Source organism: Pinus tabuliformis, chromosome 6 (assembly GCF_031772625.1).
Source record: "Pinus tabuliformis cultivar Carrire ecotype Pingquan chromosome 6, CPIR1, whole genome shotgun sequence".
Lineage (NCBI taxonomy): Eukaryota > Viridiplantae > Streptophyta > Pinopsida > Pinales > Pinaceae > Pinus > Pinus tabuliformis.
Window position 1 is genome coordinate 825,892,122 of NC_142292.1, and position 72,089 is coordinate 825,964,210.

Sequence of the window (72,089 nt, forward strand, 5' to 3'; positions counted from 1 at the left end):
ACAATAGCATCAGTTGAGAGTATAGTAGCAATAACTCATCTCTTCTTAACTGATTTAATCTAAATAAAACTCAATCTCCAGTAAACAATCCAAATAGCAATGATATCAATTTGAGAGTCCAATAGCGATAATTAAACTCTTTACAGTTGATTACATCAATCCGAATAATTATCTAAGTAACTTAATCTATAATGAAGGTAAACTGAATCAAACAACAGTGCTGTAAATCATATAAAGCAAAGATATTCCTTCAATACAGGAAATAACGAATAATATAAAATCACAGAAAGCAGGAAAACTATCAAACCAATCACACTTGCGAGAATCAAAAATGTATGACACAAAGAAGCAGTTTAATCCACCAGAGGTCGGGCCCTTAGCCACCAGCGAACACTGCTAAGCTACTTCAGATAATGCGAGGGAACATCAACTTCAATTATATATTAATCATCGAACGTAAGTAGCATTACAATATAGTCGTGTTCTCTCAACAGTGAGAGTCTGTAATTAAAATTACAATTCGAAAAATAATAGAGATTCCCCCCTTTCTTCTTACAATCATCTTCTTTTATAATCAGAAAGGGTAAAAGATAAATGCGATCCCTCAGGATCTCCCGATCCTGAGGGATTCGCAACTGATTGCTAACTTCAGACAATTTTCCTTTTTCGTGCTGATCCTCCTTATTCACCTTCAGCCTTGTCTGCAACTGATGCGTTCCTACCTTTGTTTGTTGGTTTTTGCTGTTCCATTGTTAGGGAACATCAATTGTTCCTTTTGTCGCTTTCCTGCATAAAGAAGGGTAAAAGTTATCTAAATCGTAACTGCAAATAATTCATCTGTTTCTTACCATAATTCCTCAATATATTAGCGCATTAAGATATGGAAAAGATAAGAATCAAGGAAAAATATGATAAAATTAATAGTAAATGCATACCCATTTTGTAACTCAACAACAACCATCTTCTCAGCGCAGACAGAGGAGGTCACCCGAGCGGTACACTGGTTGCATGTCCCTGTTTGGGGAGTGTGTAGAGACTGAACCTTCTTCTTTTGAGGAAGTAGTGCAGCAACTAGTCTGGGTTGATGCAATGGTGGAGGAGTACAACTCCATCGTTCGGAACTATGTTTGGGATGTTGTCCCAAGACCGGAGGACAAGTCAGTAGTGAGTTCCCGATGGCTTTACAAGGTAAAGCAAGTAGTTGATGGCAGTGTTGAGAAACATAAGGCAAGGTTTGTTGCCCGTGGTTTCTCACAGGTCGAGGGGATCAACTACGATGAGACTTTTTCTCCTGTAGCAAGGTACTCATCTATCAGATCGATGTTGGCACTATCAGCTCAGATGGGTTGGAAGATCCATCAAATGGATGTGAAGACTGCGTTCCTCAATGGGAAGATTGAGGAAGAGGTGTACATTGAGCAACCAGAAGGTTTTGAGACCTTCGATCGTGAGTCGCATGTGTGTCAACTCAAGAGGGCTTTGTACGGGCTGAAGCAAGCACCTTGTGCTTGGTACACCAGGATCGACAGCTATTTCACCGGGTTGGGCTTCACCAAGAGTGAAGCGGATGCGAACCTTTACCACATCATGGTAGAAGGTAAGCCATTGATCATTGTTCTTTATGTTGATGATCTGATATTGACAGGTGATGATCAGTTGATCAAGTCTTGCAAGGAGGACCTTGCAAGAGAGTTCGAGATGAAAGACATGGGTCTTATGCACTACTTTCTAGGCATGGAAGTGTGGCAGAAGGATGGGGAAGTGTTTGTGTCTCAAGGCAAGTATGCAAATGAGATACTCAGGTGATTCCACATGGAGAAGTGCAAGCCCATGTAGACTCCTCTAGCTGGTAACTAGAGGAAGGATGATGCTACTTTAGGTGAGGTAGTAGCTGCTACTGTTTATCAGCATCTTGTGGGTTCATTGATGTATCTAGTGAACACACGACCAGATTTGTGCTTTGCGGTCAACCAGCTGAGTCAGGCTATGGTTCAACCTACCAAGTTGCTTTGGAAGGCAGCGAAGCATGTGTTGAGATACCTCAGAGGTACATCTCAGTCTGGATTGTGGTACAGACAGATAAAGGGAGTGAAGCTTTAGGGCTTCACATATGTAGATTGGGCAAGGAGTCCATCAGACCGGAAAATCACTTCAGAAGGAATCTTCAACCTTGGTTCAGCTGCAGTTTCTTGATATAGCAGGAAACAGAGGTCAATTGCACTTAGCTTAGCAGAGATTGAATACATGGCTGCCAGTCAGGCAGCATGTGAGGCCATTTGGATGCGGAAGATTCTAGTTGGATTGTTTGGTCAGAGGATGGATCCAACTATGATCTATTGTGATAATCAAAGCTGTATAAACTCTCTGAGAATCCAGTATTTCATGACAGGTCCAAGCACATCAATATTCGATATCATCATCTTCGAGACTGTGTGGTGAAGAGGATCATGTTGTTGCTGTATGTTTCGACCGAGGAACGGGATGCAGATATTTTTACTAAGGAATTGTCAAAATGCAAGTTCGAGTTCCACAGAGACAGGATTGGGGTGACTGATAATCCCTTTCTTGTTGAGAGGGAGTGTTGAAAATAGCAACAAGAAATGCTAAAAATAGCACTGCTATAAATAGCATTTCGGGATACATTCCAATTTTAGTTAGTCCCTGAACTAAAATTGAGAATTAAAATTCGAATTTGATTTTAGGAGCTGTTTGTAAAATAATTAATTAATTCATCTTGAGTTAATTATTTTTAGAAAATCAAACATGAAGTCTATGTGAAGACATGCAACAGTTTCCCCTTTGATTGAAGAAGTTATCCCTTGATTAAGGAGATCAGGATGAATTGTACTTTGAGTTGTAATTAGTTAGCTCAGTTAACTGAGTTAAGTCCAGTTAGATTAGTTCCAACAGTTTGTGGAACTGATTGTGAGTTCAGTTAGTTAATGCATGCATTCATGTAACTACTACACTTCAAATAACTGAATATTATCTCATAAATAACTCATGCATGTCAATTCAGTCAGAGACCCAGTGGAGATCATATGATGGGACAATGTATTATCAGTTGCAGGAATATTCCATTGAGGATATATCTTGCATGTAGAAGGAATTCATTCCTTGGAGATTACGTAGTTACTTATGAGTTTGGTGAGTTGTGTGAGAGGTCAATTCACACAAGTGGCAGCCATAGGACCCAAGAGAAACTGCGCAAGGGAATAGGAGACTTGGAGGAATGAAGGAAGGCGTATGTTGTGTCTATTCAGTCTATGAGCAGCATTTAGGGATTGCACTGAGAGCTGGATAGCTTGTGAGCTAAAGCTTTGTGTAATCCGGACATATTTCCACTTGTATGATAATACAAAGATCGGGGTTTTTAGCTGAGGCTTTCCCCAGAGTATTCTTCTGTGTTCATGTGTGATTGATTTCTCATTCTCTGTTATATGTGTTCTATTTTATCTTGCTCAAAATCGATTAAGCTTCAGCAAGTTTGTTTGTAGAAGTAGATCAAGTATTTTGCTTTAGTATATTGCATTATTAGGTGATCTAAAGTGGGAAATTCTACACCCCGCTCACCTTACTCTACTTGGTTGAGCTGACAAGGATTAATCCAAAATGATCGACTAGAGTAGGTTGTATTAGTTAGAGTACAAGTGTTGTGTTTTCACCAAGATTTACTTCGAACAAAATGTATTTTCCATTGGTGTATCATTGACTGAAGACAACAAGTCTACATAAAGAGAGAGGATGACAGATAACCAAGTGTTGATATTTGTACAAGTCCTCTTGTACTTTACCCTGCTTGTCTTAAGAGTCGCACATGGTTTCATACGAAACTATCCTACATACGTAAACAAGCAACAAGACAATAAAGCAAAGAACAAAAGAAAATGCGAAAGAAAAGAAAGTAAGCAAAGCAAGAAAGCAAGAAAAAAATAAACAAATAAATAAATAAAACATGCAACCAAGAAAATACTACTCCTACTCCTAAGCTAACGATGCATGGGTCTGCCCATGTGAAGTGATATTTCCAATGCAGCCATTGGTGAATTGGTTGACCCATGTTGGTGAAGGCATGGTTCGCGAAAATAAAAGTTAAGTGAACTAGCAAACATGAAAGATATAACAATTAAAACCAACACACTCTGATCTTAAATGCGTCCAAAGAAAAGAAAAGAGTGAAAGCACATGACAAGCACTCTATGGACTTACCATGGTGTTGTGACACACTGCATGTAGATGATAAGCATATGCACTCCCTTGACTGTGACAAACAAGAAAACATGAGAAAGAGAGACAACTTATGTGTTGCAAGTGTGCTTGTTGTCTATGACTCCTCTAAAGCATGAGAAATGGGATCATGTGATTCGGGTGGAGGAAGCGAAATCTATGTGTTGGATTGATCTTCAATACATACAGATGAGTGATGAGGAGCCTTGGGTAGTTCAACAATTTCCTGATCGGAAGTGAAACTAACCTCAGGACAGTGAGGACCTGACATAACCATTAACTTGTGTTGAAGTGCCATGACAACCTGCGGGGTTTCAACTTCATCAATAGATAGATCATCGTAAACAGGTGCCCTCGAAAGATCAACAACGATTGAATCAACATCATTATCTAATATAGGAGTAAAGAGATCATGACAACTACGATCAGAAAAATGAATGAGTTCATCGACATTCTCATGATCCGATGAATCATATAGAGGGGTAGATGAGAATCAATAATGTTCACCCTCGACGTTTCCGGAAAAATTAGATTAAAAACCGAGTGGATTTTCAATGAAAAATTTGTCCTCTCCACTGTCAAATGATGGATTGACATCAGGTGTGTTTTGCGAATGATCAGAAGTAGATGCATTCTTGGATGGATTTACACAAGGAAAATTAGAGATAGAAGAATCACCAAAGATGTCTAGAAAAAGTGGAGGAGGCACATAAATAAGGAGGTCATCCTTCATCGTGGGTTCAAGCTCATATTCCCAGTCATACTCATCGTGAACGAGAGCATAGGTTGGTTGTGCAACACCAACTTCGTCGATGGCTTGATCCTTGTTCATAACATGTGTAGAGTCTGGAATGGAAGAACACAAGACAGTAAAATCTGGAGGATCAACAGAACGTGGGGACAGAGGTTGGGGTAACAAGTGCATGTGACAACCCATGGGATTCCCAACCAAATATGCACAGAAATTAAGAGTAGTGAGGGTGGGAGAATGCAACAGTTGAATAGTCTTATGTGCACACTCTAGACCATTTGTATTAGGGGTCCTAGCAGTGGGTAGTATGGTATCGCCTTTACTGTGGTTACGTGCAGAGGAAAGTAAGATGTCCTTGTTGGAAGCAAGGGTGTGACCTTGTAGCAAGTCAAGGAAGGTGTATGAAAGGCTCTAACACAAGGAAGGGGAGAAGAGTGTGCCCCTTAGAAGCATGTGATAGCACGCAGCTTGAAAGGGAACACATGAGATGAAAGACATCATGAGATGGAAAGTAAGATAACCAATGATCAAAAGTGATGGATTATACCAACCACACGCTTTGATAAGATTCATAAAAACACATACAGAATAGTCCATACATACATGCGTAAATTACAACTACATACATCATTTGAGTAACCAGGATAGCCAAACTACAATGAAAATATATGCATGAAACATGTTGCCTTTGTTATATTAAAAGAGTGAAAGATCTAATCATACATACAACCATGACAGCCACTAGCCTCGATAGTGGAACATTACAGTCACTACCGCTTGCTCCTCCAAAGAGATGTACTAGCTCTACATTGTGGAGAAGCCAAGGCTCATTACAATACACTCCAAGATTTCTCTAAGTTATACCTATCAGAAGCTTGGCTCCCAAAAACCTGTACAATGAGTTATGAGGTTCTATATATAGCAAAGGGTGGGGTGACCCTTGAAATTCCCCTTTGTGACTCTTCAACTACCCTCATGACTCTTCAAATTACACATGACTGTTTACATTCTACTATTAACACTTGGTCTTTCACTTTACAACATGTTTACAATAAAATCTACACACATACCCATGTGAGACAAGAATAAGCTTGAGTAAGCCACACAGGACATCACTAAGACTCGGACAGCTGTGGGAAGGCTAACTCGTCGACATCCTCTTGATGATCGACGGTGGCAAACGGATGCCAAGATTGGTAATCTATTATGGTGTCTGCATACTCTGTGGTGACATCCTTCTAAAAGCAAACTCTTGCCTCCGTTGCATCCGGGTACACTGATTTGGCACCTCTGTCCAACTCATCATATAGCATGTGCATCATGGTATTGAGTGCAGCCATACCAGTGACATACTGGTGCATAGTGTATGTGCTAATCTCTAAGTCCACACTGGTGGCTATGCACATCAACTGATTGAAATACATGTCGAACTCCAATCGGACTTGGTTCTTTACTTTCGACTCGGTGAGTGTGCCAATGGATGGGATCGCATGCATGTGCACAATGAAATCCACGCTTCTGAACACTCGAGAATGTGAAGCCTGTAATCTGGTGATGAGTTGAGGGAGTTCCTCATAATTTTAGATTTGACTCTGGATGCATGCCTTCAACTCCACTACCTTTGGCTTCATCACCTTTGGTAAGTGAAAAGGGGCTCCCTTGTACCTCATTGTCCATATCTGCATGCGATGGACAACTGTGTGTATGTTTGACAAGATGCATGCTCTCCTAGTACAGCGCTGCTATGAACCGTTAAGATGGACAACTGACTTATGCACAGTGATGAACCTGAAGTACAACTTCCACATGACTGTCTCGAGAGACGATACTTCATCAAGTATCCTTTTCTTCAATTTTGCCCTAGCAGATGTTGTAGCCTACTCTTCTCCCTGCTTGGCCGCTTGTAGCTCCTTAGCCATGCACTCGTTCTCATCTATCAAGAATCTTACACTCGAGCTGGTGGCTTTGACATATGCCTTTGTGGCATCGGCCAATGTAGTTGGATGTTTGCGCACATCGGACACACTCACTCATTCGTCAAACTGTGCAGGAGATACATGGACATCCGGAGTGGGCACTCTGCATGACTGCACAACTCTGTGTTGTGACCCACCAAAGGATATGTTGTGCACATCTGCTTCCGAATTGTCCTCAAGGATTTCAGTGTCTCCTTGATCGCTTGGGAATTTCTCTACTCCCAGATCTGATGAAGGTGATGGGGTGACCCCTTGTTCCTTAGGAAAGAGGTCAATATCCTGATCTAGCTCGGGCTAAATCACATTCATGTCCATCTATTCCAACATCTGTTTGATCTCTTGAGCAAAGTCCTACTCCTGTGACTACTCACCCTGTTTTCTATCTGCTAGTTGTTCGGATGAATCAATAACTTGTATGGGCGTAGTTTCATCAATGTGTGCATGTTGCACCTCCTATTGTTCCTGTTCCTACTACGCTTCCTTCTCTCTTCTACGCAGCTCTTGTTCTTCCCTTAGTTGTTCCTTCAACTCCTTTTATGCCTCCTCCAACTTTTTCTTCTCCCTACGTATTTGCATAATCCTTTTGTTGTGTTATCGCCTCTTCGCTTCAATCTCCAAAGATGCTCTCAATACAAGAGGATTTTATTTGAAATTGTAGCTTTTCTCTGCCTTTGCGATGTCAAAAAACTTCCTATTGCGTTTGTCAAGCACAGGTATGTTGCCCTCTTTCTACTACTGATGTTGCTACTCTCTGGGATGTTGCTACCTTCTGCACTGCTAATCATTCTACAACCATTCCAACCAGTTCATTGAGCCTTGAGAAGTTATAGTAGTATCTCCATGGGTCTTCCTTAGGCCAATGACATGCCCCATGGATCCAAGGATGCTACACTCTTGTAAAGTGGTCTTCCACTAAGCCATCTGCGTCATATGGATTGAAACTTTTGGTGTCGAAGGTGAATCTCTTGAATTCCTCCGTCTCGGCCTCATCATGCTTGAGATTCTGGATCTCATTGAACTCGATCTGCAAAGGAAGAGCGGGCCAAGGTGCCTTCTTCTTCCTGTGCAGTCTTGCTGACAACCCTGTCGAGATGTGGTATGCAACCTCTTTCATGACCAACTTATCCATGGAAAACTTCGGTAAAACATGCGGAGCCTTCTCCACATTGTACATCTGGATGAAGGTGCCAAGGGGTGAGGCATACCAATATGTTATGTTTACCAATGCCTCCATCGCTTCCTATGACATGCGAGGTGGATCCTATTCAAAGATAATCCTATACACCGAGGTGACGAAGTGGTCTGATAGTTGTATTATAACAATACGGAAGCTACATTCAGAGAACAACCTGCAATAGGTGTTCACAGAGATTTTTGAAGGTTTCCATGCCCAACCCAAGTCAGGGAACTGCTGACGGGCACAAATTGCATCAAGTATGCAAGAGGACATGAATATATTTGCTTGTTGACCTTTGGGTAGATGTCGAGCATCTATTACTTGTCCCTTCTGCTGGAAATCCAACATATCGGACCAATTGAAAGGTCTTCCTTCATTCGCTAGCTGATCCAACACAATCACCCAACTCTACGGGAATGTCTCTGTGTCCTCTTGGCCATATAAGCGACATGCAAAGATGACCAAGAGATGATAGGCCTTCTGCAGTATCCTTGTCTTGTAAACTTGGTTGAGTGTTGCCCTGAACTTAGAAGGCTCTTTCACCCACCTCTTCAGGATGTCTCTTGAATTTTCACTATTGTTGGGCCTAGTGAAGGGTGCATCCATTGTGATCACCGGTTGTGGCAAGTGATACATCACCTGAAAGTTCTTTTCCATTAACGTAGCAAGTTTTGTTCCACTGCCACTGCTCAACACCATTGTCTCTAGATCAATATGCGAGACAATCCAGTGGATCATGTCCACGCATGGAAACACAAGATACTTGCACGCAACCCAGTACAAGCCATACTTGTGTATGTTGATAGAGACTCTGCATTCCTCCAGATTCTCCTCAAAGGTAGCTAAAATTATGTCATTGATGTCCTGCCATTTGATCTTGATCTCCTTGTCTATGAAAAACTTAGTTTCTTCATAAATGGGCTAGCTCATAGACACTTTCTCGACCATATCTCCACTTGCGCTCTCAATCATGTCCTTTGACCCTGCTCTTGGAAGCCATTGTACCTCTACTACTGAGAGACTGTTGAACACCTGTGATACATGGAGACAGAGAAAAAATCATGGAAAGCACAATGTCAGTTGAAAACCAAAATAAACTTGAGGACTGATATGCAACACACGTGGGTGACTGACTAGAAGATTTGCACAATTTTCACTGGGAGGCTTGGAGACTAATTACCAAAACTGCACAAAACATAGTCCAGACTGTCAGTGAGCTAAATGACTGCTGAAACTGCGTAGAGCATAGTCCAACTTGGCCTCCTGAGGATTGAAACTATGCAATGCACAGTTTCAATCAGCGTGACTACAACTAGGGAAAACTTCATTGCGCAATTCTGGGGGCCAACTGAGGCACTGCCTCTCAAAATTACACTGAGCACACTCTATGTGGCTAGTGTGAGGCAAGATCTACACAATTTCTGGGAGAAAGGCAATGCCTTCCATCCCAGAAATGCGCAGTGCAAGCCGGGCAAGGCAAGGTCCGGGCCAAGGCAGCTCAGACCCGCCGACGGGCGACTGAAAATAGTAAAGATTGAATGCATGTGTGAAACTAGGTGCAAACATGAGTGAATGAACATGCATGCAATTATTGAGTGCAGGATTCAGTAAAACGGAAAAAGAATGAAGTGTGTGAAGCGAGTCACTACGACGACGACCGTTAGTGCAGAAACATTGTCATGCATGCGACAACAAGGAGATGCAATTAAAAACTTGAAACAATGCTTCTACAAGCTAACATGCATTAAGAAAACAACAAGCATTCAATAAAACCAAGCAAAAAACATTCACACAAACCCAAACACAAAAAGCAAAAAAAAAGTAGCAAAAGACATGAAAAACGGACTTACCCGGAAAAAGGTGTGCTAAGTGTGCCGAAGGTTCTTAGATGCGATGGGGAATGTCAAAGCTCCAAGATCGATGTGAAGAATGAGATATGAAGCGTCAAATAAATATTTTTGACAAGATCGATGCTTATGATGCACATGCCACAAATATAGGAAAAAGTGACACTTAGCGGGAGGTTTCTGAAACAATTTTTGCATGTAACCCCTAGCTCTGAAAAATAGATCCCTAAAATCTAGGGATGCTTTTTTCTTTTTTTCTTTTTTCTTTTTCGGGAAAAAGATGCCCATGCATGCAAAGCAAGAATTCTCAGTCCTCGAAGGAACCAATCAACTTGGGAGCACATGCAATGGACTGCAAGCCTCTGGATGACTTCTGCACAGTTTCTGGGCTGAGTGGATCTCGCTTCCCCTCAAGCTCTGTGCAATTTCTGGACTGAAGCCAAGGCTGCCAGCCAGAACTGCGCAAATTTGAGAGCAAGCCCAATGATGGGATGCTCTGCATAATTTTCAAAGGGAATGGAGTTTGCTTGCTCTGTGCATTTCTGGAGAGCAGTAGATTGCCCTGATGCTCTCTGCAATTTTGGAGACCAAGGCTGGTTGCCCTCCAGTTCTGCGCAATTATCTAAGTGAGCACAAGAGTCGGTTGAAGACCAAGTCATAGGATTTCAGCTTGCGGGTGAAAGGTAAAAAAGTTAGCAAACACAAGATGATAAGCCAAGAAACTCAACTTGAAGCATTTGTACCTGGGCAATGCAAGACATGCTGCTAAGGATGGTTGGTAGGGAGGCTCCAAAACAAAGCTAAGGAAAAAATTTGGAGGGTGGTTGTAGCCACTACAATAGGTCCCCAATAACAATTTGGGAGTATAAAATTAAATATTTAAAGACAACCATCAAGAAATTGGTCAAGGAGAGGAAAGAGGATAATGCATCCAAAATTATCCAACATAAAACCTCCTTAAAAGGAACTTAAAAGATAATAGAGAAAGACATTGTGTCAAAAGAACTTCTTCTCCAAGAATGGATGGAGTTTGAATAATATCATAAAGCCCTTAAAGAAGAGGAAGAGGTCTAGCATCTTGAATCCTAAAGCCTTTGGCTTCAAGCTGGGGATATTAACACACAAATTTTTCATAATCAAGTAAAATATTTCCCATGGAAGAATAACATTGAAACCATTTTGGTAGATGGAACCTAGCTCAATGAATTTGGAAAAATCAAGAAAGAAGTGGTCTCCCATTACAAAATGCTCTATTTTGAGCCACAGGTTCCGAATGCGGTTGTCGTTGTGTATATGATAGAGGGAATTATGCCACAGATATCCATTACAAAACACTCTATTATGACCCACAGGTTTCGAATTCGATTGTTATTGCATATATAATAGAGGAAAATACTCCACAGAGGGAAACACGGGCTTGCCAAAGGAAGTAATAGAAGACGAAGTCAAAACATGGTTTCCCTATGTCGGAACAAAGCACTTGGCCTAGATGATTTCCCGACTCATTCCTATCCATTGTTTTGGGAGGTGATCAAGTTCAATTTCATAAGGATAGTAGATTATGTGTTCAAAAAAATTGCATAAGGCTCCTTCTTAGCCTTAGCGCCCAAGGAGGTCAGTCTGTCCTCTTTTGCTAGATTTTGGCCAATTTCTTTGCGCAACCTCTTATACAAAATAATCTCCAAAATTTTAGCACAATGATTGAAGCCTATTCTCCCAAAAATCATCTTAGAAAATCAGGGAGCATTTGTTGGGTCAAAGGAAAATTATTGATCACATTGTGTTGGTGCTTCACTGATCCACTTGTTTAGTTGGTTTTACATTTAATGTTGGATTTAGTGGGTCTCTGATCCTTTTATTTGGTTGGTTTTCTATTTAAGTTAAGATTGAACTTTTTGAGCTAATTTAGTTGTTCTATCAAAACAAAATATAATTTAGCTTTTCCAAATTTTTGTGATGTCAATTTAACTCATTTCTAATTTAGAGTATTGTATGGAGCAAGTATTTTTAATAAATAAAAAATGTATTGCCATAAATAAAGGATGTATTTTGTTTTATAAGATAAAAAGAAAAATGTATATGTGTATTAAAAATTAAAATATATTTTTTATATTATTATATGTTTTTTTAAGGATTCTCAAATGTAATCTCTAATCATTACTATTATATTTGAGAATGGTTTTTCCTTACTTATATTTGGGGTAGTTGTAATTTCTCTTTGTATTTTTTAATAATCTAGACTCTTATGTGTTACTATTAAATTTGTTCTACTTCAAATAGGGTGACAAGATAGTTTGAGGACATTCCCAATGGTAGCACATGTAGCATGATCTGGTAGCCAACTAACCATAAGAATAGGAAATTAAAGTTATAAAAGGGCTCTTTAACATTGCCCATCGACCACTATTAGTTTAACATTGACCAATGAAATTTATAATGTTTATTTTTCAAAACAAAATATTTTTTCAATATTATTAAAAAAACTTAAATTTAAAATATTTTAATTACAATATTTTAATTATATATATGAACATTTTTTATAAAATGACATCCCACATAGCCAGGCCCCTCAGCACACTAGACTTTGAAGAGATACCCAACCTATGAATGCCTTTGACCAGTCAATCCCTGACCTCCAATTAGACATTAGAAACCATTCTATTTCAAATGTTATTGTATATATATATTTAGATGGTAAAAGAAACCCTAAAACACCTCTTAGTGATGAGCTCATGGATTGAGCAAAGCATAATTATAGAAAACCAATGCAATATGGTGCATGTCAACATTTCCATCTATGTCTTCTTCCGCTTTAGTCTCATTGATTCAACAAATTTAATTTCTAAGTTTTTACTTGCTTGATTCATTGTCTTCCCTATTAGCTTGTGGTTATCTCTATATCCTCGGTGCTTCTATGAAGGCATCTGATTATCGGGACAAACTCACTAGATTTAGATAACCCACCCATGTCCTACTTGCAACCCTCTACTTTACCAATTCCTTCCCATTCCACCCCACCCCTAGCCTCCTAATTCCTCATGCCTTCCACATCCTTGTTTCCTAAAACGCTACCTTTGCATCACTCTACATTCATCTACACTTCTATTGGCATGTATTTGCACCCTTTTGCTGCAAATGCTAGTATACCTTGTTTGGATCCTTTTGTCAACCTAAATAATTGAAGCTATGTTCCTTCTACACCATGGCTACAATTTCCCATGTTCACAAGAACTGAGTTTGAATCAATTGGATATCATGTTCGACTTGTTAATTTCTCTAGGTGTATACAATGTCTAATGAGAATTATTTAATTCCTTTATTGATATTGACTTTGCAAGGGGTTGTAATTGTTGGGTACAATTCTTTGCCCATTAATTTCATTTCCTATTTCGATGATATGAGATACTATTTCTTAAACCTTTATCCACATTTGAAGATGATAAATAATTCCACATGATGAACCTAGTCCTCTGGTGAAGTTCTCTTGGTATGGATTTGATGAGGAAGATATCTCAATGAAGAAATGGAGAGAGAATTAGGAATTGCATCCTTAGACTACATGGAGTGTGAGGATTTAATCTTTAATGGGGAAGAAGCACATTCTTCTTCTAATATTCACACAATATGCAAAAACATGAAGATGATGAAGGAAATGAACATATATATTGGATCTTATGTAGGGAGCTCAATGTATTAGGTGGGATTGATTGCTATGGGTTTGATTTTAAGAAACTATATGTCAAGAAATATGTAAAGGGGTTGAACCAATGAGTGGATAAGAAAAAAGTTATGCATCAACATTCCATAGCTATCACATCAACTAATTTGATATTTGAAAGGAGTTTGGAATTTCTGTGGTTTCCCAAGAATCATCACATGAACTATTGTCATGTTTTAAGAGACTAGTTGAATTATGACATCATATTGAAAAGAACTATGATGAAGGTTCTACCCACTCAACTGTTACATGAATTGTTTCACTGAAACTATATTTAGACACAACTTTTGTATACTTAAGGTAGGTACCTAGGGTAGTCAATAGATAGGTCATTCCTTGTTTAATTTTACTTGTATTAGAGTTTGGTTTCTTAGAGATGAATTTTATTTATTTCAAAATTATGTTTAATTAGAATCCTAACCATTGCATGCCCTAAAATATCTAGCTCTAGGGTGATATCTAACCCACACCAATGTATCCCCTAATAGTTGGTGCCATTTGATAACCCATTTGGGGTACCCCTCTAAAACATTTTTTGGAAACTTGCATATAGTTGAGGAAGTGGTTGGTTGCAAGTCACTTCTTATGAATGTTTATTGACCCTCATAAAGGTGGTTAACAATAGTTTAATCTACAATATATTTTTTACAATGCTTCTTAGCTTGGGTCTAAATATATATTGGTTGACGTTGCATCAAATATAAGTCTATTTGGGATCAGTAAAAAACATTGGGTTATATTGATGGGTGAGTGTGAGTAATATATTGACTATGTTACTTTAATTGCCAAGATAATTTGATGGTGCTTCATAATGCGATTTCATAAAGTATTGGCCCAATCATTATGTCAACCAATGTTGATCTATGTAAAGGATATACATTTAGCTACATATATCCTAATACCCTAAGATCTATATTTTAAGTAAACTAACATGATCAACCTACCTTGTACACCAATACAATGATTCCACGTTTACATTGTACTTGGAGGCACATTAGTCATAAGTCAATGAAACTTCAACAATGATGCTAACTAGATGAAAATGTCTACTACTTGCAAGTGGACATGTACTTCATCTAGCAAGTACATGTGTTTTCCTTGTTGTAGGCATCACTTTGTTAGGGTAGTTTGTGTTGTAGAACTTCAAAGGAAAATGGGTTTTAGTTGGATACCAAATGACTTGATCAACCAACATTCATAGTGCACAATTTTTTTAGTGTTGACCCCCCATTAGGTCAAGGGATGTAAATTAAGACATCATTATGTTATCCAAACTCTACTATTATACCCAATACCTTTTTGAGATCTAACCCCAATTAGTGAAAACATGCACATTGCATATCAGAATGACTCCAGTTATATAACGAGAAAAGATGTTGAGCAAGATGGCTCAGATGCTTTAATTAATGAAGTTGATGATGACTCCTCCAAAGATCAATTCTTATTCCACATCTTTTAGAAATGGGTTAGAGAATAAAATATGTACAGATTTGAGGGACAAGTAGACATACAAATTAGAAAAGTGGAAAACTAAAGGCAACTAGACACCAAATGAAAGTAGAATATTATGCATGAGACTATGTGGTGAAAAGCATTATCCTTCTTCCTTGTGTTTTTCATTCCTTAAATATTTATTGCTAGACTTTTGCTTGACACAATTCAAACATTATATAGGAGTAATGGCATCTTCATGAGGCCCCCTTCTTCCATACTTTCCTCACATAAATTGCATTTAAATAATGGTATAACCATAAAAACATATGAAGCATTGCATGTCTTTGATATTGTATTTCATTTTCTCTATAAAATCGTTACAAAATAAACTTAGTTTATTTTAAAAGTTTTGAAAAATATATATTTAAATTAATTTAATTGTGGTTTATAGCCCAAATTACTCCAACAAGTTACCCATTCACAATGGTTTAAAATAAAAATAATAATAACAATAATCTAATTTTGATATTCTAGTATAGCCAAACATCAAGTTATTGTATGAGGCCCTCTTGTTTGTAAACAAAAAATTGCTTCTACATAACAATTTCATTATTTATATTACCAATAAGTATATATTCTACCGTTTCAAATTCAAATCTATATCTTACCAGAAAAAGATTTTTTTTAATAAATAAGTCCACTCAAATTATACTTTATATTTAAAAAATATTCATTATTATACCAAATATAAAAAAAAACCACCCTATATTAATTAAAATTAATAAATAAAATATCCATTATTCCAAAGATCTAATTTTTCAGAATAACCAAATATTATAAAGGCTATTTCTGAAATGTGAGGAATTCCATACTCAACAAATGTCATTAATTCTTTAGATGGGGAGGACCAAGAATTCTAGCTATAGGATTGTTAGAATCAACCGATGAATTATATTAATCAAATAATAAAAAGCATAGCATTTAAATTTGGAATTGAGAGGTACCCATTCATAACGTAAAACAAAATGTCATTACATAGTTTTCCTGTACCCAAAGCAGAGCCTCCTCTACATTATTGGGAGCTCATCTTTAGATGATGAACCCACAACTTTCCATTTTAGAGCATTGAAAAACGTACATAATCGATGAAAGTGGAAAACTAAAGGCAGCTAGACACCAAATGAAAGTAGAATATTATGCATGAGACTATGTGGTGAAAAGCATTATCCTTCTTCCTTGTGCTTTTCATTCCTTAAATATTTATTGCTAGACTTTTGCTTGACACAGTTTCAACTTTGTATAGGAGTAATAGCATCTTCATGAGGCACCCTTCTTCCATACTTTCCTCACATAAATTGCATTTAAATAATGATATAGCCATAAAAACATATGAAGCACTGCATGTCCTTGATATTGTATTTCATTTTCTCTATAAAATTTACAAAATAAACTTAGTTTATTTTTAAAGTTTTGAAAAAAATATATTTAAATTAATTTCATTGTGGTTTATAGCCCAAATTACTCCAACAAGTTACTCATTCACAATGGTTTAAAATAATAATAATAATAATAGCAATAATCTAATTTTGATATTCTAGTATAGCCAAACATCAAGTTATTGTATGAGACCCTCTTGTTTGTAAACAAAAGATTGCTTCTACATAACAATTTCATTATTTATATTACCAATGAGTATATATTCTACCGTTTCAAATTCAAATCTATATCTTACAAGAAAGAGATTTTTTTTTTTAAAAGAAATCCACTCAAATAATATTTTATATTTAAAAAATATTCATAATTATATAAGATATGAAAAACTAATCTTTCAGAGTAACCAAATATTATAAACTCTATTTCTAAAATGTGAAATTACCAAATATTATAAACTCTATTTCTGAAATGTGAGGAATTCCATTCTCAACAAATGTCATTAATTCTTTACATGTGTAGGACCAAGAATTCCATCTATAGGATAGTTAGAATCCACCAATGAATTATATGAATCAAATAATAAAAAATATAGCATTTAGTATTTTATAACTAGCATTTGCATCTTATGCTGCAAAGGAAACGCCGTAAGGCATAGAGTGGGGAAGAATAGGGACATGTGAATGGACATTGTTGAAAGCAAGGGTGGATGATAATGAGTTACAATTGCAATAGTTAGTTATGTGTATTCTGAAAATGGATATTTTGTAAATAATAATAGTTTGTGGAAGAATAGCGACATGTGAATGGACATTGTTGAAAGAAAGGGTGGATGATAATGAGTTACGGTTGAAAGTATTAGTTATGTGTATTTTGAATATGGATATTTTGTAAATAATAGCAGTGTGTAGAAAAATAGAAACATGTGAATGGACATTGTTGAAAGCTAGGGTGGATCATAATGAGTTATACTTGAAATAATTAGTTATGTCTATTCGAATATGGCCATTTTGTAAATAATAGTAATGTCATGTAGAGGTTATCCATTATCCATGTAGTTGTTTTTGTTTATGTGAACATGTTTTTGTTCATTATTTTAAAGTAAAGCTACAAAATAGATATATCAATAAAGCTACTCAGCAGCTTAACAACTTTTTTAGCACGAAAAACAAGCTATATGGTTGTATTATATTCATCCAGCAGATATGTACAACAATGTTGATATGGAAACCATCTGATATGAAAAATGTAATGTGGTTCAAACCACATGGAGAGAAAGGATATATGTAGCCCTATCAGATCTGTTACATAAAGGTATTAAGGAAATATATTGCATAATGCACATATGTTCATATAGAATTCAGAAAATCAGTCCCTTGAGCCAAGATTATATATGGAAAAAAGACAAAAATATGATTCAAATGTTGGGGAAACAGAAAATCATACCAGATTTGACTTCAGAAAATAGAGAAATATGTACTCGGCATGGAAAAGACTTGGATCTGGTGGGAGGTGTTGTCCACTGTAATCTGCATCCTCCATATACCCTGTGGCAATGATAGCCCCTGTTTTGATAAAGCATCTGCTCTCCGGTTTTTATCCCTGAAAATATGGGAGATTGTGTAGTCTTTCCTGTTGCACCACAAAGCCTCAAGCCTGTTCAACCAGCCAGAGAGATGTATATTTTTTATGATATGTTTAGACAGTACATGGTCGATGATGACTTTCGAGTCTCCAAAAATATGAAGGTTTTTGAGGCCAAGGAAGTCAGAGATAGAAAGGAGACCAGCCATGGCCATAATTTCTGCTTTGTTGTTAGTTCCAGGTCCTCCATTCCAATGTATGTCAAAAGCTTGTCCTTCTTCTGGGATTATATAAACTCCACAGGCGCATGTGTCATGCTGAGCAGCACCGTCAAAAAAAGCACAGGGATATCCATAGGCATCGTTGGGCTGTTGATTCCTTCCTTGTCCGACTTTGGGATGTCGTGGCCGAGCTAGCGCTTCATATAAACAAAGGATAGATTCGAAAACTTTATAAAATGGTTCCCTTTTGGAATCTAAAATAATTCGATTTCGCCATTTCCATATGGCCCAGATTGTTAACAAAGAAATGGGCCTCCACTTGCAGTACATGTTGCTCCATGCTTTGAAAGCCTCATATATAGAAGGAGCATTGACGATGGCGAAACCAAAGTGAGCAGTTAAGTTCTGCCAAATCAACTGGGATTGAGGACACTGTAGGAAAATATGAAAATTATTCTTAGAATTTGACCTACAAAGGGGGCATATGGCAGGCCCACACCATTTGCGCTTCTAGAGATTCTCCCAAGTGAGATTCCTGTCATGAAAAACCAGCCAAGCAAAAATAATGATTTTTAAAGGGAATCCAGGTTTCCAAAATGCTGGGGGAAAAATATGATCACATGCATCATATTCTGATAATAAATTTTGGAGATATATATGCTTTGCATATACAGTCAATGCACCACCGAGACCTTTCCAAACGAGGCAATTCCTGTAGGACGAGCGATACAATCCACGCGATTGCAGTGAAATAGTGATAGCATTCCATTGGGATTCCAGAGCACCGGGTAATTGCATTTTTGTAGCAGTTTTCCAGATTGGAATAGCACCATCCCATTTTTTTATTGTACTAGCCCAAAAGAAATATCCCCTGCTGTGTAAATTTCTCAAAAGTTGAGAGGAGATATGGATCTTTTCTCCCGCACTTGCGAATTCATCAAATCCAATGATAATAATGGATCCGGATTGGAATTTCCAAATCAAATTTTTTCTAAAGAACAACTCCAATCTTTTAAAACCTCTCCATATATATGAGTCGTTGGTGGATCTAGTGGAGCGTTATCTATACCAATATGTCATGTCTTGCTCATCCATGTACTTAGCTCTAATGGTTTTGCTCCAGTTGGATTCACCCATAATCGCTTTCCACATTGATTTACATAGAAGGGCTCTTCTAAAGGAGTGTAAATCCAATATGCCCCAACCTCCCATATTTTTTGGCCGTGTCAACTTCGAAAGCTTGCTGAGGTGATATTTATCTTCTCCTTCTGTCCTCCCCATATGAAATTAGATATCATTCTGTTTAAACTGTTAATAGTAGATGAAGGGATATAGAAAAGGTGTGCCCAAGAAACCATGATTTGTACCAGCAGGGATTGTGTGAGAATGGTGCGACCTCCAATTGATAAGCCCCTGTATTCCCATGTAGATATTTTCTTATAGAACTGATCCGGAATCCACGACTAGTCGGCCAATCTATAACCCATAGGTTTCAAATTGAATCCCAGATATTTGAAGCCCTTCAGGATAGGAAATGCTTTAATGTTGAAAAGATCTATTAGAAATGTGATTATATCTCCATTTACATCAGCGACATGGAATGAAGATTTTAAATCGTCGATATACATGCCGGTGGCTTTTTGAAATCTCTCCAAGATTTCATAGATACATATCCATGTTGATTTGTACAGTATGGCTGACAGAAGGATATCATCAACAAAAAGATTATGCGACATGAATATATCCCTGCAAATGGGGAGAGGCTTGTATCTCTCTTGTTGGATCGCTTTCTTTATGTGTAGGCTCAGAGATTCCATAACTAGAATGAAAAGGAGTGGAGATAGGGAGAAACCTTGACGTAAGCCCCTGGTCGCTTTGAAGAAAGGAGTTGGGACACCGTTAATTAGGACTGTATAATTTACTTCCACCACACAGGCCATGATCCATCTAATGCACCTGACATCTAGGCCAATCCTAGCCAGTAGGCATCGCATAAATCCCCAGTTCACACAGTCGTATGCCTTTTTAAGGCCGATTTTTAAAAGAGCAACTTCTATTTTCCTGCTATGCATTGAGTGTAAGCATTCTTGGGTGAGAGCCACCGCTTCTAAGATATTTATGTCTTTAAGAAACCCGTGTTGCTCTGGAGACAGATGTAGAGATAGAGTGTTTCTAATTCGAATAGCTATAATCTTTGATATGACCTTGTATAATACGTTACACAATGAGATTGGCCGATAATCTGAAAATGTGGAGGAGAGCTTTTTCTTTGGAATTAGAGCGATATATGTTGAGGATATTTTTTGGCTTATGAAACCCTGTGTTCTCGTTTCCTTGACCATCTTTAGGATATTTGTCTTAAATATTTCAAAGAAGTGGATGAAGAAATCGATGGTCCACCCATCCAGCCCGAGGCACTTGTCCTTCTGGAATGATTTCATTGTTGCCAATAATTCTTCTTCTGAAACTTCAGCAAATAGAGCTCTGTTTAGACTTTCATCAAACATAGTGGGGTACGGGTCTATTCCCCATAGAATATCCTCAATATCGCAAACAGAATCCTCACTGTAAGCCCTTTTGTAAAATTTCACAGCTTCTCTAGAAATAGCATCCTTTGAGGAGTGAGAATTTCCTTCCTCATCCTTGATCTCCCAAATAGAGTTTGTCTCCCTTCTCTTATTTGCAAACCTGTGAAAAAACTTGGTGTTTTTATCTCCTTCTCTGAGCCATAATGCTCGACTTTTGAGCCTCCAAGAGGCCTCTTCTTCTTATAATATCTTTTGTTTTCTTCTTTCTAAATCCCATATATGTTTTATGATGGTGGATGTCATGGAGGGATTTTTAAAAAGTGTAGATAAGTACTCCAGTTTCCTACATATGTCCTTTAGCTCCTTTATTGGAGGCCGATTTCTCTTTTTGCCATTTTTTAACCTCCTTTTGAAGAAATTGCAGGCAGTCAAGGAATTGCCGGGAAGAGTCATTTTCCTGCATGGGAGATAGCTTCCATGTATCATTTATAAATTTGTTGAATTGACCATCAGCAAGCCATGTACAATTGAACTTGAAAGGATATCCAAATCTGCGTCCAACATATTTCCATTGAAAAGAAATGGGGAGGTGATCAGATATGAAAGATGGTATGATGTTCATTGTAGGAGGCCCATATCTTTTTATCAGTCTTTCATGGAAGATAAATTTTTCTAATCTTTTCGCCAGATAGGAATTGTTGGATTGCCCATTGTCCCAAGTTGGTCCCTGATCAAAAGGCAGGATATCAATAAAATTATTTTGTATAATAGATTCCCAAATGAATCTCCCCATCGGATCATATTTCCTGCCATTGCCCCATATTTTGTCATTAAAAAAGGTGTAATTAAAATCTCCACCAATTATAAAAGAGTCAATTTCAAGTAGTTCAGAAGAAAGAAGATAATTCCAGAAAGGGAACCGGTTTTTATATGGAGCATAAATATTCAATATGTGAATGGGGTCTGAGGATCCACGGAAATGGGCCAGCACAAGAATGCAAGCGAAACATTGAAAAGCAGCAACCGTAATCCATTTAGGGTCCCATAATACAGCTAGTCCTCCAGACATGCCCACAACATTTGAAGCGACCATATGCCATGTTGGTAGCATCTGCCTGAAGTAAGAAATGGTTTGTGAGCTATCGTGCATGGTTTCCTGTATAAGAAGCATTTTAGGTTTTGAAGAGACAAAAAGATTTTTTAGGGCCATAAATTTGGGGTCAACTCCAAGGCCCCAAATGTTCATTGATAGAATGTCAATCATTTGGGAACATCATTAGGCCGACATGCTCTAAGAGGCCTTTTATCAGGAATATCTTCAGCTGCAATTTCTGTAACAGGAATGTCAATTAAGGAAAGATCCCGGGTTGACGAGTCCTATCTTCCCTTCCTACCCCGGAAGTGTCTACTACCACGCTTCTCTTTGTGGCGGACAGTTATGTTTCTAGCCGAATTAGGGCTAATATTGGGCGAGGGGGAACGATTGGGTCGATGGACAGTTAATGGTTGAAGTTTTAAAGATGCTTTTTTAAGGAGGTCAGTATCCTGATCAAAAGAATTACGGGGAGAGGTTCAAGGGAATAGTGGAGGGGAAATAGGGATATATGGAGCCTTACCTTTGCCGTCAAGTGCATGTCCAAGGGATGGAGGTTTAGGGGAGTGAGCTATATATGGAGATTTATTATTTATATCAAAAGAGCGACCAAGTGAGGGGGAAGACGGGAATCTTTGGATGGGTGGAATGTGAGAGGAAGAGGATTGGGGCGATGAAGATATGTATTGAATATGGGCGGACACAGGATCAATACATGGAGGCTTAGAAGATGCAGGAGGGAGGGGAATCTCAGGGTCCAGTTCCAATTCACGAGGCGGAGAAATATTGGAGAAGCCCGTTACTCTGGCCGACAGGTTAAAAAAGGACAGCGAGGGAGTCTTAGAAACAGTGGAAGAATGGGGTCGATCAGCAGAATAGTTAGAATTACGATTTGTAGGGTCCACAGATACAGATCGAGATTGTGGAAGACTGGCAGATCAATCTAGGGAACGACCTTTCGGTGAGGATAGGACGTCATTGGTTATGACTGGAGCCCGATAGACCTCCATGGTGTTAGGCCATTCATATGCCGAATTTTCTCTTTCATATGTCGAAACAGGAATATTTACAGCATGGAACCTTTTCTTCTGTTTACCGCCAGGGCGACGAGGACAATTACGAAAAAGGTGTCCAGTTTTGTGACAATTTGAACACCTAAATGGGACGCCCTAGTAATCTAATCGTTGTTGAATTTTGGACAGCTCCCAAGTTAAATCAATAGACTCTGGAAAACCCCCTCTGAATTCCTTTTCTATGAGAATCCAGGCCACCCGCTTGTCTTTTGCCCCAATACACCTAGGATTGACGTATATGAATCGCCGAATAGCATTTCCTATTTTTTCCATAGATTCTTTGGTCCACAGCTCAAGAGGCAGGCCATGCAATTTTGGCCAAATGTAATTGTTTTGGGGCGTGCAACGAAGCGGATTAAAACCGATAAACCATCTGTGCAGAGCTAAAAAGCTCTTCTCTTTCACCTAGTGTTTCGAATAGATAATTTCCAAGTCACGTACCCTAAGGAAGTGGAAAGTAGATATTTTATTGAGAATGATTAATTAATTCTTTTAACTATCTTTACATTATTTGATAAGAGAGAAGTAGATTAATTAATTCTTTTAACTATTTATTGTATTGAAATATATCTTTTATAACCTAATATAAAAAAATATATATAATTCCTTCATAATTCTATATAAATAATAAAATAATTAAACATGTATAATTGTTTTAATGTTAATATGAAATTTAAATAAAATATCTATAAATATTAATAAAAAAAATAGTAATAAAAAAATATTTTAATTTCTATTTTAATTAAAATATTTTTATTTCAACCTTTTATGTATAAAAATATATATTATGAAAATATAAATTTTATTTAAATTTAAATTTAAAATAATATCATTAACAAATATTTCATTATTAAAAATAATTAAAAAATATTTCATTATTAAAAATAATAATAAAATATTTCATTATTTGGGCTCCCATTAGTCATGTGATCAATCAATCTAGATCTAACGGTCATGAGCAAACATAAGTAGGTTGTGTAACGAATTCCTTTCCTGGTACTAGAGTTTTGCCTCATTTTGTCGTGTGCTTTAGTGTTAGGACACTCTGCAACTTCATGGCGATAGAGGGTTTCAACAACTAGAATTGCTTCCTTTTGCAGGTATTCAAAGTGCACAACCTCCCTATTTGACATTTTCAGAGTTTAATGGCGATTTGTTTGAGTTTATGCATTTACTTGGTTAATTACCCTGTCTGTGCAGGTAAGTCTTCCTGAATCACGGTGAGGGAGAGACATATTCAGCTTGTGTGCTCAGGTAACTCCTACCCCATTGCAGACATTGGGTAGAAGACATTGATATCAGGTATTTTACTCAGGACCCTCGTTTGGGAGGTGCGTCAGCAAGGCACAACCTAAAGGTTCCACTCAATTAGTTGTTTTGTCCCCGAACCCTCCATTATTTCATTTCTACCCTCATCGAAGCTCTGTTAATTCAGTCCCTTGTTTTTTTTTTGTCAGAGGTTAGGTTTTCGGCTACTCTGCACTTGTTAATAATTATTCTACCATTTTTCCAGGTTTTCCTTACCCTACAGTTACGATTGCTTACCTTTCACAAACGGTTCTAAGTTGGCATAAACTATAGTTATACCTTGCAGAACGAAGTTTGCAATGCTTTAGGTTGGTTATGTATTTGCTCAACATTTTTGTAATGTGTGTATATATATGTGTGTGTGTGTGTATTTTGGGGTTTCATCCCCTTTTCACTGGACAAAACCATTCAGTGGTTTATGACAATTTTCTTGAGATATGAACTGAGCAAGTGGCTCTGCCTTGCTGGATGCTCTGCAACTTCATGGCAATAGAGGGTTTCAACAACAGGAATTGCTTCTTTTAGCAGGTATTCAAAGTTCACAACTCCCCTGTTTGACATTTTAAGAGTTTAATGGCGATTTGTTTGAGATTTTATGCATTTACTTGGTTAATTACCTTGTCTGTGCAGGTGACTCTCCCTGAATCACGATGAGGGAGAGACATATTCAGCGTGTGTGCTCAGGTAACTCCTCCCCATTGCACACATTGGGTAGAAGACATTGATATCAGGTATTTTACTCAGGACCCTCGTTTGGGAGGTGCGTCGGTATGGCACAACCTAAAGGCTCCACTCAATTAGTGGTTTTGTCCCCGAACCCTTCATTATTTCATTGCTACCCTCACCGGAGCTCTGTTAATTCAGTGCCTTGTTTTTTTTGTCAGAGGTTAGGTTTTCAACTACACCTTTTTTCTTTTGATGGATTGGGGTCTCGGCTACTCTGCACTTGTTAATAATTAATCTACCATTTTTCCAGGTTTTCCTTACCCAACAATTACGATTTTTTACTTTTCACAAAGGGTTCTAAGTTGACATAAACTTAGTTATACCTTTGCAACTTTGTAGGTTGGTTATGCATTTACTTGGTTAATTATCCTGTTTGTGCAGGTGACTCTTCCTGAATCACGGTGAGGGAGAGACATACTCAACTTGTGTGCTTAGGTAACTCCCACCCCATTGCACACATTTGATAAAAGACATTGATATCAAGTATTTTACTCAGGACCCTTGATTGGGAGGTGCGTCGACATGGCACAACCTAAAGGCTCCACTAAATGCTGGAAGTATCAACTTCTCAAAGAGTTAGATGCTAATGCCACTGCTCGGATAAGAAGGACAAAAGGGATTATAAACACTGTAAGAAGATGAACACATTTTGAGTTTTTTTTTTATCATAAAAAATTTCTGAACTAAGTAGGTTGAAAAGTGAACTAAAGAGATTAAGATTATAAAACTAGACGTTAAGACTAGGAGGAAAAAGACCCCTTTTTTTTTGCGAGGTAATGAATGCTGTGGAAGCCACCTGTAATCAAGAAATATGTTATATTTACTATCTGTTTCTTTAATTTTTATTAATACAGAAGCGTTTTTTTATTTAAAAAAATGGTTCCGACATAACTCATAATATTGAACCAACAACAGAATTTGGAGCCCAAAAATGGTCCTGAGAACCATTCACATTTTGGATTGTTTTCCAAAATGCAGCAAGGTCCGGTATAAAATTACTCTTAACAAGTTTTGTATTTTATGCAACACTTTATGCTAGCTATAAAGGATCTTTCCAAAAAATTAATTGCATTTCATTCTGGTTTCTATTACATTCTATATCAACGCTTCCCTTTCAATATGGTTTCTGTTACATTTGTAATCAACGCATATCGAACAGCGGAATGACAGCTACAGTATCGGAGAGATTCATTAAAAACTTGTTCAGAATAAGACAATACACATTGAAGACAGGAAAGCTCTCTATAGTACCAACGAGATTCACCAAAACATTGTTCAGAGTAATTAACATAAAACAGCTAGACTCAAAAGTTGAATCTGACCAAATGAATAAAAAGACAAAGACTATGAATAACACTCATCTTAAATATAATCTCTCTGCTTGTCCTCCATTTATAAGGCCGGCATAGTTCGCCCTAATTTACAGTAGGTGATAAACTCATCTTAAACATAATCTCTCTGCTTGTCCTCCATTTATAAGGCCGGTATAGTTTGCCCTAATTTGCAGTGGGTGGTGATATCATACCCAAAAGATTCGCTCTCCTAATGGATATAGATTCTACCTGCTTGGCTGGATCGGGCTACTACCTAAATTTAACTTGACTCGACTACCTAAATTTAACGTATTTTAACAAATATAACCTCTGTTTGTGCTAAGTTTGCCTTGTCTGTGCTAAGTTTTCCCTATTTCGCTGTAGGCGGTGATCATACTGGCTCTCCTAGTGGACATAAATTCCACCTGCTTGGCAAAATCAAGCATCGCTTCTTTCAGTCCATCGAATTTACAGAATCGATCCATCCATGCACTTAGCAATGGCATTTTCTCTGGATCTATAAAACGCTATCGGTAGCCTTCTCGAGGACTTTGATAATCGCTGACAAACCACCCAATGCGATGTCAAGCAAGCCGATCTGATCCCTTCCAAAATACGGTTTTCCTGAGAAGCTTGTGAACAGGGTTCGATTTCAGCAGCAGCTCGCTCTTAGCTCTGAGATTCTCTTCCGCGAACTATTCATCGATACCTTTAAGAGCAAGTGTTATGCGAACCCGCGCACAATGAAGGGACTCAGAGTCATACCGAACTGCTTTACCTGCCCCTTCTCTCCCGTTTTTTTATTTCAGTTTTCCATCAACGATCAAAATTCGTTCAATCGTCTAACACCACAAATCCACGGTGAACAATAGGACACCAAGGCGGCTGGGGCAATTCATCTCAAAGGGAAACGCCTTACGGCGTAATAATTTTCAAAACATCATCTATACAAGTAATCATAATAAAAATTCTCAAACACTATAATAATTATTTTCTATTTTAAATTTTTATTTTATGTTTTTTGAAATAATCAAATATAAACCTTTTAATTTTAATTATTATAACAAAGTTTAAAGATAAACATAAATTTAAATTTATAAATTTTATTTTATTTTAAATTTCAATGAATCCTCAGTAACAGCTCTACTTGCAACCCGATATAAATCGGAGTGTTATGATCAAAGTTATTGGAGTTCAAATCCCCTTAACTAACTCGCAGGAGGAGCAACCTAGACACCTAAAAGTTATAGTGGTAGCAGTGAGATTCAACCCCATATCAAACGAGTACAAAACCAGCCCAATTACCAATTCCCCTGATCACTAAAAAAAATCCATATTATTTTTAATTATAATTCTAAAATAAATAAAACCCAAAAATAATTAAATATAAAAATTTATTTAAAATATATATATTTATTAAACCGAAGCGATTAAAAAGCGCTTATTACCACTTTTCTCATTATCATTTACCATAAACCCAAGTGCTCATATTCTTTGCTACCCATTTTCCCGTATATTAATTAAAAAGAAAGGAAAAAATTGCCACCACATTCTAAATGTGTATTCAATGGTTTATTTTATACAGATAAATAAACAAAGCTCGCACCTTTTATATTTATATATATATATAAACAAACAAAGCTCGCACCTTTTATATATATATATATATCTCGAAGTGCTCGTGTTCTTTGCTAACCCATTTTCCCATGCCCCATATTCAATGGTCTACTACTATAATACTGGTGTACCTTCTGCACATTAATAGAAGAAAAACTCACACTTACTTTATATCGAAGAACTTACTACCCTCTTCGTGCGTATTCAGTGGTCTACTACTATAATACTGGTGTATTTTCTACACATTAATAGAAAAAAAGCTTACACCTCCCAAAATACAGTCATGGTTATATTACTAGAAAACATAAACTTTAAACTTTGTGCTTGAACAGTCACTTTGTGCTCTCACAGACTGTTCAAGTCAACATGGTTTGTTGAATTTTTAATACAGAACTTATTAGCAGCATCAAACATTACAAGCCAAACCACAGTTCTAACATAGATGCCTATCTAGTACATAGTTTATCTCTAACATCAACATATATGGCTATCTACTCCATAATTTATCTCTAAAATCCCAGTGGATTAGGATTAGTTGCATTTTGTTTGGATTCCCTTCGGTAGGTTAAGCCGAGGATAGTGACCATCTTAATAAACCTTCTGTTGAGTTCCAAGGGGAAGGAAACCTTTGTAAACTCTATATTTGCAAACTATTTTACCATGTACTCACCTAGTATGATTTCATTCCACTCGAAATCTCACATTAGTGTCTCCTCAACAATGCCTAAACACTGATCTTTGGAACGTCGTATGCACTAAACAGGCATCAGCTAACCGAGTCACCATGAAGCTGTGACACTTCTGATGGAACACTTCACTCTGGTTCTGGTTTTCAAGTATCTTCTCTGCGAGAGGGACTCATAACTTTCCGACTACTCAAATCCAGAGTCTCAGTTTATACGTCACTAAAGGCATGATTAGCATTCGAAAAGCAGAGGGACTCCATAACTTTCCGACTACTCAAATCGGAGTCTCAGCTTATCCGTCACCAAGGCCTGGTTAGTAATACAAAATTTTGAAGTTCTAAACCGAGTCTCCTCAGTTTTTTCATTGCATTTTCTGCTCTTTTCATGACATTAATTTTCTGCTCTTTGCATGACATTATTCAAATGTAACTTGTACTCGTAGGAACTCATTGTGTGTGGAATTAAATTCTGCGACTGACAAGTATCTGACAAGTATCCACTTTGCATTCATTTTTGTAACACATCAAGAGGAAAAAAAAAAATTGAATTTTCATTGTATTTTCTGCTCTTTTCGTGACATTATTCAAATGTCACTTGCAGGTTTCCCCTCCCAAAATGTTTACCTGGAAGAATGACATTATCATCTTGAATCTGGCTGATTCTTTTAAAGTTGATTTTGATATTACCTTTTTTTATTGGGAGACTCATTTTTTACCAGAAAAATTCCCCTAATAACAAGGAAGAGAATTATGATTTATAAGAAAATTAACAGACCGAAAATGATCACTTAGTAAAAATGATAAAAACGCTTAGTTTTATGATAAAAAGACGTCCCTCCATAGCAGGGGCTGAGACATCCAACAAAACATCCCAGCACAGTATAGACATTCATCTTCTGAATGAACGCAATTCAACCTCCTTCCTATTATAAATGTAAAGATGGCAGGAGTTTTATAAGTTCATGACCGGCCGTGTAGCAAGATCCGTTGAACAATAACTTCATAGAAATCTAGAATCCATCAGGGTACATGATGAAAGAGCTTCAGCGCCTTTAACCACAAATATGAACATAGTAAGATTGGCATCAGTTAAAAGTCATCAATTATTTACGAGTAACAGCTGTGTCATTGCATGTAGTGAGATAATAGTTCAAAAGAGTAAACTAAGAATAAAATATTATATCGTTACAAAGAATCTTACAGAAAACAGACCATCAATGCTACGAGAACTACTACACTACTACACACTTTTTATGATGAATATATTACACAAACCCTCTTGGGCGTTGTCACAGGAGGTCAGATTATCTTCAGATACGGAATCACACTACAGTCAAAATTTCTTAACTATAGCTTGCAATTGTGCCATGTTCGGCAGAATCAGCACAGTACACAAACAACTGTCTTCAATATCACAATGCCATCAGTTACCAGCGTCTTTTCAGTGGATCTTACTTGGTGACTTATCACCAAAACGAAGGATCACAAGTGCCAAGAAAAATGCCCTAGAGAACAAATGACGAGAAATATCAAGAACACTGCATCTACATGCCAACAGCATCCCATCAAATTAGGTAAGAGAATTATCAAATCCTGAAAAAGCTGTAATAGAATGCTCAAGCCCTCTGAGCGGTATAGATCTTCGATGTCAGAGAAGCCTTTCCGAATCACAAATTAATTTTGGAATAGACATGGTTGACCAGCAAATGGATGTTTGGGCCACTTAGCAATTGATGCCACACTGTTGTAGGTCTGGTCCTTTGATCCAATCACCCAAAAAGCAAAAAAGAGTTTACCAAACAGGGGACCCCATGATCTATAACCGGTACCCATAGCATATGAGATGCCCGCCACCACACCTACAATGTTAATTATAAGCAAAGTGGTTGGGGGGATAAGGAGAGCAGTCCATTTGATCATATACAACTCTGCAAAATCACCACCTTCATCTGAAGTTTTTGAGGTAACAGTGAAGTTTGTGTCAACGCCAGCAAGGACCTTTAGTAATCCTTGAATGACTGCAAAGAGATGAGCAGACACACCTCCAATCACCCAGAACTGCTCATTCCTCCACCATTCATCAATGCCAACCCCGCTCCATCGCATTTCTAGTATGCCAGTAGCAAAAATGGATAAAAATAATGAAATGAACCATAAACTTGCAAGAGTGCTAATCTGCAAATCCACAAATCAAAGTTAGAAGGGTCAGAACAATCCAACGTCTGTTAAAAGACCAGTTTTAACCAGATAGTGAGTAGAGGCTAAAAATCTACCTCGGGAATAATGAATTTCCCAGTAAGAAGACATATTGCCGGCAATGTACAATATGCAAGCAGAGGAATAGAAGTGATAGGATAAACAGTGGTGTTTATATATGCCAGCCTCTCCAACCATTTGAGCCTTCCCGTATAACCATACCAAATTGGAAAATGCCTGCTAAGAAGAATTTCCACAGAGCCCAAAGCCCATCGCAGAACTTGGTTCAGACGATCAGAAAGATTAATTGGAGCAGATCCCTTGAATGCAGGGCAAGGAGGCATACAGTATATTGATCGCCAACCACGAGAGTGCATTTTAAAGCGAGTCAAAATATCTTCTGTCACAGAACCATATATCCAACCAATCTGCACAAGATACAAAATCCCAATCCATTAAAAAATTAAATCTCAGTTATGCTAGGCCCAAAGAACCAAATATAGGCACTATTATTCGCAAATTGGTGGTTATGGTTTTACCTCTTTTCCCCAATCTGACTTGTCTTCATAACCACAGCTGATTACATGGATTGCTTCTTTTAATAAATCAGCAGGAGTTGCAGATTGTGGCACGCCGCTATTCTCCATTTGAGTGGATGCCACAAAGACAAGGGATTGACCAAATTTTTTGTCCAAGCTTTTTTGGAACACCAACGGGGATTTTTCATCATCAAATCCTGTGTATAGTTAGCAAACAGTGAAATATGTAAGGCAGAGGCAAATATAAAAATGTGGCATCTAGTAGCTTAAGAAACTGTTTAGAAATTGGCATTTACCTTCCACACCTCCTTCTATGTCTTCCAGACTACTGAATATGGGGACAGTTGAATCAGTTGGCCTGTCTAATTTTTTTGTGTCGTTGTACTTCTTGTTTGATTTTCTGCTCTTCTTTCTAGGTCCACAACAGCTTGAAAAATGGATCTTACCTTTGTGAGGAGGCTCATAACCATAGAGGGCTTGCCTGTTGAAAACGCACCCTGTGCCCACATAAACAGGCCCCTGTATCCCATCCAAACCCTTCAAATTGATCTGCAAACAATCCAGTACAATATTTTAGTTTCAAAAGCGCATAAAGCAGCATACGCAAATGCAAGTCTGTAACAATGCAATTTGATCAACACTCACATCAAAAAAGACTGTATTGTGATTAGCATATCAATCATTTCTGTCAATGCCATCAAACCTTTGAGGGAACTGAACATAACAGACTTTCTTCCCAAGAGTAGGATCCATCATAAAACACATGGCCTCACTAAGGGCCCTGCTGTTGTTAATATAATGGTCACAAGCAAGATTGAGCATATAAGGGCCATTGGTAAGAACTGCGGAAACACGAACCTGTAAATAAATAACAAGAGGAACATTCTTACTAAGAACAGCATAATTTTAAAAAATCAAATTTAAAAGGCAAAATAACTTTTCCAGATTTTGGTTTAGCAAATTACTTACCAATGGTTGCTAGATGAGCACGATGGGTGAGGAGAGTGGAAATGCTACTGGCAACGTAATGGAAATTAGGATTTTTGGGTGCAATCTAGGAGCAGTGGTAGCTGGTTGTGAAGTAGCTCAGAGATTGGAGGGATGTGTGCAGCTTATGAGCCTTCCCAGAAGTGCAGGAAGCATTGTATTCAGGTCAGAGCAGGTGAGTATTTGATTAATTTTTCCTTTTGAATGGATTCTGCAGGGTGCAGAGTTCCTGACCAGATCAAGCTTTATATGGTTACTTCCACAGGCATAAGCCAACTTCATACAAGCAAAATCGGCAAAATCAAGCATCACTTCTTTCAGTCCATCGAATTTACAGAATCGATCCATCCATGCACTCAGCAATGGCATTTTCTCTGGATCTATAAAACGCTATCGGTAGCCTTCTCGAGGACTTTGATAATCGCTGACAAACCACCCAATGCGATGTCAAGCAAGCCGATCTGATCCCCTCCAAAATACGGTTTTGCTCCATCGCATTTCTAGTATGCCAGTAGCAAAAATGGATAAAAATAATGAAATGAACCATAAACTTGCAAGAGTGCTAATCTGCAAATCAACAAATGAAAGTTAGGAGGGTCAGAACAATCCAACGTCTGTTAAAAGACCAGTTTTTAACCAGATAGTGAGTAGAGGCTAAAAATCTACCTCGGGAATAATGAATTTCCCAGTAAGAAGACATATTGCCGGCAATGTACAATATGCAAGCAGAGGAATAGAAGTGATAGGATAAACAGTGGTGTTTATATATGCCAACCTCTCCAACCATTTGAGCCTTCCCGTATAACCATACCAAATTGGAAAATGCCTGCTAAGAAGAATTTCCACAGAGCCCAAAGCCCATCGCAGAACTTGGTTCAGACGATCAGAAAGATTAATTGGAGCAGATCCCTTGAATGCAGGGCGAGGAGGCATACAGTATATTGATCGCCAACCATGAGAGTGCATTTTAAAGCGAGTCAAAATATCTTCTGTCACAGAACCATATATCCAACCAATCTGCACAAGATACAAAATCCCAATCCATTAAAAAATTAAATCTCAGTTATGCTAGGCCCAAAGAACCAAATATAGGCACTATTATTCGCAAATTGGTGGTTATGGTTTTACCTCTTTTCCCCAATCTGACTTGTCTTCATAACCACAGCTGATTACATGGATTGCTTCTTTTAATAAATCAGCAGGAGTTGCAGATTGTGGCACGCCGCTATTCTCCATTTGAGTGGATGCCACAAAGACAAGGGATTGACCAAATTTTTTGTCCAAGCTTTTTTGGAACACCAGCGGGGATTTTTCATCATCAAATCCTGTGTATAGTTAGCAAACAGTGAAATATGTAAGGCAGAGGCAAATATAAAAATGTGGCATCTAGTAGCTTAAGAAACTGTTTAGAAATTGGCATTTACCTTCCACACCTCCTTCTATGTCTTCCAGACTACTGAATATGGGGACAGTTGAATCAGTTGGCCTGTCTAATTTTTTTGTGTCGTTGTACTTCTTGTTTGATTTTCTGCTCTTCTTTCTAGGTCCACAACAGCTTGAAAAATGGATCTTACCTTTGTGAGGAGGCTCATAACCATAGAGGGCTTGCCTGTTGAAAACGCACCCTGTGCCCACATAAACAGGCCCCTGTATCCCATCCAAACCCTTCAAATTGATCTGCAAACAATCCAGTACAATATTTTAGTTTCAAAAGCGCATAAAGCAGCATACGCAAATGCAAGTCTGTAACAATGCAATTTGATCAACACTCACATCAAAAAAGACTGTATTGTGATTAGCATATCGATCATTTCTGTCGATGCCATCAAACCTTTGAGGGAACTGAACATAACAGACTTTCTTCCCAAGAGTAGGATCCATCATAAAACACATGGCCTCACGAAGGGCCCTGCTGTTGTTTATATAATGGTCACAATCAAGATTGAGCATATAAGGGCCATTGGTAAGAACTGCGGAAACACGAACCTGTAAATAAATAACAAGAGGAACATTCTTACTAAGAACAGCATAATTTTAAAAAATCAAATTTAAAAGGCAAAATAACTTTTCCAGATTTTGGTTTAGCAAATTACTTACCAATGGTTTCTAGATGAGCACGATGGGTGAGGAGAGTGGAAATGCTACTGGCAACGTAATGGAAATTAGGATTTCTGGGTGCAATCTAGGAGCAGTGGTAGCTGGTTGTGAAGTAGCTCAGAGATTGGAGGGATGTGTGCAGCTTATGAGCCTTCCCAGAAGTGCAGGAAGCATTGTATTCAGGTCAGAGCAGGTGAGTATTTGATTAATTTTTCCTTTTGAATGGATTCTGCAGGGTGCAGAGTTCCTGACCAGATCAAGCTTTATATGGTTACTTCCACAGGCATAAGCCAACTTCATACAAGCAAAATCGGCAAAATCAAGCATCACTTCTTTCAGTCCATCGAATTTACAGAATCGATCCATCCATGCACTCAGCAATGGCATTTTCTCTGGATCTATAAAACGCTATCGGTAGCCTTCTCGAGGACTTTGATAATCGCTGACAAACCACCCAATGCGATGTCAAGCAAGCCGATCTGATCCCCTCCAAAATACGGTTTTGCTCCATCGCATTTCTAGTATGCCAGTAGCAAAAATGGATAAAAATAATGAAATGAACCATAAACTTGCAAGAGCGCTAATCTGCAAATCAACAAATGAAAGTTAGAAGGGTCAGAACAATCCAACGTCTGTTAAAAAGACCAGTTTTTAACCAGATAGTGAGTAGAGGCTAAAAATCTACCTCGGAATAATGAATTTCCCAGTGAGAAGACATATTGCCGGCAATGTACAATATGCAAGCAGAGGAATAGAAGTGATAGGATAAACAGTGGTGTTTATATATGCCAGCCTCTCCAACCATTTGAGCCTTCCCGTATAACCATACCAAATTGGAAAATGCCTGCTAAGAAGAATTTCCACAGAGCCCAAAGCCCATCGCAGAACTTGGTTCAGACGATCAGAAAGATTAATTGGAGCAAATCCCTTGAATGCAGGGCAAGGAGGCATACAGTATATTGATCGCCAACCACGAGACTGCATTTTAAAGCGAGTCAAAATATCTTCTGTCACAGAACCATATATCCAACCAATCTGCACAAGATACAAATCCCAATCCATTAAAAAATTAAATCTCAGTTATGCTAGGCCCAAAGAACCAAACATAGGCACTATTATTCGCAAATTGGTGGTTATGGTTTTACCTCTTTTCCCCAATCTGACTTGTCTTCATAACCATAGCTGATTACATGGATTGCTTCTTTTAATAAATCAGCAGGAGTTGCAGATTGTGGCACGCCGCTATTCTCCATTTGAGTGGATGCCACAAAGACAAGGGATTGACCAATTTTTTTGTCCAAGCTTTTTTGGAACACCAGCGGGGATTTTTCATCATCAAATCCTGTGTATAGTTAGCAAACAGTGAAATATGTAAGGCAGAGGCAAATATAAAAATGTGGCATCTAGTAGCTTAAGAAACTGTTTAGAAATTGGCATTTACCTTCCACACCTCCTTCTATGTCTTCCAGACTACTGAGTATGGGGACAGTTGAATCAGTTGGCCTGTCTAATTTTTTTGTGTCGTTGTACTTGCTTGATTTTCTGCTCTTCTTTCTAGGTCCACAACAGCTTGAAAAATGGATCTTACCTTTGTGAGGAGGCTCATAACCATAGAGGGCTTGCCTGTTGAAAACACACCCTGTGCCCACATAAACAGGCCCTGTATCCCATCCAAACCCTTCAAATTGATCTGCAAACAATCCAGTACAATATTTTAGTTTCAAAAGCGCATAAAGCAGCATACGCAAATGCAAGTCTGTAACAATGCAATTTGATCAACACTCACATCAAAAAGACTGTATTGTGATTAGCATATCGATCATTTCTGTCAATGCCATCAAACCTTTGAGGGAACTGAACATAACAGACTTTCTTCCCAAGAGTAGGATCCATCATAAACACATGGCCTCACTAAGGGCCCTGCTGTTGTTTATATAATGGTCACAATCAAGATTGAGCATATAAGGGCCATTGGTAAGAACTGCGGAAACACGAACCTGTAAATAAATAACAAGAGGAACATTCTTACTAAGAACAGCATAATTTTAAAAAATCAAATTTAAAAGGCAAAATAACTTTTCCAGATTTTGGTTTAGCAAATTACTTACCAATGGTTGCTAGATGAGCACGATGGGTGAGGAGAGTGGAAATGCTACTGGCAACGTAATGGAAATTAGGATTTCTGGGTGCAATCTAGGAGCAGTGGTAGCTGGTTGTGAAGTAGCTCAGAGATTGGAGGGATGTGTGCAGCTTATGAGCCTTCCCAAAAGTGCAGGAAGCATTGTATTCAGGTCAGAGCAGGTGAGTATTTGATTAATTTTTCCTTTTGAATGGATTCTGCAGGGTGCAGAGTTCCTGACCAGATCAAGCTTTATATGGTTACTTCCACAGGCATAAGCCAACTTCATACAAGCAAAATCGGCAAAATCAAGCATCACTTCTTTCAGTCCATCGAATTTACAGAATCGATCCATCCATGCACTCAGCAATGGCATTTTCTCTGGATCTATAAAACGCTATCGGTAGCCTTCTCGAGGACTTTGATAATCGCTGACAAACCACCCAATGCGATGTCAAGCAAGCCGATCTGATCCCCTCCAAAATACGGTTTTGCTCCATCGCATTTCTAGTATGCCAGTAGCAAAAATGGATAAAAATAATTAAATGAACCATAAACTTGCAAGAGTGCTAATCTGCAAATCAACAAATGAAAGTTAGAAGGGTCAGAACAATCCAACGTCTGTTAAAAGACCAGTTTTTAACCAGATAGTGAGTAGAGGCTAAAAATCTACCTCGGGAATAATGAATTTCCCAATAAGAAGACATATTGCCGGCAATGTACAATATGCAAGCAGAGGAATAGAAGTGATAGGATAAACAGTGGTGTTTATATATGCCAGCCTCTCCAACCATTTGAGCCTTCCCGTATAACCATACCAAATTGGAAAATGCCTGCTAAGAAGAATTTCCACAGAGCCCAAAGCCCATCGCAGAACTTGGTTCAGACGATCAGAAAGATTAATTGGAGCAGATCCCTTGAATGCAGGGCGAGGAGGCATACAGTATATTGATCGCCAACCACGAGAGTGCATTTTAAAGCGAGTCAAAATATCTTCTGTCACAGAACCATATATCCAACCAATCTGCACAAGATACAAAATCCCAATCCATTAAAAAATTAAATCTCAGTTATGCTAGGCCCAAAGAACCAAATATAGGCACTATTATTCGCAAATTGGTGGTTATGGTTTTACCTCTTTTCCCCAATCTGACTTGTCTTCATAACCACAGCTGATTACATAGATTGCTTCTTTTAATAAATCAGCAGGAGTTGCAAATTGTGGCACGCCGCTATTCTCCATTTGAGTGGATGCCACAAAGACAAGGGATTGACCAAATTTTTTGTCCAAGCTTTTTTGGAACACCAGCGGGGATTTTTCATCATCAAATCCTGTGTATAGTTAGCAAACAGTGAAATATGTAAGGCAGAGGCAAATATAAAAATGTGGCATCTAGTAGCTTAAGAAACTGTTTAGAAATTGGCATTTACCTTCCACACCTCCTTCTATGTCTTCCAGACTACTGAATATGGGGACAGTTGAATCAGTTGGCCTGTCTAATTTTTTTGTGTCGTTGTACTTCTTGTTTGATTTTCTGCTCTTCTTTCTAAGTCCACAACAGCTTGAAAAATGGATCTTACCTTTGTGAGGAGGCTCATAACCATAGAGGGCTTGCCTGTTGAAAACGCACCCTGTGCCCACATAAACAGGCAGGCCCCTGTATCCCATCCAAACCCTTCAAATTGATCTGCAAACAATCCAGTACAATATTTTAGTTTCAAAAGCGCATAAAGCAGCATACGCAAATGCAAGTCTGTAACAATGCAATTTGATCAACACTCACATCAAAAAAGACTGTATTGTGATTAGCATATCGATCATTTCTGTCAATGCCATCAAACCTTTGAGGGAACTGAACATAACAGACTTTCTTCCCAAGAGTAGGATCCATCATAAAACACATGGCCTCACTAAGGGCCCTGCTGTTGTTTATATAATGGTCACAATCAAGATTGAGCATATAAGGGCCATTGGTAAGAACTGCGGAAACACGAACCTGTAAATAAATAACAAGAGGAACATTCTTACTAAGAACAGCATAATTTTAAAAAATCAAATTTAAAAGGCAAAATAACTTTTCCAGATTTTGGTTTAGCAAATTACTTACCAATGGTTGCTAGATGAGCACGATGGGTGAGGAGAGTGGAAATGCTACTGGCAACGTAATGGAAATTAGGATTTCTGGGTGCAATCTAGGAGCAGTGGTAGCTGGTTGTGAAGTAGCTCAGAGATTGGAGGGATGTGTGCAGCTTATGAGCCTTCCCAGAAGTGCAGGAAGCATTGTATTCAGGTCAGAGCAGGTGAGTATTTGATTAATTTTTCCTTTTGAATGGATTCTGCAGGGTGCAGAGTTCCTGACCAGATCAAACTTTATATGGTTACTTCCACAGGCATAAGCCAACTTCATACAAGCAAAATCGGCAAAATCAAGCATCACTTCTTTCAGTCCATCGAATTTACAGAATCGATCCATCCATGCACTCAGCAATGGCATTTTCTCTGGATCTATAAAACGCTATCGGTAGCCTTCTCGAGGACTTTGATAATCGCTGACAAACCACCCAATGCGATGTCAAGCAAGCCGATCTGATCCCCTCCAAAATACGGTTTTGCTCCATCGCATTTCTAGTATGCCAGTAGCAAAAATGGATAAAAATAATGAAATGAACCATAAACTTGCAAGAGTGCTAATCTGCAAATCAACAAATGAAAGTTAGAAGGGTCAGAACAATCCAACGTCTGTTAAAAGACCAGTTTTAACCAGATAGTGAGTAGAGGCTGAAAATCTACCTCGGGAATAATGAATTTCCCAGTAAGAAGACATATTGCCGACAATGTACAATATGCAAGCAGAGGAATAGAAGTGATAGGATAAACAGTGGTGTTTATATATGCCAGCCTCTCCAACCATTTGAGCCTTCCCGTATAACCATACCAAATTGGAAAATGCCTGCTAAGAAGAATTTCCACAGAGCCCAAAGCCCATCGCAGAACTTGGTTCAGACGATCAGAAAGATTAATTGGAGCAGATCCCTTGAATGCAGGGCGAGGAGGCATACAGTATATTGATCGCCAACCACGAGAGTGCATTTTAAAGCGAGTCAAAATATCTTCTGTCACAGAACCATATATCCAACCAATCTGCACAAGATACAAAATCCCAATCCATTAAAAAATTAAATCTCAGTTATGCTAGGCCCAAAGAACCAAATATAGGCACTATTATTCGCAAATTGGTGGTTATGGTTTTACCTCTTTTCCCCAATCTGACTTGTCTTCATAACCACAGCTGATTACATGGATTGCTTCTTTTAATAAATCAGCAGGAGTTGCAGATTGTGGCACGCCGCTATTCTCCATTTGAGTGGATGCCACAAAGACAAGGGATTGACCAAATTTTTTGTCCAAGCTTTTTTGGAACACCAGCGGGGATTTTTCATCATCAAATCCTGTGTATAGTTAGCAAACAGTGAAATATGTAAGGCAGAGGCAAATATAAAAATGTGGCATCTAGTAGCTTAAGAAGCAGAGCCTCCTCCACATAATTATTAGGAAAACAATCAATCCTGGAAGAGTACGCCTGCCACGAAGGAAGTAGCAGATCATGAACCCACAACTTTCCATTTCAGAGAGCAATGAAAAATGTCCATTGAGAAGAGCATCCATAATCATGAACCCACAATTTTCCATTTCAGAGCATTGAAAAACGTCCATATTCAAGAACCCCAAATTTGGCATCAACAGGGCATTGAAATTTCTGAAAAATGAATAACGATTTCATTAACCTGGGAGATGAACGATTCATGGTGACTTCAAATTTTGAAACAATAAGAACTTTTAACATGCCTTTGAGAAAAGACTAATTGTTCGAAGCTCCTGGGACTGTCTTGGGATTAAAGCTCCATTTTTAAACCTGCAAAAATCTGTAGAGTATCGAAAATTGAGTAATACATACTGGGAATATATTTAATCTTAAGAGGTCAAGAAAATTGTATGATAAGTAGCAACTTCATGAGATAAATCTTCACACTTCCCACTATAAACTAAAAACCAAAAAGCATAGCATTTAATATTTTATAAAAAAACCCCTCAAATAATTAAATTTGGAATTGAGAGGTAACCATTCAGAACGTAAAACAAAATGTCATTACATAGTTTTCCTGTACCCAAAGCAGAGCCTCCTCCACATAATTATTAGGAAAACAATCAATCCTGGAAGAGTACGCCTGCCACGATGGAAGTAGCAGCTCAATATATAGAAGTCACTGATCATGATCGATGAAAGAGTACGCTTTTTTCCATTTCAGAGAGCAATGAAAAAACGTCCACTGAAGAACCCCAAATTTGACATTAACAGGGCATTGAAATTTCTGAAAAATGGATAACGATTTCATTGAACCGAGCATTGAGAATACTGAAGAATGGATAACGATTCATGCTGACTTCAAATTTTGAAACAATAAGAACTTTTAACATACCTTTGAGAAAAGACTAATCGTTCGAAGCTCCTGGGACTGTCTTGAGATTAAAGCTCCATTTTTAAACCTGCAAAAATCTGTAGAGTATCGAAAATTGATTAGTACATACTGGGAATATATTTAATCTTAAGAGGTCAAAAAAATTGTATAATAAGTAGCAACTTCATGATATAAATCTTCACACTTCCCACTGTAAACTAACAGAATGCAATTAATTTCTTTTCCATTTCTGTGAAGCTAGTTTAATTTATAAATACTATGAAAGAAGAATAAATCTAACCAAATGTAAATTTACAGTCTATTTAATCAACTGTTGAAAAAGCATCTAAATTTCATATTCGGGGTGATTATAAATAGACAATACATGGTAACAGAAATTTGTTTGAAATTTTTAAAATAAAAAATAAATATGATATTGAAAAAATAATGAGAAGATTGAAATATTTTGTACTTACCATTTTCACACTAGAATGTAGAAGAACTTTGGTCATTTGATGTTATGGAATTTATATTTGGTGCATTTGTATGGCCAAGTAAATTGGATATACTTCTTCTTATAGCAATTGTTTTTCCCACCAAATCTTCTTTGAGATTTTCCAACACTATTACCACATCTCTCATAGTTGGCCGTTCATCAGGTGAATCTTTTGAACAAAGTAAACCAACTCGTAGCAAAGAAAGTAGACAATTGTGTATATTATCTTCTTCAAATCCAGCTCCATCCTGTGCGCTAAATAGATTGTTGTCAATCACCTCCTTCACTTTGTTTGGAAATGCTAGGCTCACCCACTTGTGCATGTTTAGGTCTCCAATAAACATGTTGTTGGTTGGTCGTTTTCTGGTAAGCATTTCCAATAACATAATGCCATAGCTGTAAACATCTCCTTTGGTAGAAACTCTCTCACCCAATCCATACTCTGCATTAAAGGAAACCTCAATAAATATTTATCTCACTAGTGTATACAAAATTGTTTATGAAAAATGACAATTAAAACTAATTTTAAAAAAATCCATACCTGGAGCAATGTAACCCATAGACCCTTTCAAAGTAAGTGTTGAAGTAAGTGAATCACCAAAGTCTGCACCAATCAATCTTGCAAGACCAAAATCTGTCACATGGCCTATCATGTCTTCATCCAACAACACATTGCTGGGTTTTATATCACAATGCACTACTTGCACATGAGAATAATGATGTAGATATTCAATGGCATGAGCCACATCAATGGCAATGTTTAGTAGTGTTTTTAATCCCAGGCCACACACTTCCTCATCATTGTTGTCATCTCTGTCATGATACAAATGCTTCTCTAGGCTTCCGTTAGACATAAATTGGAACACTAAACCTTTGAAATGGAGGTTGGAGCAGGAGGTTATGATTCTCACCAAATTTCGGTGTCGAATCTTTTGCAAGACACTACACTCTGCTTTGAAACTCTTCTCACCCTGGTCATTTTGCAATTGGAAAACTTTCACAGCAACAATTGTGCCATCACTCAAAATTCCTTTATAAACAGATCCAAAACTACTTGATCCCAACAAGTTGCTCCTCGTGAATCCATTGGTTGCTATGTGAAGCTCTTGAAATGAGATCCTTTTGTGCTCTAACTTTTGAAAAATGGATTCTAAGGAATCAAAGCTTTGCACATGTATATTTCGTCTCCAAAGGAACCCCAAAAGTAAGCAACATAGTATAAAAACAATAGCTCCACTCATTGGAAATAGTATTTTCTTCACAAGTGCAAAATGACTTCTTGATGTTGGACATGCAGGTAACATGAATACTTTTGGTCCACAAAGGCCTGGATTCCCAATGAAGGACATGATAATTGTTTGATTTGCAAAAAATCCCGCTTTTGGGATTTCCCCTGTGAGATTGTTGAAAGACAAATTCAAACACTGAAGCATTTTCAATTTCTGGAGAGTCACTGGTATTGGACCTGATAAGGAGTTGAAAGAGAGATCTAGGTTCACAAGACTTAGTAAAGTTCCAAGTGAATCTGGAATAGAGCCTTGGAAGGCATTTCTAGATAAATTCAATGTTTGTAGTTCATGACAACTTCCAAGTGTAGGTGGAATGAGCCCAGTCAAGTGATTGGAGGAAATGTCTATAGCTTGAGCCATTGCAATTTTACTAATCTCCATGGGCAACGAGCCATCTAATAAATTCCATGACAAGTTCAAATAGAATTGTAGATTAGAAAGTTTAGCAATTTCTCGTGGAATGCTTCCAGTGAGCATATTGTGAGACAGGTCAAGCAATTCCAAATTTATATAGCTTCCTAAGATGGCAGGTATGCTCCCTGATAACTTGTTGTCATGAAGTAAGAGTCTTCTTAGTTGTTTAGACGGTGGAAGGGAATTGGGAATCTTTCCAGTGAGTTTGTTTCTACTAATGTCCAAGAGACCAAGTCCTTGTAATTGTTCAAATTGATTGGAGATGTTACCTTCTAATTCATTGTTTCCTAAGTCCAATCTTTCTAATTTTGTAAGGTTTCCAAATGGTGGAATGGTACCATTTAAAAAGTTTCCACTTAAATTTAGAAAGATTAGGCTACTAAGATTGCCAATATGTGGAGGAATGTTTCCTTGTATTTTGTTGTTTGCCAATGAAAAGTAAGACAAATTGGTAGAAAGTCTCCCTATGGAAAGGGGCAAGACACCACTTAGTTTATTGTCACTCAAGTGTAGTTCTTGTAAGTGAGAACAATTGGTAAGAGGTACAAGAAAGGGCATGGTTGTGGTGCTACCACTCTCAAGCTCATTCTGGTGCAACTTTAGCTTTTGAAGAAGGGATAGTTTACCCAACTCTACAGGAACACTCCCAGTCAATTTGTTGTGGTGTAGAAAGAGTAATTGGAGTTTGGAACAATTCCCAATTGTATATGGTATGTTCCCAGTGAGTTGATTTCCCCATAAAGAGAGGGCGATTAAGTTGTGGAGCTTAACACCTAATTCTAATGGAATGTGCCCTCTAAATTTGTTTTCGTAAATTACCAATTTAGTCAAAGTGGAGATATTGGACAATGAAGGGGGAATGCTGCCAGACAATTCATTTGTATACAGGTAAAGAATCTGCAGATGGGTGAGAAGGCCCAGTTCTTGTGGAATGTTGCCAATGAGGTTGTTGGTGGCAATTTCCAAGTCAGTCAAAGTGGAGATATTGGACAATGAAGGGGGAATGCTGCCAGACAATTCATTTGTATAAAGGTAAAGAATCTGCAGATGGGTGAGAAGGCCCAGCTCTTGTGGAATGCTGCCAGTGAGGTGGTTGGTGGAAATTTCCAAGTCAGTCAAAGTGGAGATATTGGACAATGAAGGGGGAATGCTGCCAGACAATTCATTTATATCAAGGTAAAGAATCTGCAGATGGGTGAGAAGGCCCAGTTGTGGCGGAATGGGACCAACCAAACTGTTTTCATACATTCCTAAATTTATCAACCTGGAAAGGTTTCCTAAAGAAGAGGGAATGGTACCTGTTAGACTGTTTGCTCCCAAGTAAAGCTCTTGCAAATGTGACAGGGAAGACAACTCCCCGGGGATATTTCCGCTCAGATTGTTGTAAGAGAGCGCCAGCGAAACCAAATTTCTGCAGCTGCTGAGTTGATGTGGTATATTTCCTTCCAATTGATTGCTGTATAGCCAGAGCCACCTCAAACGAAAGAGGCGTCCCAATTGAGGTGGGATATGACCGTGGAGCTTATTGTGTGAAATATTGAGTGAGCGTAGGAACGACAAATTGCCAAGCGAAGGGGAGATGGTGCCGCGTAGATCCATGCCATCGAGATCGATGGCGACCACTCTGTCTGGATGACGGCCGCCGCAAGTAATAGCAGTCCAGTTGCAAAGGGGGACTGTGGGGCTCCAATTGGCCAAGGAATTATGGGGATCGCTGGTAATGAGCTTCTTAAATGCCAACAGGGACTGTGCATCATCATGAAAATGAAATGAATGCGCAGAGGAGAAAGGGAAAAGGAAGAGGAGAAAGAGCGCAGGCAAAGCGAAAGAGGGAGACGGCATGGCGATGGAAATGGAAATAAGGGCGGGCTTCCGGCAGTGGGTATCGTGGGAAGGACGGAGAGAAGCAGTGGGTATCGTGGGAAGGAGGGAGAGAAGCAGTGGATATGGGGCTTCTGGCAACGAGTATTTATAGGAGAAAGTGCGCGTTATGCGGAGAAACAGTGTAAACGTCCGAGGAGTGTGGCGTGTGCGAGGAGGCGTAATAAGATTGAGGGGCGTAGACAGAATGGCGAGAGCAATGAGGTCATTGGTCTCACAGTCATAGCGGTGTTGTCAAAGTGAAGCTGCGAGTCCGCCCGGAGAAAGTGAAGGTGGGAAAGACAAGGGAAGGGGCAAGAGATGGATTTGATTAATTGAGGAGGAGGGCGTGATGATTGCCAAAATTAGTGGGTTTTCCAAATATCAACGGAGGTCATTTTCACTTTCTTTATTGTGATTAAATATGAATAGGATTTTATAAAATCATATCTAACAGAAGTAGGTGAATTAAAAAAATTATATTTAAAAATCTGTGAAGAGAAACAAAAATAATTAATAGGGAGTGTGGCGTGTGCGAGGAGGCGTAATAAGAAGAGCTCCGTGATTGAGGGGCGAAGACAGAATCGCGAGAGCAATCAGTGTGAGAGTCATAGCGGTGTTGTGAAAGTGGAGAAAAATAATAGTAGTTTTTTATACTTATTTTCTATTGCATTTCAACATTTAATATTAAAATATGAAATAATTATTATTATTATTTATTAATAGTCATTTATTCATAAAAATAATTAGTTATTTATTTATTTTTATTATAATTGATATAGAAAATAATTTATATTTACTTTTCAATATTCAATTGGAGAATATGAGAAAAAAATAATAAAATATTAAAAATAAAATTGATTATTTAGGTTTATTTTCATTATATTTTAAGATGGAAAAAAAAAACAGATAGATTAATAAAAAAGATAAAAATAACTGATTAATTACTCACTTTTTATATGACATTTTAATCTGAGAATATTAGTAGGAAAAATGAAAAATTTGTACAAATTTTAAAAAAATATTAAAATAATTAGATATTTATATTTACTACTTATTAGATTAATAATTAATTATTTTTTGTTTTCTATTTCAATTTCACATTGAAATATGAGTGAAAAAAAATATTTATTTTTTGTAAAAATGAATAAAAGTAATGAAAAATCACTGATCGTTTATATTATTTTAAAAAAATTGTATAAATGAATAAAAATAATGAAAAATAATTGATTATTTAAATTTATTTTTTATTGGATTGAAATAAATAAAAAGTTTGTACAAATAAATAAAAATGATAAAAAAAAATAATTAATTATTTATACCCCTCACTTTTATATAAGTATGTCGACAATTTATTGATAATATATAATAGTCTTATATAAATATATTAACATTTTATTAATAATATATAGTTTTATTAGTAAAAAATAAAAAATAATTAATCAATTTAATTGAAAAGAAAAAAGATCATAGATGTCTTGGAGGTAAATCTTACCTTTTTATTTGTGCATCCTACTAATAATATTCTACATTATTCTATGGATTTTAAATCCCTCCCATCAACCTAATAATTTTGATAATTATAAAAGCCCTATTAAAAAATATAAACTTCTATTAAAATAATTATTAATAATTTTGAGTTTATTTAATAATTTATTTTCAAATAATTAATTAACTTGATTTGATTTATAGAGTAACAGTTCTATCTATTATATTATTGTATGGTTTTATTGTCTAGCCATCAAAGTGATATCAAAACTCTAGATAACCACCATCATTGCACCATAAATTAAAATTTGAAAAATATAAATAATATTTTTCTTTTAATATTTTCAGGGGTGGGATCCTCAACAACATTTTTTCCCTTTTTCCACAAGTAAAAAATGCTCCACTTTCTCGAGGGTTACAAGACACATGGATAATGCATAGTTCAAAGGAAGAATGATAGATCACTAGCCTATCATTTTTCATACAAAATTCATTCTATACCAGGTAAAAATTTCCGCAAGTAAAGTAACAAGAGATCAGAATGAAAAACGCTTTAAGAAACCCTACAGATCTAACATTAAGCACACCACGCCACACAGTAAATTAAAAATTCAATATACTCACTCAACAAATAATAACATACCCTAATCTCATCAAATCATAGTATTGAGCTAGTTTTGTGGCCAACCCAACCAGCTCGCACCCTCTATCAACAATTTAGCTCACGCAGATATTATATCATAAAATGTATAACATAATTAAACAAAGCCTAGTGTGAAGTGCTTTGATTAATATTTGAAATCTCAGCCTTTACATGGTGCAGGAAAAGATCAGACTCCAACAAACAGAGGGAGTGATCCACATATTGACTATACTCGCGTAATGTTACATTGAAACCGTCTCTCCCCAAGCTCAAGGCCTTCTTTCAGTTTATATATATCTTTACATTACAAATCAGCCTATTTACAAGCCAATCGAGTACAAAAGGAACAAATTACAAATCGTAACAATTTTCCATGGATAAAAGTCGGATATAGTTCTGGTGCAACTAAAACTCAAATAGAGGAGTTGAATTTGGTACATCAGGGACTGTTTTGGTAAATCGCTCCTCTTTTCTTGGTCTGTGACTAGTGGTGAAAACTAATTGCAATGTTGACCAACAAGTGTTTCCCAAAATATCCTCGCACTGATATTCAAACTTCCAAATAAGTAATGTCTTCTAAATTTGAATAATTGAAGTAGTCTACATATTCTTTGCCTTTAGTGCAGGAATGTGAGTGCAGGAACTTGATGTGTGGTGCAGGAACCCTTCAGAGTGTGGGTAGTCTATAACTTATAATAAACTGGTGCAAGAATCCTCATGAGTACATGAATCCCAATTGGTGCAGGAATATGATGCATAGTATAAGGAGGTGAGTGCAAGATCAAGGTCTGTTGGCATATGCATAAAAAGGTAATCAACTAAGTTTAAACCTGCAAACACACGAACTATTATTAATGATGCTTTTAATTTTTAAATCTCATTAAAACAAGGGAATCATGGAAAATAGTAAATAATTACTTTATTATCTCCAAGAATGCACAAAACCACGACAATAACCATTCAAACTAAACAAAATCATCAAGGATTTTTGAGTAAAAGGTGATATAAAGAAAGAGAAAATAGAGGCCTGAGATTCCCCCATGTTGATAATTTTGCATGTCCTCATGCAAGAAAAGCAGTTGTTGTACTATCGCTCCTTGCAAAAAAAAAAAATTATTAAAACATCTATGGATGAACTTTACACTCATAATAGTGTTCCTGCAACTTTGTGTAATCAACATTTCCTTTGCTAGATAGAGCTTGTTCTAAAAAAATAGAGTGTTTGTTGGACTCTTTATTTATTAAGACTGATTTCAAGAAAGTCTAACACAAGGGCTACCATAGGAATACTAAATTGCGAGGATGGTGTTATTACTAAATAAAATATCCAACTATTAAAATTTCCACGAGTATCTTAGGGACAACATTGATCATAAGTTTTACTTTAATATCCTCATTGTAAATATAAGTGACATGATTTGAAATTCATGGTGTTAAGAATAGACAGAATAATACCTTCCCATAGTGACCGTCTTACCATTATCTAACATATATTTGAAGCTCCTATTATCCGGGAAAATTGAATCACTTGCACTAAGGGTCCCACCTCCATAGTAAAAAAATAAAAAATAAAAAATAAAAATCCAAAAGATAACTCCAAAGCATAATGTCGGAAGAATCCTAAAGCCATTCTTAGGGAGATATGATAATGAGTTCAGGGAAAGAAAAAAGCAACCAAGTAAACTACAGTGTAAAAGCAACTCTTATACCATAGGCATGGCCTTGCTGCCTGCTGGTGTCTATAACCTCAAAAAGGATGACTTTTAACCCCACGAAATGCATTTGTCCCATCTATTAGATATAGATTTAGAGTCAATTGAAAGCATTTACATTTGTTTAGAAATTAATTGAAGGCTATTGTCCTAGCTTGGTAACCAACTAATGACAATGTCATCACAAGAAGTAACAAGAATGAATAAGCTGACTCGTGATGAGACTGGTTGTCTTCCAACTTTTCAACTGAAAGCCATTACCCTGGTTTGGGGACTAGTAGCGGTAATGTCATTTTCATTAGGACCCGTGATCATGGTAGGTTGGCTCATAATGAGACATCCTATCCCTCAACTAATATGTTTATGAAAAAAACTATGATTATGATTGACCTCAGATAGGTTACTTAATAGGTGGGGAGGAAAATCCGCTCCTTAAGAGCACAATATGGCGTGAAAATTTTTTAATTACTAATATTTATTGATTGGTCCTTCTACCCTAAAGACTCATTTTAAAGAAAACATCTTAGATAATGACTAAAATATTCCTCGAATTGATCATGCTAGGGTTCTCATGATAACTCGTTAGGGTTTTATAGGAGTGGTCCACCATAGGAGTATTTTCATCAATACCTTCGAAGAGAAATTTGAAAAGGTTTCTTGGATGGTAGTTTGTTAGAATGAATAGGCCAGAAGTAGCATTTTCACCTTATGAACAGAAAGTATTAAACACAACTATAACAATATCCCTAACTGAACCAATGGATAATATCGGTCAATAATCAAAATCACTTTATCAATTATGAGGCATTTAGAGTGAATTGTTTTTGACAAGTCTATAACCAGGGGATGTTACAGACCCCTCCTCCTTGGGGAACACCGTCCTTAGTGTTAAACCACATCAAGACCTCAACAAAACCACTGAAAAGAAAACATATTGCCCATGGAGCTTTATAACTTAGCTTGTTTTAGTATTTACAATGAATGACCTGCTCAAAATCAAAACATCATGACAACATGAAAAGATAACAGCATACTTCTTATTGGAGCTTTATAACTTAGCTCATGGTGGTATTTACATCCATATACATATGTACATATACCAAAACATCAACAAAACATATGCCAAACATATGTCAAACATCAAACCAAAACTGCTTTGCCTCCACTAGAAAACAAAGAAGGATAGATGGCCCACATTTGATCCACCATCTCCCATGTAGCTTCTTTGGGCCCAAAGTGCATCCACTACACTTTAACTTGCTCTATGGATCTGTTCCTGAGCATGAGTTGCTTCCACTGCAGTATGCACTGAGGATCCAACTAGAATTCTCCTTCTTGCTCCACCTCCAATATAGACCACTCAATAACATGATCAACATCCTTTATATACCTTTTAAGTAATGAAACATGGAAAACATCATGGAATTTCCCTATTCAAGGCAGTGTAAGTCGATAGGCCACCGTTCCAATCCTCTCAAGGATCTCAAAAGGCCCACAATACTGTGGTGCCAACTTGGCACATGATCCAATCCTCAAACAGCTCTTCTTGGCCTTGATGTGCAAATACACATGCTCCCCAACCTGAAACTCCTTGAATGCTATATGTTGGTCCACATAAATCTTTTTTCTATCTTGTGTTGCCATGAGATTCTTCTTTATAACCTGCATTTCCTATTCCATGTTTGCCAACATATCCAGTCCAATAAGTACCATGTTCACTGTATCACTCCAGTTGATGGGACTATTACAATGCCTCGAAATGACTCATCCTCAATGAATCCTGATAACGATTGTTGTATTTGAACTCAACCAATGGAAGATAATCCTCCCATATTATTTGTTGGTGCATCATGTACATCCTCAACATATCCTCCAAGATCCTATTGACCCTCTCTATTTGTCCATCTGTCTGCAAATTATAAGTTGTATTGAAGGCCAACTCAAGATCATCAGTGACATCGTTCCATTCGTGCTCATTCAACTTCCTGGACTCATAGCACACCACCTGTCCCTCTTTCATAAGGACTCCACCAATTCCTATTTTACATGCATCTGTACACACTACAAACTCTTTATCTGGATCTACAATCTTAAGGAATGGAGCATTGGTCAACAATGGCTTCAACTTCCTGAAACTCGTTGCACATTCTTCTATCCATTCGAACTTCTTATGTTTCTTCTACAAGGATTTCATAGGATATGTAATGCATGAGAAGTTCCTGATGAACCTCCTATAGTAACCTACCAATCCCATGAATGATCTCACCTAATCCACATTCTTTGGAGCTTCTCACTCCATGATGGCCCTTCTTTTTTGTGGATCTACTATTATGCCTTCCTTGGAAACAACATGTCCCAAGTAATGCACCTCTATCTGAAAGAAGATGCACTTGCTAAGCTTGGCATACAAGTGATGCTCTCTTAGCAATCTCAATACTGCTGCTAAATGCTCAGCATGCTCTTCTTCATTCTTGGAGTATATCAAGATGTCATCAATGAATACAATAACAAACTTTTCCAAATAAGGACACAGCACATTATTCAGCAAACACCTAAATGTAGCTAGGGAATTAATAAAACCGAATGGAACTACACCAAAATCATAATTCCCATACCTGGTCTTGAATGCAATATTGTAGGTATCCTTTTCATTGATGCGTAAAAGATGGTATCCTGATATCAAGTCGATCTTAGAGAACAATGATTCTCCCTTCAGCTGATCAAACAAATCAACAATCCTTGGCAATCGGTACATGTTATTGATCATTACCTTATTCAACTGTCTGTAATCAAAGCACAATCTTATAGTACCATATTTCTTCTTTACGAACAACAATGGTGCACCCTAAGGTGATACACTTGGCCTAATGTATCCCTTGTCAATGATCTCCTTTAAATGTAATTTCAACTCTACTATCTCTAGAGTACTCATCTTGTAAGGTGCCTTTGATGTTGGTGTTGCCCCTGACACCAACTCAATAGAGAAATCTGTACACACTACAAACTCTTTATCTGGATTGTAATCTTAAGGAATAGACCATTGGTCAACAACGGCTTCAACTGCCTGAAACTTGTTGCACATTCTTCTATCCATTCGAACTTCTTATGTTTCTTCTGCAAGGGTTTCATAGGATATGTAATGCATGAGAAGTTCCTGATGGACCTCCTATAGTAACCTACCAATCCCATGAATGATCTCACCTAATCCACATTCTTAGGATCTTCTCAATCCATGATGGCCCTTCTTTTTTTTGGATCAACTATTATGCCTTCCTTGGAAACAACATGTCCCAAGTAATGCACCTCTATCTGAAAGCAGTTTCACTTGCTAAGCTTGGCATACAACTGATGCTCTCTTAGGAATCTCAATATTGTTGCTAAATGCTCAGCATGCTCTTCTTCATTCTTGGAGTATATCAAGATGTCATCAATGAATAAAATAACAAACTTTTCCAAATAAGGACACAACACATTATTTAGCAAACACATAAATGTAGCTAGGGAATTAATAAAACTGAATGGAACTACAACAAAATCACAATGCCCATACCTGGTCTTGAATGCAATATTGTAGGTATTGTTTTCCTTGATACGTACCCGATGGTATCCTGATCTCAAGTCGATCTTAGAGAACATTGCTTCTCCCTTCAACTGATCAAACAAATCAACAATCCTCGACAATTGGTACATGTTATTGATCATTACCTTGTTCAATTGTCTGTAATCAAAGCACAATCTTATAGTACCATCTTTCTTCTTTACGAACAACAATGGTGCACCCTATGGTGATACACTTGGCCTAATGTATCCCTTGTCAATGATCTCCTTTAATTGTAATTTCAACTCTACTATCTCTAGAGTACTGATCCTGTAAGGTGCCTTTGATGTTGGTGTTGCCCCTGACACCAACTCAATAGAGAAATCTACTTCCCTGTGAGGAGGTAACTATGGAATCTGTGCTGGAAACACATCTTGATACTGCTGCAATATAGGGTACGTCTTGAATATTTCTGCATCCTCAACATCTTTACCCTTATCACTAGATATATGGTGCAAACATCACACAACCTTTTCTGCAACTACGCTTATCCTACATAGTGGTAACCATCCTCACTGATGTAGGCTTATTCTTTCCCTGCAAAATTCTATTTTCCCCATTATCATCCAAGCACTTAATGGCCTTGTCGAAGCAATCCACTTTGGTCCTGTGAAGGTACAACCAATCCATACCCAAAATCATGCTATACAATCCCAATGGAAGTACATTCAAATGTATTGTTGTAGGCATAGCATGTAACTCAAATGCACAAGCTCTTACCCGATGGTGAACTCTCTTATTTTTACTTTTATCCAACTGTACGAACCAAGATTCTGCATGCACTTTTTTTCTCAAACCACAATTATCCACCAGGTCATGATTAATATAACTATAATTTGATCTAGGATCAATCAAAATAGAAACAAATTGATCACAAATCTTACCATCCATATCAATGACAGATGAATGATGATTTACCTGCCTATTGTCCACAACTGCATAGATTTGAGGAATGATATGATCAACATCACCAATTGTATGCGCCTCCTTAGAACTATAGATCTGGAGTCTGCCACAATGATACTGCGGACACTCCCTCTTACGATGATCCTTTCCACATATCCAACACTACAATGATGCTCTACCATTGCCTCTAGTCTGCTACTCTCCATGTCCCTTCTCAACTGTATTGAACTTCTTGTAAGGGACTACATTTTATTTCTCACTTGCATCTTGAGGTCTTCCTCACTTTGGTGGCCATTTTCCTTTAACTTTATCATTTCCTTTCAAGTCACGCTTATGCTCAACTTTGCACTTCGACTACCCATAACAATGTTTCATATTTCAGATGGCCTCCTCCAATGATATAGGCTCATTGAACTCAATTCGGTGTGTGTATGCTACTAGAAGTCCACTGATGAATCTCTGAACCTTGGCCTTCTCCTCCTTGAGGTAAGGCACATATCTCAATAGCTCCAAGAACCTGCTAGTATACTCATCGTCTGTCATGGAACCCATCTACAACTCATAAACTCCTTAGCTCTATCATCATAGTACCTTTTTGAAAAATACTTCTTCTTGAAGAGCCTCTCAAGCTCATTCCAATTCAAGTCATTCTCATGAATACCTCTAGCATTCTTCACATCATCCCACCAAATATTTTCTTTCCCTTTAAGACTGAAAGTGGCTATCTTTTCTTTCATGTTTTTTGAATAATCATGCAATCTAAAGAACTTCCTCATACCAAGAAACCATGCCTCAAAATGCTGTGATTTGTTCATCTCTCCAGCGAATGTAGGTGGCTTTGCTTTCTTAAACTCATCCAGAAAATATCCCTTGTCACTGCTTCTATAAGGATGATAAAAATGACGATCATAATGCCTATCCGAACTGGAATTAGAGTAGTACCTGTGCCTATCACCCCTCCTATCTAGAGTATCCAAGGACCTGCCATCTCTGATCGTGTCCTCTCCATCCAACCTGTACTCACCATGAGACCTGCTGCCATATGCCCCATTAGTTTTTTCCTCCTGCTCATGGATGATCTAAAGTGGCCCCTATCGCTGCAATTTTGAAAAACTCTAAAGGAGTATTGCATTATCCTCTACTAGTTTCTCTTGTGCCTGCATGATTTTTTCATTGTTCGCCGTAAAACTCCTTATTTTTTCCTTCAAGATTCTCAACGTGTCTGCTAAATCAGAAGAGTGCCCAACACCACGTTGCTTATCTAATCCATAGGGAGAGCCTTGGGAACTGTAGTCTACAATATTGCTAGTCATCTTTAATATTCTTCCTGCAAGGTATATCATGTCAGCTAAACCAAATCATAATAAACCAACTTACCTTAGTATAATTCGAGGAGGATACCTAGTCTCCAAGATGAACAAATCAACATAATACATGGATAACATAATCATGACATCATATAGAAATATAGCACATAGTATGTAACCATATATCTATCATTCTAACTAGAGTCCAGTCATCAATGCATGACCATATCAACTACACATACCATGAACTCATGCATGACAACAACAACCATATCACTGTACACTTGACCACATGTGAATACTAACATGCATAAACAACGTGTAACCAATCATACACTCATGATGACAAACTTCACACCAACAACATCCTCTTTCACATGGAGACATCACTACAACCATGACCAACACCATGCATATGCAACAAGCACATAGACCACAAGGATGATTAACACACGTGCAACTGATATGAATGCATGAAAAACACACATCCCATCTAGTCTGAGGGGTGAACCATGCTCTGATACCACTTTGTAATGCCCTCCTCCCACATCTACCCAAGTAACCAGCCAACCGGGGTAAACATGTGACAAGAAGTTACTATGATATGATTCGACCTCCTAAGTAACCTTAAGGAAGTAGAATCAATGGAAACACACCATACGAGACCTTCTGTACCTGGTACAAGACTCCCAGAATGCATCCCAGTCATTACCCTAACCAACCCCTAGGTCTCACTGAAATTTTAGACCTGTAAAACCCTAAACACTCCCTTGATATGGGCAAGAGTGCATTTGAGGACCTATGGATGCATGCACAACATGTGTGTGCTAGCATCCAGGGACTTTTCTACCCAGCACTGTGCCTGCAACACCGAGATTTGAGCCAATTTTTCATGCCCAAATCCCAATTCACTGCTCATAATTCAATGACACTTTTAGAATCCATGATTTACATAATAACAAGTCTTACAAATCAAAAATTGACACCAGGACTAGCTTTGACCATCCCCTACCGGGACTGGCATTTTGTTAAACACTTGGCATCAATGTAATTTATAGGAAATGAATACAAGATAGAGCATAAATGACTGATAACTCATATGAGACTTGACAAGGAGGATCACCATGTGTTGAAAAATGTGCAACAAGAAATGTTAAAGTTAGAATGTGCTAAAAATAGACCTACTAAAAATAACAGTTCGGTTAGTGAGGTCATTGGCCACATTGAGTGAGAGGTGAAACTGCTAAAAATAGAAAGTTATAAAATAGCATTTCTGGGTCCCTTCCTATTTAGAACAGTCCCTAGTCTATCTATAGGAAGTAAAATTAATTTTGGTCTTAACAGCAGTTGGAAATATTAATTAATTAATTCAGTTGAGTTAATTAGTTAAGGAAATTCGAATTTGAAGTCTTTGTGAGCATGCACATGAGTTGTCCCACTGATTGAGGAATTTATCCTTAATTTCCTCCACTGATTGAGGGAATAAGTATGAGTTCTATAATGAGAGAATCAATTGACTTAGTTCTAACTAGTCAAGTCCAGTTAGATTATTTTAGCAAGTTGTTAAAATAATAAAATATAGTTTGTTAATGCTTGCATGCATGTGACAACTATTATTTTAGATAACTGAGAATTCACTCATGGATAACTGTTGCATGTCAGTTCTGTCAGAGACCCAGTTGAGATCAGATGTGGGACAGTGTACTATTAGATGCTTGACTATTTCTAGTAAGTAGTTTTTGCATGGTTGAGGAACTAGTGTCCTCAAGGATTGCGTAGTTGGACCATTGGTTAACTTGGTATGTTTGGAATTAATTGCATATGATTTTTGCTATTATTTCCTAAGCAAAATGCGCAAGGAAATAGGGATTGGACCATAGGTCAAGCCTTTATATACAGGGCTTGGTTGGTTCATGAGACACATCTTCACATCTTCATAGTTCATTGAGAACTAGATAGCTTGAGAGCTGATTCTTTTTGTATTGTGAAGAGGATTTCCACTTGATTGATAATACATGGTTGGGGTTTTATGCTGGTGCTTTCCCCTGGATATATCTTGTGTTATGTGTGATTATTTCTCTTGATCAGTTATGCATGTTTCTACTTGATGTTGCTCATGAATTCGATTATGCTTCCGCTTAATGTTTTGTAGAAGGAGAACAAGTATTATGCTTTAGGACATTGCATATATCGGTTTGTTCTACAGGTGAAATTTCTACACCATGCTCTTCCCTTAACTATTTTGACATCAATTATCTCTTGCATCCATTATCCTTTTAGTTACAAGTAAATACATGAAATAACCATGACAATAACCAGTCATATAACCATGCTTATAGCCAACATTAAACCATGAAAATAAAAATGAGATAACAACCATTAAATCCACATATTACTAAGTACCAAAGCAAGAGAACTTAGATTTTATTAAACATAGGAAAATTTGACCAGGTTCGGGACTTCCACATACCACCCGACTGTAGACATGGCTAAACAAAACATTTATTTCAGCCAGTCACCCTCATGCCATATTCCAAGCATGAATGTGGGATATCGTGGATAAACCAATCCAAAAAAAATGCAAGGGAATCCAGAGGTTAAACCACCTCTACACTCACTAAACTGTGATCTCACCAAAACTGACACTAATATCACAAAACCAAACCGAGCTAGGAATGCCTCCAGACTCCATCACTATCCTTAAGGAATTTTCTGTCTCCTTATCTCTCAAGCTTTACTACAATCCACACTGGATCACTAGGCCCTAAACCGAGACACCAGTCTCTCAGGATTTATAGAAATCCACACAGGATTACTTGGCCCTAAACCAATACTCCACCCTCAGTCTTTACCATGTATCCCGCCAAAACCAGTCAAGGAATTCCTAGGCCTTTGGGATTTTCCTGAGACCACCTCTGCCTCGGATTCCAAAACCATCTGGAAATTCCAAAGCTCAAAAATGAGAAAATAATCCCATCACACCATTCCTATCCAAAAAAAGGAAAGTCTAGGCTGAAAACCACTGTCATAACCTGACAAAACCTTGCCACCCATAACAAGAGAACCATACACCAACACACAAATCCATGCATGTCAAAACCAACTAGGAAATCATAGATGAAATATATTACTTGCAAGTATTCTTGCTGAAGTTGCTTGATCATGCTCCTCCTTGCTTGATCCTCACTTTCCTTCCTTTCCTTTTTCTTGCTTTTCCTTCCTTACCCCAAGGCTAGAGTGCTCCAAGAAAACTCTAATTGTCCAAGAGTGAGAGAGAGAGAGAGAGAGAGAGAGAGAGAGAGAATATTGAGAGAGCTCCAAAACTGAACTGACAAAAGGTACCAACTAATCCTGAGAAGCCTTTTTATCAATTAGGCTTTTATTTTCTTCATTTTCCATTATTTTCCTTCAATTTCCTCATCACATGCAACCTGTGACCTTTCACCTTCCTTTTCTCCTATTTTCCTTTATTTTCATAAATAAATGTGCCAAAAATACTTTTTTTCCTTTTTAATGCCTTAGCCATTTCCTTTGCCAATTTCCCTTAGCCATAAACACATCCAGTGATGCCCACTAGGATATATCTACCCAACATTCAACTTGGAATAAGTGTTGCTTAATCATGGTTGTATTTTTCCTTTATTAACTTTCATTACATGAACTTTTAACCAGGGGTTGTTACATAGAGAATATGTGTAAATAGAGAAGGTTAGAATCATTGGAGATTGTTTAATGGGTTGTAGATTCACAATATTAGTATTCACTCATTTCACCATAAGTAGATGAGGAAATAAGTATGTTTAAGATGTGCCTACCTTGGTTGGTTATCAATCCCATTTCCACAAATCTAAAATGTCACATTTCAATAATAATTTTTGCCAACAATATCAACAATCCAATTAGATTCAAACATGCTAAGATTCAAGCCCTCAATAAATTTTCAATAAGAAACCTTTAATTCATAGTTTTAGAAATAACATAATCAATATTTTGAAAACATCTAATTATAAACGGTCGCTAGCATGGGAGATTGGATGGCACGGTCTCGCAGCTTTGAAACCATGGATGAGAAGGGTTAGGGATTCCCTCATCTTTTTCGTTGCAGTCACCTTTTATTTTCTCACCCTTCACTACACCGCTATCACCGCTATGGTTGACATCCTAACCATTATCTCCTATGTTGTCATCCTGCTACCCTACTTTCTCACGATGTCGTTGTTGCTGTCTACAGAATGTTAGCAATGGATGTCGACGTGCTTGACTATTTGGAGGATCCAAACCCTGAAGGGTCCATCTGGACAGGTCCCAAGTCTACGTCAGAGTAGACAAATAACAAACCTCTGGGCACATTATCTCCAACTTCGCAAGATTACTCTCACTGTCGTTTCGACCCGGGACCCTCCTTGCACCCCATTTTGTCCGCTGACTTCTCCATCAGAACACCAGGTCTCGAGTGCCCTCCCCTCTTGCTGGAAACCTTAAAATATTTCATTTCCTACATACCTTTGTCCCCCACCTTTGACTTCGTGCCTTTGTACACCCCCCATCTGACTCCCCCTTCCATAAACCCTCACGCGGTCGGACAAGACTCTGTTTTTGCCTCCCCTCTGCATGCGGCCGTTTAACACTTCCCGCTTCATTCCTTGGCTACTCTTGGCCTCTATTCATCCCCATATGGGTGTTTTGATACTCCTATTGTTAAAGCTCGCTCCAGAACCCCTCTATCTCGACGGCATGCATCGGGCTCACAGGACCCTCTTCGGGAACATCCCACTTCTCCATCGACCAGAAAATATAAGAAATAGAAGTGTGTCAAGGCCACTCGAAAGCAATTGGAGATCAGCTTTGGGGTGGGTGTGTGCATGGGGGAGGTGGTGGACACAAATAACTTGGTGTTGGTTGGTAGGGTTCGAGGACGTGCCTACACTGCTTGCAGATTACGACAATGGGTCATGGAAATTTTGGGGCATATACTTACGAAACTCCCAATTGTAACCACTTTGGCTCGAGGGTGCTTCGCTCTGATTTTTTCAAGAGAGGAATAGAAAACATGGGTCCTATCGCGATATTGGCATATTGAGATGGCTCCCGTCCTGCTAAAGTGTTGGAACCCTTTATTCGACCTTGAGCGCGAACAATTGGGAGCTGGACCAATTTGGGTCAGGTTATCGAGCCTCCCCCTACATTTCTGGTCTAAGGATGTTTTTACACACATCGGGAATGTTCTTGGAACATATCTAGAATTTGAAAAGTCATATGAATCAACTGGTAACAAGACCATGGCTTGAATATTGGTTTATTTGGATATCAAAGAAGGATTGGAGGAACATATTACTTTGCACTGTCAAAGATTCACATGAATTCAGCTCTTGGACTATGAAGGCGTGCCCTTCTACTGCCGGAGGTGTCATAAAGTGGGGCATCTATTCAAGGAATTCCCATTCGTTAAACCTGTCGTCTCCCCTACCGAAGCTCTGGAAGCAGCTTCCATGGGAGAAGCATCTACTGTAGAAGAGTCGACTTCACGATCTCAAGGGACGCGTCACACTGTTTGTGAAGATGCTCAGGTCCCTGTTTCGATTTCTCCCAGGCCTCCTTCACCACCTATGACGAGATCCTGGGCTACAGTCACGGCTGCTCGATCATCGAGTACTTCTTCTCCCCTCTTCTTTGCATCTCCTATTAATTCTACATTTCTATTATGCATCATCATGTTGCATTTTCATCCATCCCTAACATCACATTGTCCCTAATTTCATGCCCTCTAGACTTGAACCCTCCAATTATATCCACCACTCTGCCTTCCATACCTGATATTCTCTCCGACCCACCCCTAGAGATTCCTACTTCCTCTCGACATTCACACTCATACAATCTCCGGTCTAGGGCATCCCTTCCACCCGATCTATCTAGGATTGGGCTGATTTCCCCTCCTAAATCCTCCAAGTCCACCAAAGGTAGACATTCCTTCATCTCCAAGGTGATCATCCAGGTTGGGGTGGATGTGGCTTTGGGAAGGCAATCCACACTCGAGAGGGTTCTTAGAGCATCGAATACCCTTAATCAGTTTCTATCATGAAATGGTTATCTTTTAATTGCAGGGGCCTGACAAGCCTTGTCAAAAAATATGCCCTCAGAAGGTTGTTGGAATCTGAGACCATCGATATCATTTATCTTCAAGAAACCCTGGCCAATGCTGACTTGATCATCCCTATTCTTCATTCCCTGAAGTCGGGCTGGACTTTCCATGCTCATGATGCCATCAGAATATATGGAGGTATTGCCTTAGGTATCAATCCATGCACCATTAAGATTATCTCCACCTGGGGTGGAGCTGGGTTTATTGGAATGGAGATTTTCTCCTCCAAATTAGGGATGGAGATCAGAATATTAAATATCTACGCCCCCTGTCTCAACTGGGTTGATTTTTGGACTCATCTGCTCAACTTATCCCTTGTAAATTCTAACAATCTTATCCTAGGAGGGGATTTGAATTTCTCTATTGGATATGGGGAATCCTAGGGAAATAATAACCATATTGATCCACTTTCGAACATCATGTCTCACCTCATGGAGAAGCACCAATTGATTGATATCGCCATGCACAAATTGATGCCTACTTGGCGTAATCGAAAAACTGGAGATGCTGCATTAACCAGGTGATTAGATCACTTTCTCATAAAGGGACATTTGATTCAGGCTCTTCCTAATTATTGTTAATGGGTTGGAATGGGTGGAATCTATGACCACACTCCTATCCTCCTTGAGCTCTTTGGGCCCATTCCTAAGCCTAGGGATCCCTTCAAATTCAATTCCTCTTGGTTAATGAACCCTGACTACATCAATTTGGTCATGGATTTCTGGCATACCCACCCTCCATCCAGGGGGATATATATAGCAGAGGGCTTCTGTCAGAATTTACTCGAGATCAAGAGCCTTAATATTAAATGGGCCAAGGAAAAAAGGGACCGGATGAATTAGCGCTCTCTACCATTGAACCACAAATGGCAAATTTATTAGATGAGCATGGAAGAGGGTTTATATTGGATGATGCTAAAACTCTCCTCACTAACTTAGAGTTGTTGGTGCACTAAGATGACTATTAAAAGAAACCTTAATACCTACATTAGTTATCAAACTAGGGTAAGTCTGTTTATTTTAAGAGTGTTCAACATTGTCTATGTAAGTGAATTCAAAGGCTAATTCATAATGAAATGATTTAGAATTGTTGCAATGATTAATATCTAATTCTTGAAGTTCAATCCAAAACAAATCTAAAGGAAAATCTTAAAGAATTTGGAAATCTATCTTAATCTATTGTGCAGAAAACTGAATCTGAATGCAAGTAAAAAGAATCACTCTTAGTAGATTGACTAGTATCAACAATAATTGATTCAACAAGAAAGAAAGCTACAACAAATGAACAACAAGAAACTATTCAAAATTTTAACTGAAAGCAATCAACTGTAAACTCAAGATCTCTGATAACACTTCTTCAAAATGAACAACAATCAAATACTTAAACTAATATGATAAATTCATCAAAGATTAACACACAACTCTAAATATAGCAAGATCTAGATTCTAGTTTGAATGGCAAAGGTAAATCGTAACAACCAATACTTACAAGAATCAAAATAATTCTAGTTTCATGAAATAACAGGAATAAACAATTACAAGAGTAAATAGAAATAAGTATGGCACAATTAAAGCAGTAAATCTCCTATCGACCAGGCCCAGAGTCTCCAGAAGTCACTGTCGAAATATACTCAGAATGTATTTACAAGTCAAACACGGTATTTCTCATTGAACTCTATAAAGATACATCATCACCGTAGTGAGAATACTCTATGTCAAAAGTGAATAGTTACAATCTCTCAATTCCTCACTAGCTTAACTTAGTTACATTCTACTTCGCCCATCGACTTTATATAATTAATGAGATATAAACAGATAGGAGTGAATCCTGAGGATCAGGAGATCTTGAGGATTTCACAACCGACAATCTGATTTCATTACAAAATAAACTTGATTCTCCTAGTCTTCCGCTATCCTTCATGAGCGAGACATTTGTCCTTTTCCTTTTCTTGGTCACTGTTGTTCCATCGTTTGAACATCAATTGTTCAATTCATATTCCTGCATATAAAAATAGCGAAAGTTACCTTTAATGCCCAAAATTACCCATTTCATTAATGATTGATTTTATCTAGCTTCTACAATCATTTCTTCTAAATTATTTTTTCTAAAATGAAGATAAAATTAAAGATTAATTAAGCTAAGATGAGAATAAAACATACCTTTTCCATGGCCCAACATACTCCCCTGCTTACCTTATTGCATGTCCTCATGCAATCAGATGATTGAGGTGCAGTTGTATCAAAGAATAGGCAGGATAAAATTCTTCTTTATATAGCCTGAAACCATTTTTTTGTTTTAAGTATTGCAAAATTCTGGTTTATATGGTAATCTCGCAAATCATAATCATAGTAATACCCTTCAGGGGGTACCAGATAATAGGACATCTGTAATGGCATCCTATCCAGGCAGGAGCCATGCCTAGGACCATATTGTTGTACCTGTTTAGGCGAGCAACAACTGCTTTAAATTTTCTGTACCCAAATGGCTCCTGGTTCTTGACATTGTTAGTGGAGGCTTCCCATCTTTGCCTTGCTACCAACAAAGCTTCCTCCTTAATGTCTTGAAAGTATTCTCTTCATGCCTGTATAATATATGTATGGAGTGGTCCCAATTTAGCCACAGCCTCCTTTTGTTGCATAAACCTTTTATGTTGGACCGAAAGATGTAAGGGTTTCGTGGGTTCTCCTCTGACCCACAAATCTATACCTTGTTCCCTTTTCTGAAAAGTGTTATAGGCTTTAGCCCATTTAACATGATTGGTAGCAAAAGGGAGGAAAGCTTGGAATTGAATGTCCCCAATGAAGGGGCTAGGATTACTATCCAGTTCATCCTCCAAGAAGAAATTGTGCAGGTATAATTCGCATAGAAGGCATTGTAATTGCTCATTTTGTTCCCTAAACCATTGGACAAAGTCTGGAGTGATCATGAATTCTGCTGACTTACCTACCCTGATAGCTTTAACTTTCAGCAATAGGTAGCTTTCTAACAAGAATAGCGCATAATTAGTGGCAGGTGACCAACAAGACAAAGCATCAGAGTAAAGAGAAAAAATAGTTTCAATTTTTTCCTTGGCCTTCTGAAGCTTGGCTTGTGCTTTCTCTAATTTCTTTTGCTCATCTTTGAAGCTAGAAAAATTCTCATCTTCCGTTGTAGTAAGTTCATCAAATTTCTTCTGCAACTCCTGGTGTACCGGTAACGGTACTAATTCTTCCTTATGTTGAGCCAACTCCTATTGGGTCTTTGTTAATTCATTCTGCAATTTCATGTTAACATTTTCCCTTACCAGAGGAGCATAGTGAGGGGTTTCCTCTGTTTGAGTTTCACTATCATATGTTATCACTAAATCAGTTTGAACAGTAGCTTCAGCTGTTTCTTGGGACATACAACAATCTTCTTGGGCATTCTCCTCAAAATCAGTTTGAACAACAACTTCGACTGTTTCCTAGGGCATATAGTAGTCTACCTGGGAATTCTCCTCAGAATTGGTTTGGAAAGAGAGATCTGTAGGAAAGTCCATTTGGGTCTCCACTGAGAAAACACAAGGACTTTCAGTCTGAGTCCCAATATTCATGAAAGGACATTGTTCTGTTTGGGTCCCGATTGAACAAACACAAGGACTTTCAGTCTGAGTCTCAATATCCTCCAAAGAACAATGTTATGTTTGGGTCCCTATAGTTTCCAATTCCACTTTCAGTTTCCGAGCCTTAACTGCTTCTTTTAACCACTCTCTCAATTGTTTGACTTTTTCTTTTGTTTCTTGTATTTCTTAATCAACTTCCTCAATATGTCCTTGTACGATTTTTTCTTCGAGGGGTTTCTGATTGGAGCTGGCACAGTCGTATTTATTTCAGGTTCATGAAGATCTATGCCAATATCAGGGTTATGTTCCAATGGAATAGTATCTTCTGATTGATTCTTGTCTTCAAGGTCTTCTTCTACATGGGCTTCTTTCTCAGGGGATTCCAATGGAATAGTATCTCCTAAGTGATTTTTGTCTTCAAGGTCTTTTTCTGTATGGGCTTCTTTCTAAGGAACAATATCTCCTGATTGGTTTCTGTCCTCAAGGTCTTCTTCTGCACGGGCCTCTTTCTCGGGGGACTCCATTACAACAATATCCCCTGGTTGATTTTCATCCCCAAGGATTTCTTCTGCATGGGCCTCTTTCTCAAGGGACTCATTCATAGAGGGAACTGATTCCCTCTGATCCTCCAAATTATTAGAAGATGGAAAAGTTTCAGTATGGACAGAACTACCGACAGAGGCGGACTAGTTAAGGGAATGATTTTTCCCTTCAGAGTTTCCAGATGGATCCTTTTCTTCACAGTATGTACCCATATTCTCCAATACTTGAGTCATTTCTTCCTCATATTCCTACAGAAAATCATCTTGTGGACTTGGAGAGGGCATATGAGATGACCCTTCTTCTTTTGTTGGAATTGGGGTGCACTACTATGATTTTATCCTTGTAGAACGCCTATGTTTCGCTGGGCTAGAGGCCAAAGAAGTATTCCTTCTTTTTCTTGCCCTTTTTGGACCCATTACCTTTACTCTTTATTGTTCAGTATCTGTGTCATCCATGTTTCTATCATCTATCCCTGTCTGTGCATCTAGGTTTCCTTCTAGTGGGGTTAAGGAAGGATTTACAAAGTTATTCCAAGTTAATTATGGTTGGGCCAATCCATGAATAATGATTAACTTAATTATACTGATAACAGAATGTGGGTCTTTAGCCTTCCTAACCCGACTAGCAATATCATGCAATAAGGAATTTAAATAGATTGGAAAATTAATCATAATTTTCTGCTTCAGAATAGATAACAGTTTGAGTTGTCGAGGTTTTACCACATCTTGACGTCCATCACAAGTGATGTACCTCTAAACAATGGTCATCAATTCCTCACATGGTTTCTTTAAAGATGTGGGGTGAATCCCTTTTCCTTTGCATAACAATTGTTCCGCTGGGTCTTGGAATACCGCAACTGCGCCTTGGAGGAGAACATGCTTATCAGTCCATCTTATGCCTTCTGCTAGAAGTCCAAAGACTTCAACTATAACTGCTTTAGAAACTATTATATTTCTACCCTTCACCGTCGTGCATCCATCTTGTAGATTTTGCAAGAATTCAAGTGATATTTCATCATGGGATCCCTGTAACTTGGCCAGGTACTGAAGCCATCCAACGTGCTCAAGAATTTCGTGAGCCTATTCTGATACTCAGAGTACTGTAGGTTCACTACGGATAGCTTTTCCTCCCATGGTTGTTGTTTCTCAGTAGCTGGTTCACTTCGCACTTTTGCATGCGCTTCCTCACAAATTCTTAGTTTGGAACAACACAATAAACCATATACAAAACGTTAAAGCTATTAAAAGAGCAATGACGTTGATTTAAAGTTGTTATTAAAAGGCGATGATGTTGTTTATCACATCTGCATTTTTTGGCACACTTAATAATTAATTCACATGCTATCCATAATGCCTACCTTCCCCCTCCAATCAGAAAATAGTTTGATAATTATTACACACGCTATTCATAATGCAAACCTTCTGCCCTCCAATTAGAAAAGGGCATCCACGACCATAAAGCATGGGAAAAATGGAAAGGGCGTTGGGGATTCATAAATACAGCCGGACAACAATCAGAGCGGCGTAAATACGACAGCAAACGGTCAGACCAGTACAGGTCGCAAAGATTTGAAATGACCGCAAAAGGAATGAGACAGAGAATGGATCATTATGCGAAGAGATATTTTTCTTAGGTGGAAAAAAATGTGACGAAAGCATGACCAATGGTAAATGATAACGACTGAAGGTATCGATTGGTTAGACAATATTGATATAGTGCATATAAAAGTATATTTTACCATGCACCTTGGTTAATTTAGTTATAAACGTTGTTTAAATAGTAAATTCACCTTTAGAAATGGATCAATAGGAAATAAAAGGATAAGAATAATTGGCAATGTAACATAGAACTTCAATACCACAAGCAAAGCCACTACTGCCAGCATGCATTCATAGCCTCGACAGGTTGCTTTTTAACCCAAAAATGAGCCAGAGTCCTCCATTTAGTATTTTGATGGTTTTCTTTTTTATTGTTATAAAGAGACCACTATGATGGCATGGTAACCAAATAATCATAGTGCCATTCACCAGGATATAATAAAGTGATCAGGTTGGCTGGTGATGAGACCCCCTATCCTTCTGAAAGTTTTGACTATCTAGAAGGTCATTACCCTGGTGTGGTGGCCATAATGGAATGTCACTTGTTACATCCTTATGATCATGGTAGGTTTGGCTTGTGATGAGACCCCCTATCCTCTTCAAGAAGATTTGTATTGTATTTTCATATTTTCATATTTCCATATTTTTATTATAAACAAGGGGAGGCTCATTTACTCCTTAAGAATTAGGGATGGCATGAGAAGTAGAAAAATGCCAATGAAAGTTATGCTTTTATCCCTATATCATCATACCAAAGGGAATTATCAATTGAAAGTGTGAAAGATAAACCAGTGTTGGCTTAGGGGGTCCTGACATAGGTTCAAAGTTAGTTGCGGCATACAAATCCCTACACTACTGGCCCTTTTGGAATCAATCCATGGTGCATGGGCTGAAGTATCACCCGAAGCAGTATGGGGTGATGCTGGAACCAAGTTTCCGCACCCAAAGATCAGTGTGATTTCTTCTTGAGGCCTGGATCTGCCTCCATGCAGATTGATAAGCCTTTATGGCTTATCACTATAGCTTCCCTTAATCAGCCCTTAGACCTTCACGAAGGTCTACGACTGGCTCTTTCAGACCCTGAACAGGCAGATTATCTACTTACGTGCATCTTATATTACCTTTAGATTGGTATTACTCAGATCTACCCGAGTGTTTGATAACTTTAACAGACAACGTTAATATCTTCGCGTAAATAATTAACCTTAATTGTGTTTAATCAAGTAAAATTGTGTGTCAATACATTGTTATTTCATAAAGGCATCATTCATCATAGTATATATCGCAATCATACATAACAAAAGTAAAGAGATAAAACACAGGGATTTCTGTAACAATCTCCTTTATTGATCTTCAGTGTAAGTATACAGACTTAATACTTCCCTGTGCACTTAGCTGCAGGGGTCCATGCACTCAGTTGCGAACACTACTCTAGGCCTCTACTCACTCATTTGTGGAGCCTCTTCCTCCTCTAAGACTTATACTTCTGCGCTAAACTTCTTTCGTCATACACATAGACTACTTCCTCCTTTTCCTATCCTTAGACTCTCTAAGACACACCTATTTATACAATTCTCAAAAATCGACTCAAGTTTACATAAAAGAGGGTAAAAACCCTTTTTGACTCTTAACTCTCTACGTGCTCCATGACCACAACTTGTGGAGACTTTACATCTTTTTATATCAAAACTTGGGCTTTTGCCCCAAAACTGACCCAGGGGACCCCATCCCAACAACCAACATGGTATTTAGATAGTGAATAATTTTATGATATGTCCAAAGAGAAAATATTCAACCAGCTATTATATAGATGAACCAGGTCAGTTTCAGAATAAAGATAACCATCAAAGGTTTTACAAGTCATAATGGTACTAATATTACTATTTTTCCTTTATCTTGGGTACATATTCCAAATCCAAAAAGATAGTTTTGATAAGAAAACATGGGACAGAAAAATGGAAGTTTGATTAAAAATGAACGGCGATGGAACAACAATTATTGGTCTTAAGAAAAAGAAATTGTAGTTGTTCGTTCTACCAAACAGCAACTATTCAATTGACTGAACAACAGTTGTTCAATGGATTGAACATCAAACACACAAAAAATAAATCAAAGTTGTTCAATTGACTGAACAAAAATTGTTCAATTGTTTGAACAACAACTGTTCAATTGATTGAACAACAAACACTCAAAAAAGAAATCGGAGTTGTTCAATTGACTGAATAGTAGTTTTTCAATTGATTGAACAACAAAACACACAAAACAAGAAATCGAATTTGTTCAATTGAATAAACAACAAAACACACAAAAAAATAAATTGTAGTTGTTCAATTGACTGAACAGTCATTGTTCAATTGATTGAACAACATCTGTTCAATTGATTGAACATCAGCTATTCAATTGGTTGAACAACAAACACACAAAAAGAAATAGGAGTTATTCAATTGACTGAACAATAGTTTTTCAATTGATTGAACAACAGTTGTTCAATTGATTGAACAACAAACACACAAAAAAGAAATCAAAGTTGTTCAATCTGCCGGACAATAGTTGTGTAGAATTTTCTCTACAAATCAGCTAGCTCACTGATATCATGTAGAAATTTCACCTGTAGATCAAACTGATATATGCAATGTACTAAAGCATAATACTAGATCTACATCTACCATAAACTTTGCGGAATCTAATCAACCATGAGCAACATCAAGCATGAACACATATAACTGATAAGAAGGAATTAATCACACATAACACAGAAGAATTTACCCAGGGAAAGCACCAGCCTAAAACCCCATCTTTGTATTATCATACGTAGGATTTATACAAAGCCTTAGCTCTCACACAGCTAGCCAGCTCTCAGTACAATCCTCACAGAGGAAGGTGGAAATACATTAGGATTACACAAATCCTTAGCTCTCATAGCTATCCAACTCTCAGTGCAATCCTCCTGGATGCTCATAGGCAATCAAGACTTCTCCTAAGCCTTCTTCTCTACCCTCCAAGCCTCCTATTTCCTTGCACAGTTTTTGCTAGGTGATCCTCCTGTTACCAAGTGTAACACTGATCTCTCACACTGATCTCACACCCTGTAAAACTGCACAATCCTCAAGGAACCTTAATCCTTCTGCTTGGATGATTTTCCTTTCTAGGAAAAAATCCATCCAACTGATAGTACACTGTCCCTTCTCTGATCTCAACTAGGTCTCTGTCTGAACTGACATGCATGAGTTATCCATGAGTGAATCTTCAGTTATCTGAAATACAGTAGTTACATGCATGTAAGCATTAACTAACTGAACTCTCATTAATTTAACAAACTGTTAAATTAATCTAACTGGACTTGACTCAGTTAACTGAGCCAACTAATTAAAACTCAATATTACAACTCATCCTGATCTCTTTAACTGATGGATAAATTCATCAACTAATAGATAAACTGTTGCATGTGCTCACATAGACTTCAAGTTTGATTTTCCTTAACTAATTAACTCAAACTGAATTAATTAGTCAATATTCAAACTGCTGGTAAGACCAAATTCGAATTTTACTTCCTATTTCTAGTCCAGGGACTGACTAAAATAGGAATCCACACTACACTGCTAAAATAGAAATTCTATTTTTAGCACTTCCATTTTTCATTCCCTGTTACCCAATCCAGCACTGATGCCCACACTGTTATTTTTAGCAGTTCTATTTTTAACAATTTCTTGTTGCCAATTTTCAACACGCTGTTCAATTGTCTGAACAAAAAATATTCAATTGATTGAACAACAAATACTCAAAAAAGAAATCGGAGCTGTTCAATCTACTGAACAACAGTTGTTCAATTGACTGAACAATATTTGTTCAATTGATTGAACAAAAAACATGCAAAAAAGAAATCGGAGTTGTTCAATTGACTGAACAACAAACACACTAAAACGAAATTGTAACTATTCAATTGACTGAACAATAGATGTTCAATTGATTGAACAACAATTATTAAACACAAGAAAAAGAAATCGCGGTTGTTCAATTGATTGAACAACAATTATTAAACAAACAAAAAAAACAAGAGAAATCCCCGTATTTACACAGTGATGCCTAAAATAAATTACAACCAACCGTAAGAAAAATATATACATTATTTACAGTTGAAGAGAGATAAATTTTCATGAAAGTAAAGTTGTCGGGTCATCACTCCTTGCAGCTAAAATTTGCATAGTGGGATCATCACGTACTTGTTGGAAAAAGACTCTTTGGTGAGTGGTTTATGATAAAGACATACCCGATGTCCATTCACCTAGAAAGAATGGCCAAACTCATCAATTGTGGTCAGAGTGAGAGTGCCATTGTTGTGCACCTCTTGAATTTCATATGGGCCAAGCCACCTTGAGTGTAACTTACCCGGAAAGTCTTGAAATATGGAATCATAGAGGAGCACCCAATCTCCTTTCTGAAACGTCTTCTTTTTAATAAGGTTGTCGTGCCACTTAGCCCTTTGCTGTTGAATAATTGCGGTGCATTGTATAGAAAGTAATAGAGCTTCATCCAATTCATTTATTTATTGAAGTAATTTAGTTTGAGCCTCCATCAGATCCAATCCCACTTCCGGGGCTGTTTTGATAGTCTTTATTTCAAATTCAATAGGAAAGATGGGTTCTTTTCCAAATAAAAGTTGGTACGGAGAATATCCAATAGTATTTCACCAAGTTGTGCGATAGACCCACAAGGCCTCTAGCAGTCTAGCAGCCTAGTCCCACTGATGTGTCGAAATTGTCTTGGTCAAAATTGTTTCGATGACCTTATTATTGCTTTCAACCTACTCGTTCACCTGTGGGTGATATGGGGAAGTGAATCTATGTGTGATGTGGTGGTTCCGTAGAGTGGTTGTAATCTTATGTCCTAAAAATTCCCCCCTCCATCTGTTATCACTTCCCTAGGTGAACCATACTGCACAAATAAACCGAAAAGGAAATTAATTACGGCTTCTTCTCTAGCTCTTGGCAAATCTACTATTGTTAGAAAATTATATATTACAAAGAAATGGAACACATAAATTATATTGCAGAAATATAAACACAGAAAACACATAAAACAAGAGAGACACAGATATACGTGATTCCCCCAATTTGGGCTACGTCCATGGGAAATAGCCAGTCCTTCCTTTTATACTATCCAGCAAACTGAAGAGATACAACCTATAGCAGATCCGCTATAATTCCCTTTTCGCTCTCACACAATATCCTCTCTCTTTCTCACTTAGAATAGAGATCTACATAGATGCAATACAATTCCCTCATATATAGCGAGAGGTTGCCTTCTCGGACAAAAAACCCTAAATTAAACATAACTTCTACCGTCAGATCTTCGCCTAATGAACGACCCAGATTGAATACGAAATTACAACATTTACAAGGCAATTTTACATC

The 72,089-nt window shown here is 37.7% G+C and overlaps 4 protein-coding genes across 14 annotated transcripts; all 4 read right to left on the bottom strand.

The window, feature by feature from the left end:
* Nucleotides 1–16,111: 16,111 nt before the first annotated feature.
* On the bottom strand, nt 16,112–45,449 carry LOC149261374 (uncharacterized). 7 transcript variants are annotated; one of them, XM_089422101.1, is made up of 4 exons: nt 44,603–45,448; nt 41,127–41,203; nt 40,181–40,405; nt 16,112–16,192 (listed from the first exon to the last, which is right to left on the bottom strand). In XM_089422101.1, exons 1-3 carry the CDS (start codon nt 45,144–45,146, stop codon nt 40,340–40,342), a joined length of 687 nt encoding a protein of 228 aa, XP_089278227.1. In that variant the 5' UTR covers nt 45,147–45,448; the 3' UTR covers nt 16,112–16,192; nt 40,181–40,339. The 7 variants fall into 7 exon arrangements, with proteins under 7 accessions (XP_089278227.1, XP_089278220.1, XP_089278219.1 ...); XM_089422094.1 differs by lacking the exons at nt 16,112–16,192; nt 40,181–40,405 and adding exons at nt 40,523–40,571; nt 41,582–42,043 and having other exon boundaries at nt 41,127–41,193; nt 42,143–45,432; XM_089422093.1 differs by lacking the exons at nt 16,112–16,192; nt 40,181–40,405 and adding exons at nt 40,523–40,561; nt 41,582–42,043 and having other exon boundaries at nt 42,143–45,431.
* Nucleotides 29,845–35,126, bottom strand: LOC149261375 (cellulose synthase A catalytic subunit 3 [UDP-forming]-like). 4 transcript variants are annotated; one of them, XM_089422075.1, is made up of 8 exons: nt 34,529–35,126; nt 34,205–34,401; nt 33,856–34,108; nt 33,560–33,756; nt 33,098–33,448; nt 32,414–32,998; nt 32,090–32,302; nt 31,741–31,993 (listed from the first exon to the last, which is right to left on the bottom strand). In XM_089422075.1, exons 2-6 carry the CDS (start codon nt 34,379–34,381, stop codon nt 32,879–32,881), a joined length of 1,098 nt encoding a protein of 365 aa, XP_089278201.1. In that variant the 5' UTR covers nt 34,382–34,401; nt 34,529–35,126; the 3' UTR covers nt 31,741–31,993; nt 32,090–32,302; nt 32,414–32,878. The 4 variants fall into 4 exon arrangements, with proteins under 4 accessions (XP_089278211.1, XP_089278201.1, XP_089278205.1 ...); XM_089422079.1 differs by having other exon boundaries at nt 32,148–32,302; nt 34,205–34,417; XM_089422073.1 differs by having other exon boundaries at nt 34,205–34,417.
* On the bottom strand, nt 35,047–37,023 carry LOC149261376 (cellulose synthase A catalytic subunit 3 [UDP-forming]-like). Its single transcript, XM_089368822.1, has 6 exons — nt 36,889–37,023; nt 36,474–36,525; nt 35,970–36,284; nt 35,674–35,870; nt 35,214–35,563; nt 35,047–35,113 (listed from the first exon to the last, which is right to left on the bottom strand). The coding sequence occupies exons 1-6, from the start codon at nt 37,021–37,023 to the stop codon at nt 35,047–35,049; spliced, it is 1,116 nt and encodes a 371-aa protein (XP_089224948.1).
* On the bottom strand, nt 36,329–39,215 carry LOC149261377 (putative cellulose synthase A catalytic subunit 2 [UDP-forming]). Of its 2 annotated transcripts, none has more exons than XM_089422113.1 (7): nt 38,756–39,215; nt 38,432–38,644; nt 38,079–38,335; nt 37,783–37,979; nt 37,321–37,671; nt 36,637–37,221; nt 36,329–36,525 (listed from the first exon to the last, which is right to left on the bottom strand). In XM_089422113.1, the coding sequence occupies exons 3-6, from the start codon at nt 38,314–38,316 to the stop codon at nt 37,189–37,191; spliced, it is 819 nt and encodes a 272-aa protein (XP_089278239.1). In that variant the 5' UTR covers nt 38,317–38,335; nt 38,432–38,644; nt 38,756–39,215; the 3' UTR covers nt 36,329–36,525; nt 36,637–37,188. The 2 variants fall into 2 exon arrangements, with proteins under 2 accessions (XP_089278239.1, XP_089278235.1); XM_089422109.1 differs by having other exon boundaries at nt 36,332–36,525; nt 36,637–37,154.
* Nucleotides 45,450–72,089: the final 26,640 nt, after the last annotated feature.

Coding starts and splice junctions, on each gene's coding strand:
- LOC149261377 (XM_089422109.1), bottom strand. CDS start 38,316: ATGGGATACAGGGGCCTGCCTGTTTATGTGGGCACAGGGTGCGTTTTC. Junction 37,672..37,782: donor AGTCAGATTGGGGAAAAGAG/GTAAAACCATAA, acceptor TATCTTGTGCAG/ATTGGTTGGATATATGGTTC. Junction 37,155..37,320: donor GGAAATTCATTATTCCCGAG/GTAGATTTTTAG, acceptor CTGGCATACTAG/AAATGCGATGGAGCAAAACC.
- LOC149261376 (XM_089368822.1), bottom strand. CDS start 37,023: ATGCCATTGCTGAGTGCATGGATGGATCGATTCTGTAAATTCGATGGA. Junction 36,285..36,473: donor TTATATGCTCAATCTTGATT/GTGACCATTATA, acceptor GCATTGTTACAG/ACTTGCATTTGCGTATGCTG. Junction 35,564..35,673: donor AGTCAGATTGGGGAAAAGAG/GTAAAACCATAA, acceptor TATCTTGTGCAG/ATTGGTTGGATATATGGTTC.
- LOC149261375 (XM_089422075.1), bottom strand. CDS start 34,381: ATGCTCAATCTTGATTGTGACCATTATATAAACAACAGCAGGGCCCTT. Junction 34,109..34,204: donor ACAATACAGTCTTTTTTGAT/GTGAGTGTTGAT, acceptor GATTGTTTGCAG/ATCAATTTGAAGGGTTTGGA. Junction 33,757..33,855: donor CATAGAAGGAGGTGTGGAAG/GTAAATGCCAAT, acceptor AACTATACACAG/GATTTGATGATGAAAAATCC.
- LOC149261374 (XM_089422094.1), bottom strand. CDS start 45,146: ATGCCGTCTCCCTCTTTCGCTTTGCCTGCGCTCTTTCTCCTCTTCCTT. Junction 42,044..42,142: donor TATGGGTTACATTGCTCCAG/GTATGGATTTTT, acceptor CCTTTAATGCAG/AGTATGGATTGGGTGAGAGA.